The 71230-nt window shown below is 47.4% G+C and overlaps 2 protein-coding genes across 2 annotated transcripts; one reads left to right on the plus strand and one right to left on the minus strand.

Annotated features, from left to right (window-relative positions):
- Window positions 1-5133: 5133 nt before the first annotated feature.
- On the minus strand, window positions 5134-6626 carry HOXA13 (homeobox A13). Its single transcript, XM_032183160.1, has 2 exons — window positions 5954-6626; window positions 5134-5378 (listed from the first exon to the last, which is right to left on the minus strand). The coding sequence occupies exons 1-2, from the start codon at window positions 6624-6626 to the stop codon at window positions 5134-5136; spliced, it is 918 nt and encodes a 305-aa protein (XP_032039051.1).
- Window positions 6627-40575: 33949 nt separating this feature from the next.
- EVX1 (even-skipped homeobox 1) lies at window positions 40576-43997 on the plus strand. The gene is made up of 3 exons (XM_032180654.1): window positions 40576-41011; window positions 42532-42782; window positions 43467-43997. The coding sequence occupies exons 1-3, from the start codon at window positions 40576-40578 to the stop codon at window positions 43995-43997; spliced, it is 1218 nt and encodes a 405-aa protein (XP_032036545.1).
- Window positions 43998-71230: the final 27233 nt, after the last annotated feature.

Consider the following 71230-nt stretch of genomic DNA (forward strand, 5'->3'; position numbering starts at 1 on the left):
AGCTTTGCAGTTCGACTTATCATTCTTTTTCGGAAATATGCTCCTGTCAAGGTTTATTTCCCATAGCAAACCACCTTTGCTACTGCCAAGAGCTCGAGGCGCGGATAGATTAAATACCGGATTATTCTCTTGGTGGGAAAAAATACAAAACATTTGCTCTGCCCTTCTGTCCGCATCCAAAACGTAAACCCACGTTTTGTCCATGGGAATTGCAAATTGCAGGGACCAAGGACGCCGAGGATTAGGTGATTATAAACCAATATATCCAGACACTCGAAATTAAAGTACACGCCGTTGAATCTTGCAACAATTATTTGAAGTGAAACTGAAGTGATTTTTTAAATCTTTAATTATGCTTTGCATTTTACACCGGGAGTGAAATACTGCTCTGACATTGATGTTTCAATAAATACGTTAAATATACAGTAGTAACATGCTCCTTCTGTCCCCTGCGTCCCTCCACACAACCACTACTATACACAACGTTTTTATTTCTAGGGGAGCTGAAAATATAGAGACTATTTTGTTTGCTCACGGTTCGTTTTTTAATTTTGTGTTTGTTTTGCTTCCGAATCCTGCTTCCAGGACATTTTTTTCTTCATGTCTCCAAATAAAAGTCCTCGCACGTATAACTCCACAAAACAAGGCAGGCACAATAAGCTCCCCACCACCATTTTAAAGCATTCTCGGTAGCGCGGGGAATATAAATAATATAAATAATAATTCTCTCGCAACCGCGTGCATGGACGTGAAGTAATGTATCACGGCGGCTAATTATTTTCGTCGGTGATATATTTTCTTATAAAACATATTAGGGACGTATTTCAGGACGCTGGCGGCAGATTGGTGAGAGGGGAATATGTAATACAACAGCAATTTGTACTTGAAAATGTATGTGCCAACAGCTTTTGGACGGTAAGCGAAGGCAATAAATAACGCGGACACACACACACCTACACGCCCGCTCCCCCAGGCCCCTTACACCCGGCGGAGGGACTGAGCGATGGGTGCGTGGATGCCGGCAGAGGCCGGGGGGAGGTCCGGGAAAGGGCAGCAGGCACCAAACCCCGCAGACCACGCATCCTCCGCCGCTCAGAAAACCGCAGGCATCCCCATCGCGCCTCCGGGCCGGTGCGGCGGTGAGCGAGGCGCGGAGCTGCCGACTTCCCCTCACCTGACCGAGCCTCTGGGCTCCGTGGCCGGGTCCTGAGTGGGGTCCCGGAGCGCTGCGTGGGTCCAGGCCGGAGGCAGTGGGGTCACCGAGTCCTCCCGGCACCAGCCGCAGCCCCCGCCGGGGCGGCCGGGGGAGGCACAGGGCGGCCGGGGGATGCTCCGCGGGCCTGATCCTGCTCCCCGGGCCGGGGCTCTCGGCTGCCAGCCGGGAAACACGACCTGCTCCTCCTGCCCAAGCCTGCGAGAGCCTCGACGCTGACTTACATGGTAGCGGGGGTCCGATCCAAAATGTTACCTTACTCCTGCCAGCGGTCGCAAGTCAGCCGCTCCCCTTTTTGCCCTGTGAAATATATATGCGGCGCAGCTATTTGAACGGTAGTGGGAATTTAAATTCGCTAATCCACGGTCTAGAAATGCTTAGGAGATTTGAACGGTAAGCACTTCAGTGTGAAAACATAATCTTCAAACGGTAGCACAGATGGAGAATTTATTTTTTTTTTAAACTGTTATTTTACTAAAGTCGGCCATATTCTCGTTGAGGTTTTCTTTCAAGGCGCCCCTGAATTATAACGCTCTGGGGCACGGTGTGAAAATAGAAGATACTGCCTAAGATAGGCAACACAAGTCACCACGGGCTCGACTTGCGCGTATCACCCTCATCTCCGACCTGAAATGCATGCAATTTGCGGCGTGTCTCATGCCATAATTATACACGTTGCGAAATATAACGGAATAAATAGAATTATCCACCCGGAGCGAGAACAAGTGTAATTCACAAGTGGCTTTCTCCAGGCCATTTAGCTCCTGCGGGAGCAAGCGGGGCAACGAAGCGGAGAAACTGCGCCTGGCCCCTGCCTGCCGCCGCGGCAGGTATCTGCCCAAGAAGGGCAGGTACCGTCGGTGGGGGCTGCTACCACCGGTCCCCCCCCGTCCAGTCCGCAGCCCCCGACCTCCTCGCAGGATCCCAGCGCGGGATTTTGCAGCTAGAAGCTGAAAATCCGCCCGAAGCCGGGCAGGCCGCCGGGCTGCTGCGGGGCCGCGGAGGCTTCCCGGCTCCCTTCGGCTTCGGCGGTGCCCCGGTGGGGTTTTGCCTCGTAGCCTTGCCGTCGGGGCTGCCTCCTCTTCCCCTCCCGGGGTCACGCTGTACCCCCAAAGCAGAGCCTGACTGCAAGGCCTGTAAACCGGCCGCCGCGTCGCTCCGTCTCCCCGGTTGTTTCAGCAGCGGGGCTAGGGAAACCTCGCTCAAAAAGTCCCCGAGCGGCCCCCGGAGGGATGCCACCGGTGTTCCCACGCTCCGCGGCCGCAGGTCACCCACCCGAGCATCCGCAGCGCTCCGCGCCCCGCGCAGCCCCAGCCCCGCAGCCAGCCCGCAGCCAGCCCGGGGGGCTCAGCGCCAGCCTTGAGCCAGGAGCCCCAGGCACCGCAGCTCCCTGGAAAACAGATCTCTCTCTCCTTCAGGTACTTTTCGTGTAAGTTATTGCACGAATGCGTTACGCTCAGAGCCGAGCGCCAGCAAGCTCCCCGCGCTGATCCCCGACCGAGGTAGGCGCTTTTGAATTTCAGAAATGTAAGGCTAGAAGTCTACACTTTGCGCGGCACATGATACCCTCTAAATGCACCGTAAAGGTTCCCCGATAGCTCTAATTAGAGCTGCAGACCACCTCGGGAGACAGGGCAGCCAAAGCGAGCCTCCCTTTGTGCCCCCACTGAAGCCGGCCGCCGCTCACACCGCCACCAAGCTCGCAGCACCGCGCATCACGGGGGCTCCCCGAACAGGGCACCCCGATTTCACCATCCGGACCCCCATTTCACCATCCGGACCCCAATTTCACCACCCGAACTCCACCTCGCACCTCCCGCCGCCCCCGGAGCGGGGGGGAGCGGGTCGCAACCTGCCCGGCCTCGCAGCCCCCTCCGCAGCACGCCCACGGCCGCGCCGAGCCGCGGGGCTCCCCACGGGCCGCGCACGCCCACGCGCGGTGCCGCGGCCGCGCAGCGCTGCGCGGATCCACGGGGACGCGGCGCGGGGGTGCGGGCGCAGCGCGGCCACGAGGTGGCGCCGTCGGCTCGCGAATGCCGGCGGCGCCGGGAGCTGTCAAAAGTCAAGGTCACAAATCGGCTCTTTTTTTTTCCCCTCAAGGTCAAGGTTTCGGGCCTTCTCCGTCCTGTCATCGCCGCGAACGCACCCACCTTCCCGCGGCCGTCCCCGCGTCCCAGGGGCTTGGCAGCCCCGCTTCCATTTCCCGGCGAGGGCTGCAGCGCTGCGCTGGTATCATCCTCCTCTTCCTCCCCCTGGCCCCAGCCCCTCTGCAAAACCTCTCCTTAACGTTACGAAAACATTTCGAGGAAGGCTGGATACCAGGCATGCCTGCTCCCAGATAAATACCGTGCAGGAAAAAAAAATATCCACATATCCACATATATACATACGTAAGCATATATGTGTGTGTATATACATATATATATGCGTATCTATATACATATAAACTACATAAAGAAAGATAACAATATCACAATTATATGACAGATAGATACATTATGTATATATATATACATATATATACACATATATATATATATATATGTATTTCTTATGGAATGCACGTAGGTACCGAAAAATAAAGAGTATTTCTTTCAGGTTTTATTACAGTGACTATTTTATTAACAGTATTAATACTACTATACCTATCTACACGTCTTGGATTTTCACTTTTCAGTAGAAATATAAAAAAAAAAAAAAATGAGGGTGCACAAGTACATTTTCACAGTGCGCTGATTTTTTTTTTTATTATTTACAAGATAGCTTCTTATAGTGAATAAAAACAAAATAATGTGCTGGTTGAAATAACTGATTGGATTAAAAGGTGCTGTAAAAAGAATCCCTAAACGTTCTACTGCGGCCTCATAACAGACAATAAACAAGGAGAAACGACTAATTACTTATAGATCAAAATATAGATTATATAAATCAAAATACTTCTGGGGAAAAATGTATTTCAGTTCGAAGTTCTCGGATATTTTTTTTTTCCAGAAAGGGATATATATATATTTTTTAACTATGAAGAAATGCCAATGCTCACGTTTTTGTATCCACCCAGAGTCAAACATTTAAAAAATTTCCGGGGACTTAAAATATTAATTCTTGAAGATAGTTTGAGGTTTAAAATAGGCAGAGTCCTTTAAAAAGTATCTATTGTACGGTCTGCAGGAGAAAAAAAAAAAAAAAAAAAAAAAAGATGACAAGAAATCATCTTTTGAAAATAAAAATTAAAACCAACAGATATCTCCAAGCAAATATTTTCCCTTCTATCCCCAATAGTTTGCGATGTTTCTAATTTGCTATCAGGATAGATCCTCCACAGAGCTTCCTTCATTACTGATGTCTCTGAAATCCTTATTCAGTACCTTCGAGGTTTATTATTACTTTTTTTTTTTTTTTTTTTTTTTTTTTTTACATTAAATGCATTGCTTAAAAACATACAGTAATTGTACATTTTTTTTTCACTATGGTTTACCTGAGCAGTCATTCAACATACAGTTTGGATTGCAATGGAAGAAAACAAGCTTATGTGTACACATCGACCTCCTCACGTCAACCAGCTCTCACATCGTGGCCACGAAGAGTGTTCTGAAATAGTAAGGTCATAGAAGTACTTACAAGTTTCTCAGAAAACTGTGTGTCTTAATTGAAAGTGTATCTCTCGGGGCTGGGCATGTGGGCTTTACAGTTTGTCAGTTACACTGTCTGCTTGGGATTTCAGGAGAACTGTCAGTTTTAACCATTTGCTACAGCAATATTTTAAAAAATGCTATAATTCCAAGGATACAGATCTCTTGTTCTGAAAGAAGAGGTTCATTGTCTTTTCTTTTTTTAATTATTATTAATAATTACTTTAATCTGAACAACAAAAAAAAAAAGTTCTGAAACTTTCGAGCTGCTGCTTCTCCATTTTTAATCCATTAACTGGTCGTCTTCAATTTGTTGATGACTTTTTTCTCTTTGACCCTTCTGTTCTGGAACCAGATTGTGACCTGTCTCTCTGACAGATTCGTGGTCGCCGATATCCTCCGCCGTTTGTCTTTGGTTATGAATTTATTTGTAGCGTATTCCCTTTCGAGTTCTTTTAACTGAACCTTTGTGTAAGGCACTCGCTTCTTCCTCCCCCGCCTGTACGAGTTCGCATCGGAGGGATGCGAAACGACGTCTGGAACAGAAAAACCGTGCACGAAAGCGTTAGGAGAGCGTTACGGGGACCTCCCGGGACATCTTGGAGCGGCGCAGGGGGGAGAGCCCCGCTCCTCGCCCCGCTCCTCGCCCGCCCGGAGCTCCGCTCCCGCAGCACCGCCCCGCACCCGGGGCTCCCCTCGCCTCTCCGCTGCGGGTGTTTTTCCTTCCAGCCGGGCAAAGCGAAGCCGCGGAGCCCCTCGGAGCCCCCCGGAGGGGACACCCACGACTCCAGCGGGAGTTCCGCGGAGCTGCCACCGCTCCCCTCCCTCCCACCCCGCTGCGGAGCTTGTGGCACCTGGTGGCCGGGCGCGGAGCCCTGCTCCCTCCCAGCGCCCTTCTCAGCTGTTTCCTCTCCCGGAGCCTCGGGCGGGATGCGCCGGGCGCCGGGGAGGGGGCGGCACCGGTGCCATCCCCGCGGCGCCGGGGCGGGCTGGGGCCGGGGAGCGCGGGCGGGGCGGGGACGGCGCGGCCCGGGGGGAGCCCGGGGGGAGCGGGGCGAGGGGCGAGCGAGGAGGGGGGGGGAGCCGGGGAGCCATGCAGGTGTATTATTACCCGGGAGGGTGGACTTCCAGAGGTGAGGCGGCTGGCTCTGCTCCTTGGGGCAGTACACTTGCCCGTTCCACCCGTTGGTGATGGCCCAGGGCTGGTAGCTGTCCATGGGGAGGAGGGGGTCGTGCCGCGGCTCGCCGGGGCCGCCGATGGTGGGCACCACGGGCATATCCAGGTAGCCGGGCACCGGCTGGTAGGGCCCGGCGGCGTAGCCCTGGTAGAAAGCGAACTCCTTGGCCCGCGACGTGAACTCCTCGCCGGAGACCGACGTGTCCATGTACTTGTCGGCGAAGGTGGAGGCGGGCTGGGCGCAGGACTTGATGGCGTTGTGGTGGGTCATGCGGCACGGGTAGTAGCCGCTGCCGAAGTAGCCGTAGGGCAGCGCGGCGCCGGAGGAGCTCTGCACGGCGGCCGAGCAGGGGCTGCACTGCTTGACAGCGGGCTCGGCCATGCCGGCGGCGGGGGCCTCGCTCGACGTGTAGGCGGCGGCGCTGGGGGCGGCCAGGGGCGCGGGGTGAGCCATCAGGTTGCGGCAGGGGTTGGCCGCCGCCGCCGCCGCGAAGTTGCTGCCGGCGTGAAACCCGTCCATGTTCTTATTGATCTCATCCAGGCTGTTGTCGTAGAGGAACATGACGGGCTCGATCCAGCGGGGGTGGAGGAGCACGGAGGCTGTCATAGCCCGCTCCGCATTGAGACTAGTGGCTCTTTTTTAAAAGCCCCAAAGACTGAAAAAAGAGATACTAAATCTCCGGGACTTGACCAAGGCTGACGCGCCAGTGTCGCGCCAGGCGGGCCCTCATTGGGCCGCCCGCCCCCACGTGATATGCAAAGCAGCTGATAAACATCGGAAGGAATAAAGCGGAGATAATTAAATAATGCCACAACCGCGCGGGGACGGCTCCCGGCCCGGGGGCGCGGGCACGGGCGCGGGCACGGCGCGGCCCGGCCGCCGCCGCGCGGGGCACGGGCGCCGCGGGGGTGGTGGGGGGGGGGGGGGGGGGGGGGGGGGGGGGGGGGCGGGGGGGCCTGCCCTTCTTCCTCCCTCCTTCCTCCCTCCTTCCTCCCTGCCTCCTTCCCTCCCTCCTCCCCTCGCCACCGAGGCGTGAGCGTTTCGGCCCTGTTGTTGCCGCGGCGCGCTCCCCGAGGTGCGCGGCTCCCCCCGGCACCCCGGCCTCTTCCCCCCCTCCCCGAGCCACATCCTTGCCCCCTCCCCACCCCGGGAGCAGCGGGAGCCCCAGCGGCCCCCTCCGGCCTCTGGGAGGGCCGCCCCCAGTCCCCCCGTCCCTCTGTCCCCACGTCGCCCCTCGCCTCTCCCCGCCCAGGTACCGTGGGGACCCCGCGGGGACCCCCCCACCCCTCCGGCCCCCCACTGAGGCTCCCTAAGCGGGGTGTCCCGGGGGCCTTCCTGGGTGTTTTCCGCCTTCCTTCCTGCCCGTCGAAAGCCCAAGAGCCGGCTCGCTTCTCTCGCCACAAAGCCTCGGCAGCCAGATAAGAGGAGCGGAGCAGGAAATCCAGATTCACTCTGTTTACTGATTCGTTTCAGGCCGGACTCGGGCAGCGGGAGGGTTAACTGGATCTCCGCCGTAACTCTGCTCTATTATTTGTTACTGTAATCATAATAATAAAAGCCGGGGCCTACAGTTCGGCTTGCATCTTCTTTGGCCGTAAAATAGCACGTCGGCTTGTATAGCGTGCGGACGGACCCACGGCGCCTTTTTGTGCTGGGAAAAAATGGTTTATGGGCTGCTTACTTTTTTTTAAGGTCATTCTTCTATGCGAGCGAAGACTAGAAAAAAAAAAAAAAAGAAAAAAAAAGAAAGAAAGAAAGAAAGAAATCGCCTTCTCTTTTTCACGGCAAACGCTGATATTTTTCATGGGGCGAAATGACCCCCACTTTTAATATCCACCGCACCTCCCACCGGCTCGGATGCGTTTCCCCCCAGCTTTCAGCTATTTGCGCCCAACCTTGAACCCGCAGTGCTCTGCCACGGAGCTCTCAATAAACTTGACCCAAAGAAGCGTTCGTCTCATCGTTAACAGCTCTCAGCCCTAAAGTGTGCGGGCAAAACATCCCCAAATGCTGCCATACTGAAAACTAATTTTTGCAGTTGCATGTTGCTTTGTTTTGTGCCTGACAGCTCGGCGTATTTATTAGACTATTGTGCTTCCCATTGACGTTGTAGCATTGTTTTGCCCGCATTGCTACGAGCGCAGAGTAGTCCCGGGACGTACATTGTTACCGAGCAGCCTTTTCCTTGCCTATCGCAGCCGGCAGATCTGCCAGCCCTGAGAAAGAGGCGACCATCTATTTTTCCAGGCGATTTTTACGTGAGATGGGCTGGGATACCTGGAGTCGCTGTCATTCCCCCCGCTAATCTGGCAATGTTTTAGCCCCATTTTTTCCTTCATTGTAGCCAATAAACGGTTCCCATTTTGCCTTAGCGTACTCCTTTCCGCATTCTTCCTCATGGCCAAAAGCAAATATTTATTCCCCGCATATTTTTCCCTTTCTTCCAGGCTCCAGTTTTGAAACCTGTGGATTCCCCCGGCCAAACGTTGTGCTTGACTGGCACGAATCGGGCCGGTTTGTTTTTCCCTGCTTTCTCGAGCTGCTTCTCAAAATCGCCCTGCAGCGGGGCGGGGGGGAGAAGGGGGAAGGGGAGGCTGCTCTATGGGGCAGCGCTGTTTTACATACGGGTTAGACACGGCTAGAGGCCAAGGTCAAGTTGAAAGTTGCAGTCTAGCCAATGTGAGAACTGTCATTCACAGCCCGGAGATCTGTCTGATTTGTTAAATCGGGTGGCCGTGAGAGCTGCAATCTCTCCAGCTCGCCCCCCCCCCCCCCAGCCCGCCCCCCTAGCCGAACTAATTCTCCTCTCTCGCAGCAGCGGAGCTCCGGTTCTCGCTTATCTGCCCCGACTTTTCCAGCCTCTTTCCATAGGGAGGGAGAAGCCATGTGAAACTGCCGCTCGGAGACCCGGTGCAAACTGTACAAGTGGTGGAGTGGAGGGGGGGGGGGGGGGGGAAGAGCGGAGAGGGGGGGGCATCCGGTCTGCTGAGTTTTGGTGGTTGTTTTTTTGTTGTGTTTACCCACTTGGATTTGCTCCAGCTCTGTGTGCAAAAGGGAGAAGGGAGATCAGATTAAAGAGATCTCTTTTCTCTCTTACACGTATCTCTCCCTCTATTTCTCGTTAGGGAAGAGGGCCATGCTTCTCGGTGCTGATAAGGGCGGTGATGCAGCTCTACCCTTCCCTTGTTTGCTGTGACGTGGGTGGGAGTCCTGTAATGGTACCGTTTTCTCAAAATAGTCAAAATGGCATCTGCAGGGTGCGTGTGCAGCCCCAAAAAAGAAGTTATTATCGGATAAGAGAGTTGATGCGTTTGTTTTCCTTCCCGAATTTTGTCAGGACTGACTTTTAATAAATTATTGACACCGATAGAGGAGAAAAGCCTCGTCAAATTTATTTTTTTTTTCCTAAAATAATTAAAAAAAAAATCATTCCCCATCTATGAGGCTATAATTCCTTCCCGCCTTAATGGGTATCTGCCATTAAATATCAAAAAGGAACCGGGAGGGCTGAAGGCATCGGGCAGAACAGATGTTCTTCGAAAATCATGGACCCTGTAATGAACACCAGGGATAAAAATATGCTTGAGCCTATCCCCCCCGCCTTGAACATACATCATTCTCTACCAATTCTTGAAGAGCTTTTATTTTTCGCAAAGCAAGCTTGGAGATGTGCTAGCTAAATCTACCAAAACTAAGGAATAGTTTACTTGAACCCACCGATTGGATTTGGCCATTGTCTACAAAGACTTAATTTTGGGAAATTAACTTGGTAATCGAAGGCTTCCATTTATGCAACAGAAAGACCAGTAGGATTTTCTTCTTTTTTGCCCCCTTTCGTGTAAAGTAAGGTTAAGATACAGCAAATACAGAATGATGATAGAGCGCCAGCATTTTCCAGGAGATTTCATGCAACCCCCCGAACCACTTTGTATTTACATAGCCTGTAAAGCTTCTCGGAGAGAAATACGTCTGTTAAGTCGTTTCCCCTAAAATGAGTATTAATTCCTCAGGGAGCAAGAGGATGAACAACCGTGATCCGCAGGAGGATTTTAAAAGGTGCAGAATCCTTTCAGAGCCAGACGGTTTTAAACTGGTTTTCAGATTCACCGCAGTGCCCATGTGAGATATTGCGATGTGCTTTAGTGGCATATTTGTCCCTTGGCTGCACTGCGAGTGGTGACCCACCTCGCAGGTGTAAGCAAGGGCAGAATTTGTCCCTTACAAGGCACTTTGTGCTCCTGGAGCCACGAAGCCAAAGATAGCCTTGCCACAGGGAGGACCGCAGGATTTTGGCCTTAAACGGGAAAATATAAACGATTTGTAAATCTCCCTACGTAACAGGAATATGGCCATTCATTTTTCTGAAGAGGCCTCACAACTTCTCTTTGCCTACGCTACCAAAAAGTACGTTCGGCTTAATGTCAGGTTTTGCAAAAACCGAGTTTGTCGGCACAGATTATCTAGACAGCTTTCTTAAAAAGCAGCCCTTTGTGTGATAACGCACACGTTCCTGCTACAGGAGTGCCCCACTGAGAGGAGCTTTAATTTCTTGTAGGATAATCAAAATCGTACGAATACAGAAGAAAATGCGTAGTCAGAGGAAATCCACTCTTACTTTTCCCTCCATTGTTTAGAGCTAATTAATGAGCATTAAGAAAAAAATTGTGACTGACTGCTGAAAATATGTGTTTGTCGCAGAGTTAAATCCCTCTAAACCCGCTAAAAGATCTTCGCTGATAATAGAGAGGATAGAGGATCTTAGTTACTAATATTATTCTCCGTCCTTCAGAGTCCAGAAGTTTTTGGAAGATGCAGGAGTAAAATGATAGCAGGAGCGAGATCCTTAATCGAATTTGATTTTCATGAGCAAATGAAATTTACCTGCCAGAAGGTTAATTTGGACGCGAACTGTCACCGCTGGTTTCGTCCATAATTTCTAAAGCATCAAGGTTTGAGATAAACATTCCTGAGTCCGTTTTAAAGACACTTTGTATTTCAGGATATTCATGTGTTTCTAATGGAACTGAGCAGCTTTACGAGCAGGGTTCGCAGGACATCTTAACTCTCTCCCTCCCACTGCGTGCTGGGGGGGTCCGAGATAATTGCAAAATAAGAAGAATTCGTAAAAGGAAATGCAGAAAGGGAAAACGCCGGGAAGATTTGCGAAAAACTTAATCCCACATTTCTGCTAGGTATAAAAAGCGTCACAAAACCCCTCAGCCGCACAGTAGGTACGGACCTACCTACTTCAGTCTACCCAAACTTTCCAGTTGCCACCTCCTATAAGTAAGGTGTGCTCGAAAATAATGGAATTACTTTTGCCCTAAGTGTGGGACACAGAGTAATTTTTGTGGAGCGAGTTCTCAGATAACTCCTCTCTGTATTATTTTTCTTGTTTCATTTCTAGAAAACACTCAGGAGGTATTTCAAGCGCTTAAAGTGAAAATGGGAATGATCCTGATTTCTGTCTCTCCGACAAGGTCTATTTTCTAGGTTTGTTTTGTTTATTTTACTTTATTTTTTGTAATATTTTCACTAGCGTATTTCAAGGGGGGTTGAGATTATTTTCTGTTTGTATTTGGCGGCTGAAAGTACAAGAAATCTGTCGTTACATGTTGGTAATCAGCAAAAAATCTTTCTCTTAAACTGTCGTGTAAATGCACCGATGAACAGAAGCCCTTGCAGGCTCTCTGTCAGCCGCAGACTGCTTGAATGCAGTGATAAATCCCACCTACAATTTCAATTAATTTTGCCTTGCCATGCAAACAGACGGATTCCTTCGCAATCAGCTATCCCGGTTCGCACAAAGGAACCCGAGAACATTTTTATTTTAGTCTTAGCAAATTCTGATAAGCGAGGAGGCCAGGCTGTCTGAGTAGATACCCACTTCAGCAGTTTTTATCAGGTCAGATACATCTTCCAGTTAAAAACTTTCTAGTACGGCCGGGTAGTAGCAATGGATAATACAACGATAGTCGAGTTAATCTTTCTTGATACTGTTGGGCTACCCTCCGGTTTTCAGGATTTAGCGTTTGGAGGGTAAAATCATTTTTCGCCTGATAGATATATCAGTGGGTCATATTTTTTGAAAAAGAAAATAAACCCAGGCTACAGTGAGCTGCAATGGCATATCCTCTCTCTATTTCTGCTGGGAGCTTGTAATAATTGCTACCACATGATCACATGGTGTATTGTTGCAGCCTGATTACAATTAAACTTATCCCTCCACCTTTTTCATTACAAAAAAAAAAAAAAAAAAAAAAAGTTCTTCCTGAGCTTCAGGCCCACTTTGCGCCGTTTTTATTTCCCTCTGAAAGGCTGTCGGAGGGAAGCTGAAGTCGCCCTTTCCCCAACAATGCGGGAGAAAGCATTTCCACAAAGCCTTTCTCACCATAGCATTCCTGTACTAGCGTGACATGTACACAGCGTCCCTTTAGGAGGGCTCAGTGGCAGCAGTGGACGCTGCTGTCTCCTGGAGAAGTTGCAGGGTCTTTATATTTATTTATTTTTTTGGATGCAGACGCCAAAGCCGTATCTTCACCTAGGGGAAACAGCGAGGTTTGTAGTGCTAAAGGCAACTGGGCGCAGTATCTAGAGAAAGAAAGAAAAGGGAGAAAAAAAGTCATACAGGAAATATTGGACATGTTTGCCTTTACTGGAAGACAGCTGTTTGAGTACATTCTCCAAGAGTTTTTTTTTTTTGGTTGCCTTTTCAGAAGTGGTTTTAGCGATTAAAATGTTGACTTGATGGAGGCAGTTTATCTCTAATGTCTGGGTCTGTCTAACAGCTCTTTTTCCTCACTTTTCCAGTCCTTTGCTCAGATGAGACTGTACATACGTGGGGCTATAATCACGGCTATCTTAAGAAATACCCTTCAAGGGCCGGGGGCTCACACACCCTGGCAGGAGCAGAGATTTACCTTCTCAGGACACCCTCAGTGGAAGTTACCCCAGCACGGGTGGGGATCTTCTCTGCGGAGGGAAAAACAACCCTTCAGATGCAACACCCTGCATCTGGCAAAACTCTGCAATTGTCCCAGGGCTTGAAAGAAGGGGCAGAAGTGGCTGCCCTTCCCCTCGGGGGCCCCATCTCCATCTCCATCCCTATCCCTTCCCCGGGCAGCTCTGCCTAGGCCAGCCCGATGCGGATGGGAGGCAGCAGGGGCACGGCTGCCCGACACACCTGGAGCTCCCCGCCCCACCGAAATCCCTGCCAAGCCAGCCCGGCCGGCCTTGAAGAGTGCTGGACTGCGGCCCCAAACCCGGGGCTGGGCCTTTTATACCGCTACACCTGTGCCGGGCTGCTGGCCCCGCCAGCCGGCCGCCCTCCTGCAGCCCTGTGGTGCCCACAGGAGGCATCTTCCCACGGCGTGCACCCACGCAGCCAGCAAGAGCCCACACCCCCAGTGGGTGCCGTGTACACCTCAGCCCTTTCGGTGTGTGTGTGAGCTTGTGTGCACGGCCACACCCATGCCTTTTGCTTGGCACATTGTGCTTGTATCGAGTTAGGGGATTGGGGCACCCCTCCGTCCCGGGATGGGGTTCCCATCACCCTCCCTCACCCCCAAGCACATCCCTCTTCGGGCTTGGCGACAGCCTTCTCCCCTCGTGGGTGGGATCCCATAGGGACAGCCCTCGGGGAGCGCTCCACGAGCAGCAAGGCGCCATCTGCACGGCTCTGCGAGCGGGTTCGGGGCAGAAAAAGCCAGCTGGCTTCGGCTGAGTCCTCGGCAGCACTGAACTGCCCTTGCTTTATGCCGTGGGTGCTGCCTGTGTCAGCCACCTCCCAGCAGAAAGTTACCCGATACCGTGATATGATCCCGTGTTCTCCAATTAGCTTTACATTTCACCACGCACACGCATTTCTGTTAAAATTTTATTCGGTAAAAAGCTAGTAAAACCGGGGTCTAGAAAATGCTTTCTAGCGCCTAGAGTACATTTCTCAGGTATATATATTACGTGCTGTCTTTAATAACAACAGACGTTTGCTACTCTTCATGTTAGATGGAACTAATGTTTTTCCGTCCATACCGTGAACACATTCTCTAAATAGGAATTATACAGTGTTTTCCTTTAAACATAACACCAGCCAAATGCACACTAGCTGATAACTTGCATCTCAGGGTGAGTATATTACTCCCTTTATTTTTGCTGAATCATGAATTTTTCCAAAGCTTATTGTATTTTATGTCTTCTCTAGATAAGCAGTTACATATGTGGCCCTGTGGAAGGCTGAATCCGATTCTTACATACACGACAGCTGACTCTACTTCCAAGAGGTTATTTACTCTGGAATCGACTTAAACCTCTGCGTTTGAGCCTCGTGGTTCCTCGGGGAAGGCGGGAGCAGAGTCGGTCCTTACTGACCCCGCACGCCACCAGCTCCAGCTGCCCACACCTGGGCAGGGCGGCGTGGGGCACTAACCAGGACTCCTCATTTGGGGCAGGGACTTCATGGTGGGCGCACCGCCTCTCCTTTTCATCGCCGTCCTTGCTCAGATGCCACAGCCTGGCACTGCCACCTTGTGCCCCCAAATCCACGCGCGGGTGTGCACGGAGCTGGAGACAATGGGCCAGGCTCTCCCATTGTCTCCGGGGCAAGAGGGACGGGGCCGAGCCCAGCACAAGCAGCCGGGGAGATACCCGGGGAGAAGGAGGGATGGCGGTGCCAAGCGGTCGGAGCGGAGCCGAGGGCACACGCCAAGGTTCCCACGCTCTGAAGACAATTCGCGACGTCCCAGGAGCCAAAGTATATTTAGTCCAATAATGGCACAGAGAAAAGGGAGTGGTTTCGTAGCAACCTCTGCGACATGCGAAATAACGAGCGGCTAAACAATAAAGGTTAGTCGCTAGTCAGGCATGCCCCTTGGTCTTGTAGCACAGATACCTAAAGGAAGAAATTCCGCAGTCCCCTTGCACGCAACCCGAGGCCGCTTTCCTGCAGATTTTACTGCCGTTGTGCCAGCGACCGAGTATCCTTGCTCAGAGCCACTTCCTTCCCATTGTGAGGAAGATCCTCGCTGCCTGCCAGTAATTACCAATTGTCATCCACTTTCACAAAGCCATATTTCTTTGCAATTTCTCTTGCCGAGTGTGTGGGGACTGTCTGTCATCTCCTGGCGCAGCCCGCTGCCAACCCGCCCCCCTAAAAAGAATTAAAAAAAAAAAAAGAAGAAAGAAAGAAAGAAAAAAAAAAACAAACAGCTGGATGTAACATGGGTTCCCCGTGTCCTCTGCTCGACAAATCCTTGGTCCGGGGACTCGACCTGGAGAAGTCTGTCACGGCCCCGGTCTGAAACCCCACGAGAAGATGTGCGGGGAAGGCTCCTGCCCCTGCAAGGCTGGGAGAGCCCCGCAGGAGCCGGGGGCACGTACCGCAGCCCCGGCCTGGGAGCCCACCTGTGGCGGGGGGGCGCTTCGCTCCCGTAACCCTTCCCAAAGCGTTACCCACAAGGAATAACTCCTCTGTGAGGTGATGAAGGCACGAACAGACACGTCATCACCACTTCGGATGATGTAAATATTTGGCAAATAAAGGAGAGGCAGCGAGTCGAATCCATTAACTTTAGCTGGGGACTGCGGGGGGAGAGTTTCCGCGTCTGTGAGTACCCCGGGGGTCACTAAAAGGGAGGTCACAAGTTTGCGGTGAAGTTCCCCTGGAGCTCGGACACTGCCGATCTAACCTAGTAATCGTCATTTCATCATTAGCTTTCAATAACGTTAATTATGCATCTATTATCAGTATGCATCTTTTATCATTACGCATCGATAAGGTATCTTCAGTAGGATGGCAAGACCACGGAAAAATAAAATTAAAGAAAAGAAAAGAAACAAAACCCAACCAAAAATAATTTGCCACTTCAGCTGGGAAGAAGGCGTTGTGCATACAGCTACTCTTGTGAGAGCATTACCATGAAGTTGCGTTTATCAGGAGGGGAGGATGATGGATTGTAATTTTTTTTTTTTTTTTTTTTTTTTTTTTAACAATAACCACAGGACCGAAACCTTAAAAACTGTGAGCAAGAATATCCCAGCTAACATAAAAGTTGCCTATATATAAAAAGAGAATCCCATATAACTCCACAGCGGAAATCGGTTAGCAAGTATCTTCTGCCCGTTTGCAAACATCAAATGTTCCTGCCATATGTCCATTCTTATTTGTATAGCGGCGGAGAAACCTGAAACGTATATATGCGATATTAAAACAAAACATGAAAGATTTTCTCAGAAATCTGTGAGAGGGGAATGTAGGTCTGAGGCGGGGGATAAAGGAAGTGAAAAAACAAGTGATGCGATTGCCAAAAACTTTAATATTGAACAACACAGCTGAAGCTTTTATCACGGTACGAAATTTACAGCCTAATAATTCAAACCCGCGTGCTCGTAGCAAGATGTCTCTTCCCCTCTCTGGGTACCCAAAGGGATGGTTTTGCTTTCTGAGACGAGGAGCATCCCTGCGAGCCAGGGAAGTCTTCGGGGACTGCAGGTGACTGACGACTGGAGGAAATAAGAGGAGGAGGAAGAGGAAGAGGAGGAGGAAGAAGAAAAAGAGGAAGGTGGTATTTAGGATCTTAAGTAGGTTCTGATACATGGGGTGGAAAGAAAAATGTGTCCTTTACAGAACTCACGAAGGAACCAGGCTACGGGGAAAAACCCGCTTGGAAAAAAAAGGAACCCAAAGACAAATGTGTGGGCTGGAAGAGCAGAAGTTTGAGTCCTCCCAAGGTGGAGGAGATGTCCTCGCCTCCACCCCTCGGCATCCTCATCATTCGGGCAGGTGATGGGGCTTCCGTATTTCAGTCACTACGTGATTAGGTATCAAGTAAGAAGATGGTGGCGATCCAAGCTCCTTGGGAAAAAAAAAAAAAAAAAAAAAGAAAAAAAAAAATAGGATAGGTGGGCCGGGGAGGGAAGACCACCACATTTAGAAAATACCCACCCAGCTCTGCGGGGAATGCGAGCAATTTTGGTGTCAGTGGGACTCACTGCAGCTTGGAAACGCCTTTCGCGGCCGAGCATAGGCCACCTGTTAGACGGGGACAGCCTGGGATGCCCCCCACGGCGGGCAGCTCAGGTGCCAGCAAAAGTTTCACAGCTCCGGGACGACCTCTGCCTTTCCCCCTCCCGGCTTTCTCCGTCCTCTGCCCCCGTCCCGCGGGGTCCGCGAAGGCAAATTTCTGCCCACGGCTGTGGTTTAGCGACCCCCCCTCCGCCTGTCCTGTCCTGCATGCTCCGGGTAGAAATGCAAGGCAGGAGGCGGCAGGAAAGCTCTCAGGAAACCTCGGAGCTGGGGTGCGCTCCCGTCCCGTCCCCATCCCCTTATCGATCCCCATCGGCCGTCTGCAAGGGGAAGCCGAGAGCCGGCGGCTGCAGGGGGAGAGAGGGAGGGGGGAAAGGAGGGAGGGAAGGGGGAGATCCCTGCCTGCCTCGGCAGCACCGCCCGTGGCACAGCGAGCGCGGCAGCGGGCAGAGCAGCACGGCGGGCTGCGGGCAGAGGGGTCGCGGCCGCGGGGGGCCGCGGGGGGCCGCGGGCCGCGCCCGACCCGTGGGGGGGTTGGACGGGGACGAGGGGGGGCCCGTCCCCGTCCCGTCGGGGCAGGGCCCGGGAGGGGCCGGGCTGGCATCGGCGGCCTCCAATGGGGGCGAGCGGGGGCCGCCCGCGGGGCTCCGCGCAGCTCGGCGGCGGCTCGGCGGGGAGAAGGCGGCCGGAGGAGAGGACGGGAGCCGGGCGTCCGAGGAGCCGGGGTAAGAGCCTGCCTGCGGGGCGGAGGAGGCCGAGCTGCAGTGGCGAGGGTTTCCCACTAGATGTCTGCACAGCTAATGGTTGGCGAAGGCTCTCCGCGCCCGGGTGTATCCCCCCCGAGTGCGACCCTCCAGCCGCTTTGAAGTCTGGCATCCCCTTTAGAAATTAAATCCCCTTTCCCCCCGTCCATCCCATTTTCTTTTTCTTTGTTTTCCCTTTTCTTTAAAGAGCGTTCTGGAGCTTAGGCTAGGATAAAATACGGATTTCTCCACCGAGAACACTTTCTGGTGTTCGACTCATGCTATTGGAATCCCTTTATGACCTTTGATGTGTTTAAATAACACGGTAAAGCTGTGCACACACCTCGGATTAAACTTTAATCATCCGAAGTCAAGGACGTCCAGGTGGTAAATGACTTTACTTTGACATTTCTACTTTAGAACAATATATGATCCCCATCGCAGGTCAGAGAGACGTTCCCAGTCTTCTCACCCTTGGAAGCGCAAATACGCTCTTACCAAGAGAGATTAGAAACTCGTTGCTCCTGTTACTTTATTAAAAAAAAAAAAAAAAAAAAAAAAAAAGAGAGAGAGAGAGAGAGAAAGAAGGAAAAAAAAAAAAAAAAACAAACCCAAGAATCATGGCTCCAGGGTTTCTACTTCTGTCATTCACCTTTAGACGTCTGACAGGATAGGGAAAACCTTCCTCGCTGTTAAGCACCTCTCTGCCTGCCTTAGTGTATAATCCATACAGGAATCTAGAGAAGCTTTGCATGGAATTGTGTGTATATAAATAGGTATATATGTATATACACATTCAAAAAATTAAAAATTAAAATGACCAAGGTTTCCCATCGCTATCGGCTAATGACTCTGGATGTTTGACTGTTTCCTCGTTAGGAAGCCCTTCCTCCGAAAAGTTATGTCGTAGTTGATTGCTTTAAAAAAAAAAAAAAATCCTCTACAGAATTTCTATCTGGTCCCATTGCAGTGCGGACGCCCTGTGCGAGCCCAAGGTGAGCGAGGTTCCTCATGAGCAAAAAACCTAGCAAATATGTGAGTACTTTTAAGAGAAATCTGGAACTCTTTATTTGCTACACTGCTAGCACCTGGTTTTAAATCAGACAACTTTTGGTTAACACGTACAAGTGAGGGGGATTTGTGGGCCTTTTTATTGCCAATCAATCTGTGACAACTAATTTTTGCGTTGATTTTTACCAATGGATCCCTGCTTCGCCTCGACTTCTGCTTTGCTTGGAAGCTGTGGAGCGCAGGGAGCTAAAGCCAAGCCTTTCACACGGAGTTTTAGGTCCTGGACTCAGTTATAGGAAAGGCCTAAGCGTGGGAAATCCCATCCTTCTTTTTCTAATTCCTTTTCATCTCCGGTTGGACCCACTGAGGCTTTACACCCGCTCCGAAGGAAATTAAATTGTGATTAAATATTAGGTAAATTATAAAGGGATCTGGCAGGAGGGATGTGGGCTCGGGCAGCTCATTTTGGGGAGCCGGCTAGAAATAAAAGGTTCCAGGTAGGCAGCGCAGTCTCAAGAGGGAAGGGCTGAGATTTCGGCTCCGCTGTGGGGTGGGGGTAAGTTCAATTCCTCGGGCGCAAAGTACTCGCAAGCCGGCGAGCTTTATGGCGTGAAAAGCAGGAGAAGGAGTGGACGGGCAGCGACGCAGGCACGGCAGGAAGAAACCGAGAAGGGCATCCACATCTTCCTCAGGGGGTCTGTCCCAGCCCCACCGGTGACGGGGAGTGTCGCGGTCCCCACGGCTGCCCGTGGGAGGGATGGCAGAGATGGGGCGTCTGTGGGTGGGGGGGGAGAGGGGCAACGCTGCTGGCGAGGAGAGCTGAGGTTGTGCACCGACCTTACAAAATTCCCGAGACTTTACAGCGGTCATTTCAAGGCGTTTGGAGGAATTGAAGAAGAAATAGGCATCTCCGCAAAATTTCTTTTTTGATAGCGCTATCGATTGCCAGTGAAAATCTCTGCTCTCCTCTCCCTCCCAGCCGTTTGCTCCCCATAACCGTGTTACCTATCTGGGCTGGAACAGGCGGCGTTATTGCCTCATGTTTTGTTGTGTTTAGTGGAGATAAATCTGAGCTAAGGAGTCACGGTCGCCATAACCGCAGCTCAATAAAGACAAAAGCCTGTTCACTTCTTTCAGAATGGTCTTGAGAAAGCTGTCTCTAAAATCCCCAAGTCCAATTATTTAACTGTCCGCTCTGTCCTCCGCTTCTAATTATGAACTCAAGATGTTTAATGTTGGAAAAATGCATCAGTTGTTTTATACCCGGACAGAGCCTTTACTTGTGAAACTCACTTCTAAAAAAAAATAAATCTGGAAATAATTAACTCGTACAGTTGAGAACATTATGTTGCTTATACTGTAAACGTGTCCTTACACCTTTACAAGACGTTACAGAGGACTTACTCAACTAATTGAAACTGTTATATAGCAGCGTTATGTATTCAACATACTCGTTACATTTCATCTTTATGGACTTAAGGTTTTATTCCTTTCACAGTCTTTGTGATTTTTTTTTTCAGCAGCCAGTCGCTTAATCTGCAAGAAGGAATGATACACGAAAGGCTGTGAAAAGTGAAGAAATTTTGTGGTGGTTTTTATTATTTTTTTTTTTTCTTTTTTCTCTGTGGCAGGGTGAGATGGATCACACCATCACGGATGGAGTATTGAGAAAGCAGCTAGCTTGGAAAATATCAGCTGTAACCGAGCCAAAACTCCTCTTCCCCATCGCAACACCCTGGGGAGAAATGAATGTATGTGTACCGGCTAGTTTCTGCGCTAACTGGCCCGGGTGATGGGACCTCTCACTTTCAAAAAAGAAAGGAAATAGTAGTAGCAATAATAATAGTAATAGCCATAGCAATATCCCTAGCCATAGCCATCTCCATAATAATAATAATAATAATAATAATAATAATAATAATAATAATAATAATAATAATAATAATAATAATAATGAGAGTAAGGAGCTTCTTTAACTGCATCCTTAAGCAGGGGAAGAGGGGCAGGGTGAAGCCGGGTGGGCTGCGGGATGCACCCCTCCCGCTGAGCACTGGCGAGGGATGGTTTTGGGCAGCTCCAAGAGGGGACACGAATGGCCGTGCCGCCCGACCACAGGGGAAATATCCCTCGCGTGTGTCCTGGGAGTGGGCACGGCGGCTCGGAGCATCTGTGTGTGTGTGTGTATGAGTGTTTCTGTGCGCCTGTGGGCACCCACAAGGAGCAGCGTGGGGTCCCATGCACCCACCCTGCCGCTCCGCGAGGCGACTTGCTCCCGCAGACAGTTTGCCCTTCATGCTAGTGGCCAGCGAGGCCACAATGAGCTGTTTTCACTGCTCTCACCAGTGTTGCGCCTTCAGGAGCTGCTGGAGACTTTTGTTCACCCGCAATAACTAGCACTCACATAGGCGCATACAAACGCCCGATTCACGGGGCAGCCGGAATAAGGACCAGGATGTGGGCTGCACTCTGGGCTCGGGTTTGTGCTGAAGACACAGTCCTCCGATTATTATTTTATGTTATTTTCAGCGCAGAGGGCACTGCATGGGGCTACTTCAGATGAATGAATACGTCTCCCGCAGAGATCGCCCTGAAATCTTGCACCCGACTGGTATTTAGAGGCAGAGCCTGGCATACCGGGAAGAAGGGCAAAGTGAAGAAGGCAAAGCTCCTAAGTAGCAGGGAGGGTCACTCACAGGAGGGAGAGATGTGCATTTGCTCACACTCACGTGTACTAGCCTGCACACCATAGCTGTGTTTCTAGATGAAGTGGGAGCATACGTATTATTAGACGTTTTATTAAAAAAGTGTTCCCAGGGCTCAGGAGGAGCGCAGCCGGTGCGGCAGAGCTGCACTTTCAGCTCTCCCAGCCAGGCTTCCCTCCAGAAGCCGGGCTGCATCCCTGCCCTTGCACTCGGCTGTCAGAGCCAGGACCCGCCCCGGCGAGCCGGAGATAAGCCCTCATCCTTCGGCTGGCCCCGGCCCTGCATCCCGCGTACTTCCCAGAGCCCAGGAGCGAAGGGATGGACAAGGAAAACCCCGGCTCCGCAGTCCCCGGCTCCGCACCCCTCGGCTCCGCACAGGTGCGGGGATGGCGGCCGCCGAAGCATGTGCGCCGCACGCATCGGGCACTGTCTCCTCTTGCCGAAGTGGCCGTGTGATTAACGCCGTCCGACGGCTCCCCCCGGCCCTGCTCCCCCTCCCCTTTTCTCCTCCCCGCCCGCCCCCTCCTCCCTCCCAAGGTCCTTCGCTGGTTTCAATAAAAGGCAGGATCTGAGCTTTCACCCGTTCGAATCAAAGAGGTGTTACGATTGGCTGAAACGAGGGGCAGATGGGGCATTTTCAAAGATATTTCCAAACAATATGCAGCCGAGGCTCCCAAAGTTTCTCGGGAAGCGAGCATTGTCTGGTAAAACAATGACAGTAAATAAATCAGTCATCGGGGTCCCCGTCGGGATCCTGGGGGGGGGGTGGGTGGGTTTAGCCCGTGTTGCTGACTCCCCTTCCCCGGCTCTCTACTCATTAGAAAGTTAATAGGAGGCGCCGGAGATTTACCCCGGGGTAACGGAGCGGGGACAGGGCTGCCAAGGCCGAGGCACCGGGGGAGCTTTGCTAACAGCCGTCTGGAAACCGAGCCCGGCGGCTCCCGCCGTGGTGGGACGCCCGTGCGCACCGGGGCGCGCCCGCTCCCCTCCGCGCAGCGCCGTGCCGGGTTGTACCGGGCTGTGCCGGGCTGTGCCGGGCTGTACCGGGCTGTACCGGGCTGTGCCGGGCTGTGCCGGGCTGTGCCGGGCTGTACCGGGCTGTGCCGGGCTGTGCCGGGCTGTGCCGGGCTGTACCGTGCCGGGGGCGATGCAGGACTGTGCCCCCCCAGCTGGCACCGGTGTCGGGTCTGCTTTCGCCGGGCTCTTCGGCCGTGGCCAACCCACGGGTGTTTTTCGGAAGGTAAAGCGGGTGCGAAGCAAGGTTTATAGGCCTCCACGAAGACGGGAAAAATAAGTCTTTCAGGTATAGAGTACACGCCAGAAATAAAGTTTCGCCATTTATTTGCTCAGTTTTCAGTTGATAAACTCCGTACTGCTCCGAAGGGAAAAACTTCCCTGGCTCTCTGTGTGCACAAGGCAAGATTTACGCTCGCACAGAGGAGTCATATTCGGAAAGAGATGGCAGAGCAGTAAAGTCCTTTTAGACACGATCTTTTCGGCCCCGGACCTCCCCGTCCCCCCAGAACGCTGTGATTTTTCTGCTGTCTTGGTTAAATGGGAGCAAAAAGTTTTTACGGCCTCCACCGCGGCTTGAGTTGAAAAGTTTTGCATGGAAGACGGTGAGATTAGTGCCCCAGAGCTAGATTTTCTGCTGGAGAGCTTGGAGTTCTGCACAGCCCCGACGTTTTACTAGTCAGCATGCGTTTTACTGCACAGCTCGTGTGCTCTATCGAATGCAATTCCTGGAGGGGCATTTTTGCACTGGGTTTCGCTTTTACGTGGCCACTCGTTTTAAATCGTGAGAGATTCAAAATCAAGGTACAGCCATTTAGTGAAAAGAAACCTGCCCCAGCGCTCTACTGTTAATGAACAGAAATTATTCCACTTTCATCTCGCCCCTCAGAAATATTTTTACTCAGAAAGGGCTGGCTGCTAATTGGGGTGCGCAGTTGCCTTTAATCTCTAACACAGCGCTTGGAACCTACCCAGAATGAATTAAAATAAGTCTGATAAACAAGAAGTAAACATGGCTTCCCAGTAAAACTCGTTTTATGATCACAGCTTGTGTGCCACCTCAAAATATTAGGTTTAGGCATTTAGGGCATAAAGAATAAAACCCCTTTCCAAAGTCGCTAATGCTCACATTTGGTACTGTTTTAATTTTTTTCTACTAGAAGTACAAGGAAGGAATACCTTTTGTTCTAGTAAACTACGGATAGAGTAGAAATTTGCATGTTTATACATACTTTCTGGGCTGGAATCGTCCCCCGAACCTATGTATAAACACGTTTTATTTTTTCGAAAGCAGGCTGCGGGAGATTAAAAGATCATCGTCAGCAGAGAAGTAATTTTTTCTCTCTCCTCTTCTGCATTTCTGCTAGCAAGTAGAAAGAACAGAGTGTGCGAGTGCGTGTGTGTGTGTGCGGAAAGGAGGAAGGGAGGGAGCTCTGCCACACAGTTTTGCAGACGTTCAGATTTATGCATGGCGCGATGGGTCTGTTTGTAGGAATTACAGCACGGAAAAGCTTTGGTCGGGCAAGCTGTAGATCATAGTTGCATGATAGCTGAGCGAGTTCCAAGAATAAAGCCCCAGCCGTGGAAATGGCTCTCGTAAAGCCCACATCAGATGGCTTGCCATGCAGAAGTACCCCCTGCCATCAACACCTAGCAGCCCCGAAATCGCCGGTGAAAAGTGACTCGAGTTCGGGTGGTGGCAAGCGCCATTTGCTTGGCTGTTTGCTTGGTTGTTCTATTTAAAGTCACTTGCACCCAGCTCATCCCCGGAGCATCTGCATGCCCACTGGAGCCAGATCTGGTTTCCTGGGCGCAGCCCCGTCCTTGCTCGGCAGCAGCGCCCGGCAAATGTCGCCTGAAGAAGGAAGGAGCCCGAGCCTGCAGCGCTCCCGTTAGGCACCGGCGTCTGTCCCCCCCGGCGTGCTCCCAGCCAGAATCACAAAACGATTAAATCAGCCTGAAAGCCACTCGAAAGAGCAACGGCGAGGTGAAATGTGCCGTGTTTGTCGAAGGATTTCAGAAAACAGGTGAAGAATTAAGATAGGACTTAATGCCATGCTTATCGCATGCAAATGAAATATTTAATCTGCCATTTCATCTCTCCTGTGTGCTCAAACACCTCCAAAAGTTCTTTGAACAAATATTTAGTTTCCAAGCTATAAATTCGCCTTATGCAAAGAGAAAGCTTTCAGGATCTCCAGTTTAAACTCGTTCCTACCACTTGTTGTGGTGCTGAGAATTATCAAACCGGTCAGCTTACCTTTCCCACGAGTGGTAATTAAAAGAGAGCTAGCGGGTGTGTGTGGGGTGGAATAAAACAGGATAATCACATTCAAGAAATGGTGAGCTCACAAACTGTGATTGGTATCCTTCCAAGCCATATAGCTCTTCAGTTGACTCCTGATTTCTATTTTTTTTTCCAATAGCCCTACAGCAGCTATGTGTAGCCCTACTACATACCAAGATCTTTTAATAATGTCATTGCCAAAAAGGAAGATGGAAAAATGAAACTGCTAGGGCATTCTCCAGTCTGTCAGAGGAGTTATCCAAACTAAGAACTTCTTTCCCTATTCAGTCTGAGATCCAAGAAAAGCACGCGGGGATTGTTTGGTCTTTTAGGATGCGGGTTGGGATGAGATGGGGTGGGAAAGGGAGGGAGAAAGGGGGATCCTTCTGAAAGGCTTCCACGGAGGTAAGTTCCCTCCACTTCCAGGGGGAGAAAGCTGGCTGTGGTGACAGTGAGTTAGTGGCTTTTGACAGGCAGGTGAGGGGCCCCTTTCCAAGCCAGTCTTTGGTGGTGGGGGGGGGCTGGAGGGGGAGCTGGAACCTTTTCCAGCGACCCTACACTACTTAGACAGCATTTATGGATGGATAAAGCTGAACATTGGACAGGACTCCCTGAAGGAAAAGAACCTTTCAGTGGAGCCATCAACCTGTCATCACTGCAATAAAGGTGTAACACACAGGAGTGCTGGTAAGAGCCCAGGGTTTATTTCCTGGCCCTGTCACATGACAAGGGGCCAGGGTTACCAAAGGTTACCCCCTCACATGGAAAGGATCAGCGGCCATCGGGCCCAGCAGCTGCTTCTCCTGCCTCCCATCTCATTTTTTATTTTAACTCATGCGTGTGTCTTGTTAGAAGTGGAAAACCACCAGCCCCGTTCAGCTGCAACCATACAGGTGATGAATAGCACATTTGCCCGCAGCCTTGGAAAACCAGCCAGGCCAGAGACGAAGGCTGAGCACCCTTCTGTACCCACCTCGTGTCTCTGGAGGTGTTCCTTCTCCCAGCTGGTGGAGACATGCCAGAGGCTCATATCCCAACACTACAAATGCTTTTCCAAAAAAAGCTATTTGGTGTCTTCCAAGCCAGTCCCTCCACAACAGTCTTCTTACCCACTTGTGTGAAATGTGCTGTGTTTTTGCTGGGTGTTGCAGTGTCAGTTGTCTCATGAGCATGGCACTGTGAAACTGGTGTCAGGACTTCTGTGAGAAAGGTAGAAAAAGACTTTGGCTGTGCCATTCCTTGTCCTGTAATCCCTTGTTACATGAGAGATGCAAGCTCTATTACAGCCTCCCAGGCAGTGCATTTGGGCACAATAGAAACAACGACAAGGAAGGCCTGGAACTGAGAAAATGGAAAGGAAGTAACTAGAGACTATAGAATTAATAAGAAAATCTGTTTTCCACCAAAAAAAAAAAAAAAATTTGGTTATGATGGCTTTGCTGTGGTTTCCTCCAGACAGACACTTGTCAGACAACACTGTCCTACCCAGGATGTGGGTGTAGGTAAAGGACTTTCTATGAAAACTTGCAATAAAATCTACAACAGAACATAAGAGAGAGCAAAGCATCAGTTATAGATCTTGACAGCTTACATTACTTTTATAGAGGGTTTGGGCTATATTTTAGATTTACCTAGTGCTTACAGAGCCAAGCAGTGGTGTTGCAGACAGAAAATATTTGCCACCTCTGAAGAGCCGGAATTCTGGCTAGGTCCTTTGGTTCAGCTTCCCATCCCTCCATAAAAATCCCTGGAGCAAGGGTGGCCAGGAGTTTCTGGGCTGCCCCTGCTCCTCTGTGGTCCTGTTTCTCCACGTGGGTCAGAGAGACCCAGGCCGCCTGATTACAGAAGGCCTCCAGGCATTGTGCCAGCGGTGAAGAATTATTAGGGCTAACAAGTCCCTAATCATACCTCTTAATTGCTATTATTATTACCATTGCTCCTTAACACCATTAAGCTCCATTTGTGGAGTGTGTAGAAATCAGAAAACAAAAAGATGTCCTCTGCCCCAGAGAGTTTTCCATCTATTTTTAGGAAAAGAGGTAGTGCCTCACTGGGGGGAGGTAGGATACACAAAACAGGGGCAGATTACCTGACCAACATCTGCCCTAGGAGCCAGGAATCAGGTGGCTTGGGAAAGAACTGAAGATGAACAGCCATTTTTTCTTGAAAAAGTCTTAAATGTGTTAAATCTGCAATGTTTTGGGAGTTTCATTTCAGTTTCTCAAGAGGGAGAAAGGAAAGTTCCTGTGGGATCAAATGGGGAAAAAGAGAAAGTGGTACAACCCAGAAGTGTGAGAGAACGCATGAAGCTTGCCATTAAAAAAATAAGAGATTTTTTTTTTCCACTCAAAACCTACTCTAATGAAAACTGTGTCATTTCCATTTCAGATGTTGCACGGCAGCTGAATAATGCCTGGGATGCCCCTAAGCAGACGAATTGGATTACAAACTGGATTTGTCCGTTTTCCAAAGACAGGATTGCGTAGGAGTACTGTAAAGTGATCCTAATGAATAGGGTAAGTGGGTGGGTTGGTCTTAGCTTATTAGCTTTAAATATCAATACGAACAACAAGGATATTGTTCCTCTTTAAAACACTATTGATTATAATATTAACAGTTTTCTTCACCATAGAAAAATTGCTAACTGGTCACTAGTATAGTCATCACCACTAAGTAACTAACATTACCCCTGTTTTACAGGCCGGGAAGCGGAGTCAGAAAGATTAGGGCTTGCCCAAGGCCACGGAGCCAGCAGTCAGGCAGGAAGAGAGCTCCAGATTTCCTGGCTCCTACTCTCCTCCTAAATTCGTCATCCACACTCCAGTGACTTCTAAACACTTTTTTTTTTTTTCTGAGATAAAAAAAAATGCCTCTCCAACTGGTTAAACTATGTCATGAGGTTCTGCCCCAAATCTGTGTCATGGAATCAGGCACTGCTAGGATGTGATTTAGCATGTTTTGGAGGGGCTGTTTTGGGACATGATACATGTATGAGTGCCATGTGAATACAGCCACTGCTGTCTGAACTGACCAGGACAGTCTAGATGGGAGAGCAGCACTGTGAGCTAGAAACAGTGGAAGAACAAGCCTCTGAGAGCATGTATAATACCGAAGAGGCTTTACTATGGAGGATTCAGGTCTTGACTACAGAAAAATAACAACAAAAAAAAAAAATTAAAAAATCCCTGTCACTTCAACTGAGGTTTTGCCCATGGTTGTCATTTGCATAGGCTAAATGACGAGTAATAGTTGGTTTATCTATTCCATAGGTGACATACCCATTGTTGAGCCATTATAATCCCAGCATATTGATTTCCCTCTAGCTGACTGAAAACCTATTTATACAAAAACAAGCCACTTGAGCAGGAGTGAGCGCATAAACCAGAGTATCCACACAAGGCAGCACCTCACTGAGCGTTGTGATTGATGATTCATCTTGGATTTAGCTGATGTAGCTGAAGAGGTTACTGCTGTTTTCACTCCAGCTGTAAAAGGAGGGATGTCTGCTCCTTGGCCATGGTGTCTGGTGTGTTAATTTAAACTGAAATCATGTTAGGTTAATTAATAACAGTAGCTGTGAATGAAGCAGCTGAAGGTAGAGATCTCTTCTGCCCTGTCAGCAAAGCTGTCAGGGCTCAGGAGTCAGAGACTCTAATTAATGTGTTCCAGCAGTGGTTTCTATAAAGCTATTTTCCATTTCATTGCAATGGACTAAGAGATGTTGTATCCATCAGTTGTGCTGTCATACCTGCGAGGTGGTAACTTGCAGCTGAGCACATCATCATTGCTGAAGTTGCCTGTCAGGCACACTGAGGGTGACCTGGTCTTCCCTGCTCAGATGAGGCCTCCTTGATTTCAAAGGAAATTACTTTCAACACCTTGTATCCAATCTCTGTGCAGAACTGAAGTGCCCTGAGTTGTGGTTTGATCTGGAAATCTACATGGAGACTTACAGGAGCCCTTTACTTCATCTGAGTTTAATTTGGTTACATTTAGTTCAGGTGAACTTGGTGCAAACCAACACAAGACACTCATGCTGAACTAGGAAGCTATTAAAAGGATTACACTATGCTAATGAACATCTACTATTAAGATAGGATCTGAGTTTAAAATACAATGGCCCTCCCTGAGCACCTCCATACATGAACATTCTTGTTCTGAACAAGATCCTGTGTTCTTCCTTATCTCCATTGCAAACCTGGGTTTGTCTAACCAGGAAATTCACCTGGGCTGAGATGGGGTGTGGATCCGAGGTGGAGCAGCAAGTCCTGCATGGACATTCATAAACATTTCCGTGTATGAACAAGTCTTTAGCCTCCAGTCACAGACTTCATCAAGAACAGCTCTGTATGTTGAGCTCTATCACCAAAGCTCTACAGATTACATAGCACAAAGTATTTTGTGAACCTGCCTGGTACATGGGTCAGATTTGCAGTTCACCTCTGCTGTGTGTTAGGTAGCCACCTGAAAGTTAGCACTCTGCTGTCATTTTGTACATGTATGTAACCCACTGAAAGGTGTCAGCTCAATGCAATTGTCCACCACTGTTTTGACAGTGAGGTATCATGGTAATTGCTTTCATTAACTTCTCCTGTACAAAGGGTGTGCAAAGCCCTCCAGACAGGAGGCAGAGAGAGAAGGAAGATATATTCCTTTAATTGTCTCATCTGAGGTGCATCTAAAGGTGAGTACTTGCACACAGGAAACCCCAGTTCTTGGGTGTTGGTAGGATTGCTGCTCCTTAGGAAGGTTTTCATGAGTAAGCATGAAGGCTTGATGCCACGGAAAATACAGTCTATAGGCAGCACATCTGCCATTCATATAAAGTTGGTGCCTTTTGCATTGGAGCAAGAAGCCACAGGCATTTGGCTGAAGGGCTCCACCTTTCCCCCAGCCAGCTTTTCCTGCTCTTTTGGGGTATGGTTTTCCTGCCTGGAGATTTCCTACCCAGCTCTTTGTTTAAAGTCCAAGTGCCCATCATGTGGGAGGATCACTGGTCTCCCTGCAGGGCTTGGAAGACACTGCATTTTCATCCTCAACTCATACATGTGTACCGGTTTCAGAAGTGAGGAGCTGGCTTCTGCTTTAGACTGCTTTCACTGAGAGACATGCAGATCTCCTTTTATCTGTCAGAAGGAGACCCGTGTGTTGCCTTCTTTGGCATTTACCCCATGGAGCTCTCCTGCAGAGCCATTTCTTGTGGGGGAGGTAGAGACAGGCTCTCTCTAAAGGTTGTGCGATCATCAGGCAAATACTTGGCAAACACACAGCTTAGGAGGAGTGAGGAGAGTGTAATAACATCCCTGTATGGAGAGACGAGCTGAGAATTCCCCTCTACGCAAAGAGCTATCAGGTTTAGGACATTACTTTCCTTATTCCTGTCATCATCACCACTCGCATTTGTTTCTCTTGAGCTGGTGATGACTGGATTGGGCCCTAACCTTCTGAAAACTCAGACCCTTTGGCTCTCCCAGCAGCTGCTCTTCCACTGTCCAATTTTCATGCTGATGTATCCATTTGATTTTCATCCTAATCCACATGAAGTTCGTATTTCTTAGCGCTGGGAGAGTGTTGACCCAGCAGGCACCAGAGTGGTTATTATGTGGGATTAATGCATCTGCCATACAAAGATTCTTTCAAGACTGTTCGATTTTGGGGTGTTCGGGGATTTTTATTTTTATTTTTATATATATATTTCATTTTACAGTATGCACTTTAAGAAATTTTAACCCATCTTTAGGCATGATTTTTTGTGTGCACATGTGTGCATGTGAATGTGTGCCTAGCCCCCTAACATGGGGGCGATCAGTTAAGGAGTTGGTTTACAAACCCACATTTCCAAAGCACTAGATCTTGCACGGATCTGGCATGGAAAGCTCAGAAAGCAGCCAGAAATCAAGTCCTCTCCACTCCCGCCCTTTTTATTTCTGTGAATGAGTATGTAAGAGACCTATAAATCCAAAACTGTGCAGGCGTGGAGGAAATCATAAGAGTCAGCCTGGTGATATTACCGCGGGGAGCTGTGAAATCACCGAGGATTTATACAAGCACACACAGCGATGTTGTCATTAAAAATAAAAAAAAATGAAATGGGAGGATGGCTGTTTTGTCCTGTGCTGCGTGTGGCGGCCACTTCGGACACATGGTTTCAGTACGTCCCCTGGGAGACGCCAGTGTGAGGGCAGAAAGTTTTCCAGCCCCACCACTCCTTTGGAAATCAGCCCTTCCCGGGGCAGTTTAAGCAAACCGGTGCTGGTTTGGCATCTTTGGCATTTGGGGAAGGGCTCGCAGGGGAGGGAGGTCATTCCTGTTGCTACACCCAGAGCCACCAGTCACCAAGGCCAGCCCCTGGCCAGCCTCAGGAGGATCTGAACCGTCTCACTGTCTCTGCTGGAGGGTGAAATAATAACCCCGACGCAATTAATGATGCCCCATCTACCGCGAAGTCGGGCGTCGTCCCTGCCGCTGCCCCAGGAGAGGATGCTCAGCCCACGCCGCCCGAAGCTCGCTGCTGCTCGATAGGGTTGGGCGGCTGAGTTGATCTCCCCCGTGTCAAATCCACGCGTGTTCAGTCACCCACGACGGGGCGAACCGCCAGCTCCCACTGTGCTCGCTCCCTCCCCCGCTGGGAGGCAGTTTGGCAGCACACACTCCCGGCTTTATCTCATCCCCAGTGCCTCCCTTGCACCCAGCCCGAGTGCCAGGAAACGTTCCCCTTTTCACAACGCATTATCCCGCTCCTCTCCGCTTTGTGAGGGCTCTGTTTTATGGCATTTATTTATTTATTTCGCGAGAAACACGCCGATGCCAGAGGATGGTTTGGGTTTTTGCCTAAGAACCGCAGTGACTGCAACTAAACATATTTGGAAGCAGAACTAAGCTGATCATATTGCCTTTTTTTTTTTTTTTTTTTTTTTTTTTTTTTTCTCTCTCCACGGAGTGCTTCTTTGCGAGAAGGGAAACGGGAGCAAGCAGAGAGGGGATCCCCGTTGAGCGGACTTCATGCATCTCCAGGGCCCGGCAACCTGCTGCCACGCAAAATAAAGGGAAAATGTGTTTAAAGCATTCGTGCCTCCGCTCTCGTTTTCTTTTATCCGGGTCTGCCAAAAACCTAGCTCCGGCCCCCACCACCTCCCGGCCTCGGGTCGGCCCCAGCGGGCTCGGGGCCGCTGCTCCCCAAACGCCGTGGGGCCGAACGCCGCGGTCCTCTTCTAGGGGAAAGGGGCGGGAGGAGCACGGGGAAAACCCTCAAATGTAAAAATTTCCCAGTTTTCCCTACGGGACCATCTTGCCATGCTGATGCCAGGGGGAGGAAACCAATCTGGTAAGGTCGTTGGTGTTTCCTACCCAACGTTAGCTGGGGATAACCAGAAATATGACAAGAAGGGCGTACCCCCACACCCAGCGAGAAAAGAGCAGCACATGGCATGCGTTCTACTCACTTTGATTTTATTTTTTATTTTTTATTTTTTTTTTAAGCTGCTGGTTGGCAGCCAGACAAAAAGCATTCAAAACGGGCGCTGTGGACTGCAAATGAAAAACTCCTACAGGCTGCCGCATACCCACGGCGGGAGGCATGTACTGGCGCATCGATGTAGTCTTTCCGGATCTCAGCAGCTTTGTCGGAACTGCGTTTTAATGGGGGAATAAGAGCGGGAAGAACATGTCTACGTGCGTACATGCCATAAATATGCGCATGTGTATGTTCGGGTATATATACATATATATATACACACAAGGTGTGGTATATGGCACAGACCACAGATCTAAGAGGAGAGCGCATATCGCGTGTCAGAGGAAGATGATGAAGCCGATTAAAGCATGGGGGCATGTTTACTCCGATGTGTTCATGCTCCGCACATCCACACCCGTGGCCGCCCGTGGGAAATGTTCATTTCTCGGACCCACCGACAGCAGCAGAAGCAGAGGGAAGAGCGACGGGGAAAAACGGGGGTGGCTGCGGCCAAACCTTAGCCATGTTCCTCCACTTTCCCCGGGGGCCGCCCCAGCAGGACTTTTCTGAGTTCAAATGTAGCCTGCAACAGCCAGTTCTCCCCCCAGACGTGTTTCCAGGCGTTTATGCACGGGGCAAAATGTTCTCGACCTAAAAGGGCGGTTATGATGCTGATGCTGGTGTCAACTCTGAAAAGACCAGCGAGTTACTCCCGGGCTGCGCAGCCGTGCCCCGGGGGGAAGGCGTCGGGAGGTGCCGGTGGCACCCAGCCTCTGGGGGGGCGCCGCCCAGGTGTCTCCTGCCCTGCCCCACGGCACGGAGGCGGTGCGCACCGGCACCGGGGGCGGGAGCCGCCGGAGGTGCTGCCCGCCCGGCCTGCTCCTGGGAAAAAGGCTTTCCTGGCACAGGAAAAAAAAAAAAAAGAGAGAGAGGGAGAGCGGGCTGGCTTGGCTCCTTTCATCTCTGCGGCCCATCAGCAGTGGGGGGCGCAAGAAGACAGCAGTTAGTGTAGGGCCGCCGTGATCACAGCCGGGGACCGCCGGCCGGGAGGGAGGGAGGAGGTGGGATGCTGCAATTGGCGCTGCGGGGAGGAGGGATGCGGTGGTGGATGGGGAAGGAGCGGGGAGCCAGGCGCAGGGCTGAGCTGGCCGGGGGAGGCAGGGCTCCTGTCCTCGGCCAGACCCCCGCAGCCCCGGGGGTGGGCTGTGTTCCCTCCTCGTCTCCTTTGGGGGTGCCTGGGACTTGGGGATTAGCTCCTGGGAGATGAGTCTTGAAAGGCGTGTGCGCCAAGCCAGCAAAAAACAGAGCCATCCGCCATGGGAAAAGCGTTGCAGGGAAGCCCAGGAGCACACAGCCAACCCCATCTCTGTGCCACGGCTTCCCTCCAGCACAGGCTACCTGCTGCAGCCTTCGTGTCGTTCTAGCCGTGCCCTGCGCAGTACTGCCCTGCCTGAGAAACAGCCGCTCGCCTTTCTCTGCCAGGGTTTCCTAGTATGTGCTCATTTCCTTTTTTGAGAAACAGCAAATAACCAGGCACTCGGGCTTTGCTTCTAACATAATCTTTTCTCACGCCCATTTTCAGGCAGCAAAACAGGCCACTGCATGAACATGCCCTGATTCCTCTCCCCATGCAATACTGATACACCCCCCATCTCCAGCAGAAACCTGATGGTCTCCCCACAGGCTGGTATCCCCATCACCACGGTCTGGCCAGTCCCAGGCTCAGTGGGGAGGCTGATTTCTCCTCTCCAGCCCCACCTGGAAATCAGGAGGCCTGAAAGACAGAAGAGCATGGACATGCTGTGTAGCCCCAGGGGCAAGGGTGGCCAGGTGGGTGTGCACCTGGGTGCAATACTGCACTGCTGGTAAATGTGTCCCAACTCTCAGAATTTCCTGTTTGTTCCTAGGCTGAACTCAGTGCCCACTGGCAGAAGCACGTGACTAACTGTGGAAGTTTTCTACAACTTTGCTTTTGCCCTAATTTTTATCTCCCAGGCCCAATAATCTTCTGAGCCGTGATGTGCATGATGTGCCTAGAGGTGAACTCTGAGAGTGCAAAGGGCAAGCATGGGCCATGGGAGAAGGACCCTCAGCACAGTTCATCCATGCTGCCATTATCACTGGTTGCACATACCTTGCTGCTCCACACTGACCTGGGCTATGAGTTGCCCCCAACCTTGTCCAGGGGGCCACAGGTTGCCCAGACATGGAGCAGAGAAGTGGTGACCAGACATCAACACCCAGGAAGCAAGATCTGGACATTTCTGCATCAAGCAAGAGTGCTGAAGCTCTTGGCCACTGCTCAGTGAGGTGGAGTGGACATTTCGGTTTTCCAGACAGACACAACCTGTGGATGTGCTGCTCCCAAGGGGAATGCATATACATGTCAGGTCAAACATAAACCAGGCACCCACACCTGCTGCTAGGATGCACCACTGTAATTGATGATGTCATCTCAGCCTGGCTAGCCAAAGTTTTTTGAAGGTGGGACTGGAGGTTAAGGGGTTAACTTTTGACTCTTGATCATAAAAATTGGGTCAAACTTTCTGTCAAAGTGGCCCCAGGGTATATAACTGAGATTTTTTTTTTTTCCTTCTCTGTGTTTTCTTTGGGGAAAAAATTAATGAGGCAGAGATGGACAAAAACTAAACAAGGCTTCTGCCTCAGCCCAACAACCAACCTCAATGTGGATTGAGGGAATTTGCCATTAAAATGGCTGGTCTAGTTGGTTGGGACTCCTCTCCTCTCCTCTTTTTATTGCACACACAACTTTCCATTCCTCCTTCCCCAAATGAATTGTCTTTACACGCATCTATAGCTTGTTCCCATGGGGTCATATCTGCTCCTTTTTGAACCAAAGGGAGAACTCCCCTTCATCACAAGAGGCGTACAGCTGGGTCTCTGGGGGAATACACCAGCTACTGGCACTTTAGGAAATGCATGAACCTTCAATAGCGAGAGATCCCTCAGCGCTTCAGAGGAACCTTCCGTGGGGATTTCTCACTCTCTTCCTGGGGAAGAACAGGGTCCCCAGCATCCAGTATATGAGCTGGGACATTGGCAGCCATTCTTTCTGGGCTGAGCAGACGGGGATTCAGCTTCCACCTCTCAGGCTCAATCCCCAGAGCTCTGAACCACAGCTACACACCTCTCCTCATTGCTCTGTTAAAACAGCATCAGCCCAGCCAGAATAGCCCCGGCCGAGCAGAATCGGGCCCAAAGCCGCCCCTGCGGCTGGGAAGCGAAGGGCTGCAAGAGGGCGCAGACAGCCCCGGCTCCGACCATGCGCATGGGATGACACCGTGCGTTGCAAACGCCCCTCGTTTCGGCCATTTCCTTCCGGGAAGGACCGGCACGGAGCCCCCCGACAGGCCCCCGGTGTCCCCCGACAGCGGCGGGGGTAGAAGCAAAGAGAGGTGGATGCAGGAAGGAAGCACAAAGAGAGCACCCCCCGCCCGGAACAGAGTGCTAAATGTAGTGACAGGCTGCGTGTTTGCCTCTGGCATTCCTGCGGGTTGCTCTCGGTGGGGATACATCCCCCTGAAAGGGTTTTAGGGCATTTCTAGGCAGTCGTGGGGTTGCCCCTTTGCAAACCCAGAGCTTCTGCCTGCTTCTGCAAGTGATGCTGAGGCGCGCCAGGTCACCGGCACCCGACCCCAGGGGGACGAGAAGATGCACGGCATGGGGAGGTGCGGACTGATCTCTCGTTAAATTTAATTAAAAAAAAAAAAAAAAAAAAAAAAAAAAAGATAATAAAAAGCCTCGTCACGGGTCCCACTGAATGACTGTCGCTTTTCATTTACCTGTGCCTTCCGCCGAATTAAATTCCCACCATAAATATTATTCTGCTTTCAAATCAGCGAGTTTGCCACGCAGATCGTGTTTTTACAGCTCACGGTAACATTAAAAGGATGCCGCTCTCGACGAGTCTGGAAGCGATAGCAATTGAAATCGAAAGCCCAGATTCCTGCACGATTTACTCACTGCCACCAGTAAGGCAGCAGATCTAGTTTCCACGGGCAAACTTGTCCTGAATGACCCAGGAGCAGGATCGTGCCTTTTTTTTTTTTTTTTTTTTCTCTTTTTTTTTTTTTCACGTTTTGATCTAACAAGCTAAAACTCTCCAGAGCCTTCTGTGGTGGCAGAGAAGTGCTGCTTCCGGCAGGCAGCAGGTAAAGAAAAATTAAGAACAGGCAGATGCCCTCCGCAGAGCTGCTGGAATCCTATATAGAGAGCTACCCAGAGGCAGAACCGTGTCCCGGGTCGGGTCCTGTAAATACCATTACATGCTCCCCCAGGCACATCCCACTCGCAGGTCTGTCCTCTCTCTCCTCCACGCCACTTATGTGTTGTGTGCTGTCACTGTATCAACTTGTCCTTACACCCCAGAATAATGCGCCTATTATTCTCTTCCTTCCAAAGCTTCCACCTCTAACCGTGTCGTAAAAAATAGCCTTAATAAAACAGTGATAATTACGCCATTATTGTTAACACTCCCCATTAAAATTTAAAAAATAGGCTTTCTGGTTTTGTCACCCATTTGCACGGCATATCAGGGGTTTTTCGGCTCTATTTCGTTCCGTGGCATGTCAGAACTTTCTTCCTCTTTTAAAGATGACGGGACTTGGTTTTTAGAGCAACTGAAGGCGCACCATGAGTCCACAGTCGTAATGGGACGGTATCGGTCAAAAGTTATTGACACCCCGATGAGCGGCGAAGGAAAATAAATATCCCGCGGCTAAGAAGTGTGGGATGTGTTTTTCCTTCTCCAGACGTAACTCTTTCAAGGGACACGTCTGATTTATGAGTATGTCACTCTAGCAATGTTTTAATGCCCCACTCTAATTTCCTTGTTTTGGGAAGGGAGTGTGTTTCGTTTGCTTTTTGTATACCGGGCACCTCTGAGCAGCGGTCAAGCTGCAGTCGGTGTCTTAGCCTTTTGAACGCAGTCGCCCCGCTCTCGCCTCGGCCGTATATCAGCAAGAAGAGCTGTAAAGTCGGAGGAATAAATCAGTCTGAAAAGTTTTGAGGATAGTTATGACATCCTGACTGTGACCAACCGAGCGAGGGAGACTTAATAGGTTTTAAATCTCGGTCTGGACAAGACAGGGAAAAAAAAAAAAAAAAAAAAAAAAACCATAGAGATACACTTTCCAATCTGCCTGGAAATTAATCCCAAATGAGGGAGTCTCCTTCCAAATCGGACTTGACAGATCTGTGGGAAACACTAGGCAGAAGGCAGAGCTCCGGAGCCTGCATTCCCGGTGCAGCAGCCCCGCGTCCGCCGCGGCGGGGACGGCCCCGGGGACGTGGCAGGGGCTATCGCGGCCGCGCATCCTCCTCGGGGACGTGAAAATAAAGGCTATGTAGGAAACCCTCTGCTCATCCCATCTAAACGGATCCCAGCGTCTTGGGTCCAACAGAGCCCTTTTTTTGTTGTTGTTGTTTTTCCTTGGACTCCACTCGGGCCTTAACTCTGTGTGTATTCTTGGCAACTAGCTCGGCGTGTACGTGTGTGGGTGTGTGTCTGTGTGCGTGTGTGCTTTCTCCAGCCTTTTGCTGAGCCAGACCGCCCGTGGCAATGGCCAGCATCTCGGGCACAACAAAACCTCCCACCCGCGCTGTACCACGGGTGGCATCCCGGTGGGAACGGATTAATAAACGGGTGAGGAAGGAGGCAGCAGCGGATCGTAAACGAAAATGATAAAACTTGTGGGGATCGGCCAGCGTAACCCACCGGGACCATCCCGCGGGCTTCAGACTGCAAGAGTCGGGATTTCCCTCAAACTTCCCGGCTGTCACGTTCATGACAGCTCGGGGATCGCTCCCTCGCACTCTGCATTCGGCTCCCCGTTACTGTTTTGTTTAGAAACAGACATGAACGTCCCTTCCTTGCTGCCCCCCAACTCTTAGTTAACGGGGAATTAACCTCCATCCGCCACAGGCACCTCCAGCCTCCTTCGGCACGGCTACCTGGCCGAGCTGGGAAGGAGCCTGGAGGAGAACAGTCCTGGGGGACCGGGGCTGACCCGGGCCTCGAGGGAGGCGAAACCTTCCCCCACCCACCCCCGAAGGTGACAGGGACACGAAACGGTCCCGCAGCGAAGCGCAGCGATGACGCCGCGAGTCGTGGGAAGCGGACACCAGAGCGGGCACAGCACTGCCCGAGCAGCCGCGTCCCGCCTTGCCCGGCTCGGCACGGCTCGGCACGGCTCGGCACGGCTCCGCGCTGCCCCGCATTCCTCCGCCCTGCTCCACGCCACGGGAGCAGGAGCGCTGCGGCACCAGGCAAGCGGCGGGGACGGGTTGCTTAATCCGTCCATCCGTCCGTCCGTCCGTCCATCCATCCATCCATCCATCCATCCATCCACCGCCTGCTCCCCTAGCAGCCGGGCCTGATCCTGCACCCTTCCTCTGCTCGCACGGCCGGAGGAGCGGAGCTTGGCTGCGGCGGGTCCTCAGTCGGGGCAGGAAGGGCACACACACGCGGGTCTAGAGGCTAGCAAGGGAAAGAAAGGAAAGGAAATTTAAAGACGGGTTGTCAAAAAATAGTCAAGTTTGCGAGCAGCGCACGCATCACTCGTGTGATGAAAAGCAGAGCGGTCAGGAGCATGGTGTGTGCATGGGGTGTGTGTGCATGTAAACAAGCATGCGTGTCACGCAAGTGGCATGAGAGATGGGTGGCTCTAGCCCTGTAAAAATTCCTGTTTTATCCCCCTGAAATTAGCATGCTTATCGCTGGGAGCACATCTTAATCCGCGGATCGGGCAGACCCGGAATCCTGCTTGCTTTTTGTTTGTTTGTTTGTTCGTTTGCCTCCCTGCATCGTGACCGTCTTGCTCACAGGGCTCTACAGAAAATCCCAGCGTGTTTCCTATTGCTCTGCCTGTTCCCCACCAAAGCAACGTCACCTCAAATATGCCAGTAAATTCCTTACCGGGTTGGAAACGCAATTGGTTGAATGTTTTCTGTAACCCGACTAGCCAATAACACTCCTAGAAAAAATTTAGAACAACCTAGTTACGACAGATGGTGAAAATGACTTGACACTACATGTGTGAGTCAATATTAACTCGAGAGGAGATACTTGCCGCACTCATTAGAAATACCAAAATACACCAAGGAGTCTACATGTGCGGCTGTATCTACGGTGCGAGGTCCCTTCTTTTCAGACAAGTGCTGTCCAAATGGTTGCCCTTGTCATTTCTCTTTTAGCAACATCTGCTAGCGAGCATAAGCTCTGGCCTTGATAACTTGAATTTCTCCGAGTCTGGGTTATTCTTGGCAGACCTTCTTCTTGCAGTTTTCCCTCCTGAAAGCAGATAATAATTTATGCAAAACAATTAATTAAAAATAAGAAAGGGGAGGAGACAGAAAAACCCTCTTAAAAGCGCAAGAATCATCGAACGAATGAAAACCGTGAAGGAAGAAATAAGAGTAAATGGCAAATATCAGATAGCCAGAACAACTGCAGTTAGGAAAAGCGAAGTCGTTTTTATCTTTTCAGCTGTAAAACGCAATAGTTTTTAAACCGCATTCTCAGATTTTAAACTATCGTTTTAACACGAATCAATAAAAAGCAATAACGATTATCCGAACAGGCAGCGATACTGAATCAAAACAAGCAGTCAAGGCTATTTCTACGTGCGAATGACAGTAGCGCATTTCCTTATCCTCCAGTTTGCAAAGGATTCCTAAAGCCTTATATATGCAGTTATGCGGAAGCTGATTGCCAGCAATAAATAATGCATCGAAGGAAGAGGCTTGAGTGCGTATCTTCTCACTTCCAGGGCGCAGCTAGGGATCTTCGCCTCAATTTTACATCAAGGCTGTGGCTTAAAGCAATCAAAAGGCTAGTTAATTGTCAAGCAAGGCTTCCCCCTGCGGAACTCTAACCGCATGTTACAACCTCTTTGCAGCTCAGCTCCATATGCATCTCTTTTTCACACTTCCCTCTCCATCTCGGGCTCCTACACCTGGTGCATCACGCATTTAGCCCATTAGCTCCGGCTCTTCCTTTCATCTTCCCCATGGCAGACGTTTCTATTTATCCACTGGCAATCAATGTGTGGCGTCACCAGTGGTACTGTAATGACGACTGCACCACTGAGGATGACAGCTTAGAAAGAAGAGGGCAATGGTGATCCCTCCCAGAGCAGCACAGCACAGTGGAGCGCTCGCATCACAAGGTCACCCTATCTCACCGCTGGCTCCTCTGCATTGGCAGGAGAGGGTTGCCGGGTTTGCACAAGGCTGGGGCGGGAGCGGGAGGGAGGGGGGGACGAGATCTGGACTTGTTTCCCCCCTCCCTTAAGCGAAGCCACAATGGAAACCAGGAAGGAGATGGTGATGTTTCTGGAAGGGACACAACTTGGCGCTCTAGTTGGCAAGAGGGTGCCTAATTTGTCCGAAACAGTGGGGAGCCCCGCACAAGAGCCGCAGGAGAAGATGATCCATCGGAACTGCCTCAGCCCCAGACCTGGCCCCTTGTCGTCCCGGGAGAGAGGAGGAGGAGGAGGAGGTGGCGGAGGAGAAGACGAAGAGGAGGTGGAGGTGCTGCCGGGGACAGGGACGGTGCCGGAGAGCCGCTCGGCGGCGGCAGCACTGCTTTCGGCCGGACAGCAGCCCCCCGCCCCGGAGCCCCCCTCCAGCAAAGGGCAGCAGAGCAGCTCGGACACCGAGTCGGATTTCTATGAGGAAATCGAGGTGAGCTGCACCCCGGACTGCGCCACGGGGAGCGCCGAGTACCAGCACAGCAAAGGTACCCAACTCCTTCCCATGCCTCCAGCCCCCTCCCGCTCCCGGCCGGGGGACAGCACTCGGGGGGCGGGGGGGCTGCCGGAGGGGGGCTGCCCCCGGCCAGCTGAGCAAGCAGCAAGCGAAGTTGGGTCGGGGGAGCGGGGGAGATGCCCTTGGCTGCTCGGTTCCTCGGCCCCCTCTGCTCCCTGACGAGGGGAGGCAGGCTGGGGAGGCAGAGGACACGACACCAGGCAGCCCCCGCGTCCCTGGAGGGGAGCCAGGCTTCCCGGCGCTCATGCATCAGGTCTGCAGCTTGTCCTGCAGGACCCCCTTTGGCCAAGGACCCCCCACTCCCGATCCTTTTTTATTTATTTATTTTATTCTTCCCCACTGCCTGGACAGTGCATGCTCCAGGAAATCCCTTCCGATCCTCCCCACCGGCGGGGTTTTGAGTGTGAAGGGGATAAGAGGGGGGGCGAGGGGGAGCAAGATCAAACGGGTTTTCTGGCCAAGAGCTGTTTGTGGTTTTGCAGGGTGAAATGTGCCCGGGCGAGTGCGGAAGCGCCCATAAAGACCGTAAAATCGCTCGTCGACTCCTGCCTGCCCGAAGTGCGGCAGCGAAGTCCTTGTTTGCATGTTGGGTTTAAAAAAAAAAAAAAAAAAAAAAAAAAAAAAAAGGAGAGGTCCAAATTACCTTGTCACTTCTATGTCTCGGTGGCGCCAGCTCGGAAATGGTCCCAATGAATTAATTGCCTTTGGTCTCGGGCACAATGAGGGAGAGTTGCATTTGAAAGCAAACGCAGCGGCCAGGCCCCTTTTCCCCCTGCCCCCACTCCTTATTCCCACCTTCCCATCCCGGCTGAGCCCCCCCACCCCCCTCCCCAGCCCTACAACAATCCGCTTTTCCCCCCTCCCCATTCCTCCATCACTTCAAGAAGAAGCCGGGAAGCACGGAGAGCGCTGTCTGCCCTCTCCCGTCCCTTAGAGGCTTGTTGAAAATATCCCAGGCTTCGGAGGCTGAGCGAGGAGTCCCCGAGGCCTGACCTCCCCCCGCCCCAGGAGGGAGCAGGGTCGCTGCCTGCCGGCTGCTCTGCTCCTGGCCCCTTGCTGGGCTGCAGGAAGGGGCGGCGGAGCCCCGCGATGGGCACACCTGCCTTTCCCAGCCGCTCGGGGTCGGGGGATGCTGCGGCGGTGCGGAGAGCAAGCGGGGCATCCTAGCGGGCACTGCCAGGGAGGGGTGTGCGTGTGTTGGTGGTGTATTATAATTATTATTATTTTGGGGGAGTAGGTGGGGGTAGCCTTCCAGCCACGGTGAACGAACACCAGCTCAGTCCTATACTCGTGCTTCATCCCCTTCTCCCTGCCCCCTCGGATGTCTCCCTAGCATCCTCACCACACCGGGGCGGGCGATAGAAAAAGAGGCAAAATAGATGGGGAGGCGTGCGGGGGGAGAAGGGAGCTCGACGCGGAGGCGGGCGGGGAGCATCCCTCCTCGTCCGCCCGCCTCCGAGCGTGTGTCCCCGCTCCGGGCTCCCCACGCAGGGCCGTGCTCCGAGGCGCTGGCCGGCAGCCCCAGCGGCGGGGGGGATCACCCCAAGGGCAGCGGAGGCAGCGGCGGCTCCCAGGGCTCGCTGGCCTGCAGCGCCAGCGACCAGATGCGCCGCTACCGCACCGCCTTCACCCGCGAGCAGATCGCCCGGCTGGAGAAGGAGTTTTACCGGGAGAACTACGTGTCCAGGCCCCGGAGATGCGAGCTGGCGGCTGCTCTAAATCTGCCAGAAACCACCATCAAGGTACACGCAGCTCGGACATGTTTCCAATTAGCACGATATAAATCTATACGGCCAAACTTCCTTGCAAAACTCGGGGAAGCACTTCGCCAGCACAACCCTCCCTCATCTCTTTCCCCCCCACACCCTCCCCTCCCCGCTCCGCTCCCGCCCCTTTCCTGGCCCTGCCCGCACCCTGCAGCAATGCGGGAGAGGGGACGCGGCTCCCGGAGCCATCCCAGCCAGCACCGCTAATCCGGCCTCTCCCTGCCAGATTATTTTTAATCCTCCCTTCAGGCCAGTCCAAAACTCCCTCGGCTCTTGTGGGAGGGAAGAGGGAGCCAGCAGCGGCTCCGTTTCTCGTTCCTCCCCGCTCTGCTTTGCCTCGTCCATAAATAAAATCCCATCATAATAAAAAAAAAAAAAAAAAAAAAAAAAACACCCCAATAAACCAAGGTAATCCCGTCTGCAGGACGGTAGCGAGCAGGCAAAGGGGTCGGGATTGCCCTGAGTTCACTCGGCAGAGCCGCAGTGGGGGGGGGAGAGAGGGAAGGAAAAGCAGCACCCCAAAGGGCTGCTTCGGTGGCTCTGTCCCCAGATGTACATGGGCAGGAAGGGTCCCCCCGCCGGGGGGACGGTGCCTCTCGGCGGGGGCTCTGCGGGTGCGGGGGCTGCGGGTGACGGCTGTGGCCTCCCCTCTCTCGGCAGGTGTGGTTCCAGAACCGCAGGATGAAGGACAAGCGGCAGCGCCTGGCCATGACCTGGCCGCACCCGGCGGACCCGGCGTTTTACACCTACATGATGAGCCACGCGGCGGCCACGGGCAACCTGCCCTACCCCTTCCCGTCCCACCTGCCCCTGCCCTACTACTCCCACATGGGCATCGGGGCCACCTCGGCCTCCGCCGCCACCCCGTTCAGCACCCCCCTGAGGCCGCTGGACACCTTTCGGGTGCTCTCGCACCCCTACCCGAGACCAGAACTGCTCTGCGCCTTCAGGCACCCCTCTCTCTACCCTGCCCCGAGCCATGGACTCAGCAGCGCCGGGGGCAACCCCTGCTCCTGCCTGGCTTGCCACGGCAGCCAGTCCAACGGGCTGGCACAGAGACCCTCCGGCTCAGACTTTACCTGTTCGGCCACGACCAGGACTGACTCTTTCCTCACTTTCACGCCCTCTGTGCTGAGCAAAGCGACCTCGGTTTCCATGGACCAGCGGGAAGAAGTACCTTTAACAAGATAAGCCTTCGTCTCAGGGTTGTTAAAAATTCGCCCCTTTCCTGGGCGCGCTGCGACTTAATGTACCTACATCCGATGCTTATTTAATCGTGTTCTCTCCCCAGAAGTGGACACCTATGGAAAGAAAAAAAAAAAAAAAAAAAAAAGACTAAAAAATAGCTCGGTCTTGAAAGGATTTACATTCCAAGGGGTGGGGTGGGGAAGAAGAAAAGAAACGGCTAGTGATTTATCTCAAAGAAGGATTTTAGGCACGGAAGAGAAACAACACCAAGCCGAATGAAACACATTTCAGTAACTAAGAAATGAGCTGGGACTTTCTTTTCAATTGACGGACTTCCTATCGGGGGCTGGGACTTCTGCAGGTCACGGCAACAAACCTTATGCACAAACCTACGAGATTGAGAAGGAAAATCTGAAATACTTGAAAGAAACATTGTCTTGATAACGAAATGGCTTGTGCGCATGAAGAAAGCAAAGATGTAATCTCTCAGAGTGTTCAGAAAATAAAAACAACGAGCAAAGAGCAAAACCAAAAGGTTTCAGGATTGCAACTCAACAGTATTATCCAGTTATTTCTATAGCGAAAAAACAATGCTTTACCATAAAGAAAAAACGGACATTCTGTACATTGCTATCGTGGTTTAATTGCATTCTTTACTCTCCCTTGTCTCCTCCTTCGTTTTGAGCAGAAATCCAGCAGTACATCTCCTCTTTCATCCCAACTTTTGTTTTTAAGAGGCAGACTAGAATTGGCAGGGAAAAATACGAGCTCCCGCTTCTTCATGGGTCAGAGCTATTTGTCCTTTAAATAACAATGTCCTATTATCAGTCGCTGAAATGTGCACACACCGATGAAATTAGCAAGTGATGTATATGTAAGGAGGGTTTTTGAATATCGAATGTATAATGCTCTGTGAGCAGAGACCCCGTGCCAAACGCTAACAAGCCGCCAAGGGAAGAGATTAGGTGACAGGGAGCAGAACTCCTTCAGACAATCACTAGTCTGTAAATTGGAGCAAAGGCGATTTCCCTTCCTTTGTACTTCAGCCTTCAGTTCTCTCATTGGCTTTTCTTTGCTGCCTTTTTTTTCTTCTTCTTTTTTTTTTTTTTAATAATTTTTATTTAATTCGAGTGTTGGGTTTTGTGTGTCCTTCCCCACCCCTACTCTTTGCATTTGTATGTGTCCTTCACACTGGTCTCTCTTCCTTCTTGAGGAGGATTTCTTTCACAAAGCCCTCCGCCCCCCGCCTTCCCCTTCAGGTATTTCGGAAGGAGGTAGCATCAGTGCTTTTGCTTGGATTTCTATCAGCCTAAAATTTAAAAAACAAACACGGACACCGGACTGGGTGGCAGTTTCTTCCAAACCCGAAATTGTTTGATTCTATTTTTAAATAGCCCAAAGACTACACCCCCATAATTTGTTACCGTGTTGGAATAAGATACACTAACAGCAACAATAACACCACCAACAACTATAATAACAGACACATTTTAACAACATATCACCCACATTTTTATTGTGCTTGTTTAAGAAGAAAAAAAAAAAAAAGAGTAAAAGTGTTGCTTAAGCCGAATTTCACCTTCGTGCAGTTTCTAATAGTTACAGTTCAACAAGCAGGAAAATAAATGCTGGACAGAACAAAGACGTGTTGACACCTCCGCTATCTACTTTGTGTTAAATTGCTGAGGACCCTGTGGTTTATTGTCACACTAGAGACTTTTTGTCCTTAGGACAGGGAGCAAAGAGCAGCGTTTCCCTGCAGCGGATGGAAAGCAGGGAAGAGACGCGGGCGTGCCAGGATACATTTTTCCAATCAAAATTTGTTTATTAGAGCTGTTTTTAAAAACGGATCCAAAGTCACCATCTTTAAATCATTAAGGGCAGATTGTTCCTCCCTTTCTGAAGGAGATGTCCTCATGGACATGGAAACTGATGGCCCTTTTTGGACACTCACAAACAGACTCTCCTCCCCCCACCCCCGGAAATAACAATTGTAAACAGAGTCCAAGGGCAGAGCTAAACAAAATCCTGGCTTTGCAGGCGCCTTTTCCCCCTTTACTTTATCTTTTAGCAGGCACGAGAAGAAGCAGCCCGGTAAAACAGGAGCTAAGCAACGACTGCCCGATACAGCCCCCCTGGCGTCGCCGTGGAAAGGCGGCTTTGGAGAGGTGGGGAGCAGCTGGATGCTGCGGGGTAAAAGCGGGGGCTCCAAGGTGGCACTGCCTCCATCCCCGAAAGCACCTGCTGGGGTCGCAGGGCAGGATCCGGCCAAGGCTGCTGCCCAGGGCAGCGGGGCGGCGGGAGTAAGGACCGCGGCGTTTCTTCGCCAAATGCCCCGGGCTGCAAAACGCTATGGGCTAGGGCGCAGGGCTGTATAGGGAGAGATCCACGCAGATATACGTTTATCCATATATATATATGTGAGATGGGCGTGTGAGGCGGCGGCTGCAGCCCTCCTGCCCGCAGCCCGGGCTGGCGGTGCCTTCGGGCGCACGGCAGAGATTGCCTGCGACAGGTAAATGGGCTCCGGGTCGCAGTAATGCCGAGAGTATTTTCAGTTAATAGGGGAGGGAAAATGAGGTGTCTGGAGCGATATTGGAAAGTACAAGATCGATGATCCGTCCTCGTGTCCAATCAGCAGCCTTTAATTGACTGTATTTTCTAGGTAATTGAGCCGCTGTGCTCCTAAATTGAAGTGGAAGATATAACAATACATCTCGCCGGGAGGAATTACTCATTACTTCATAATGAAATTTTCCTTTTGCTGCGTGGGGCCGCTGCCGTTAACGCCTTCGCCGCCGGCGGGGATGTCCGCGGCCCCACGCAGGGCGCCGGCTCCGGGCACGCGTGGGCCATGGCCGGGGGGGGGGGGGACGACACGGGGCACCCGATGCACAAGGGCTCTGCCTGGGTCTCCTCGGGTCCCCCTCGCCTGTCCCTGGCCAGGGCCAAGCCCCTCGGAGGGCGCTGGGCGGTGGCGGCCGGGCGCAGCCCCCCGGGATGCTCCCACCCCGGGGGGCTCGGGGTACCCCGTGTGCCGCCTGGGCTCCTCTTCGCAGCCAGCCCGGTTGAGCTCCAAAAGGCCTTCCCCACCTTGTTAGCGTTTGATTGATTGCCTTATTAAAGCGTGTTCTTGTAAGTGTGACCGAGCTGATTGCACTGCATATGTTTGGGATAATGCTCATTTTAAACAACTGAATAATAATAATACTAATAAAAAAAGGACCAGAAGAGGAAGAAGATGAGCTCTAGAGAACGGGTTAAGCCTAAACGATCCCGGGGAGCGGTGTTGTAACTCGCGCATTAAATTGCTCCGTTACCATCAAATCACTCAGCCCTTTTCGGCTCTACTCAGACCATCTTTGTTGTGCTTTATGTCACCTTCTGTGCCATTAAGTGAGATAGCGCCGAGACTACCGCTTACTTCCCCGTCTCAGGCTATACGTTTTTATTAAGGCTGTATGATTAAACTGGATCGGATCTGCTTTCCCAGCACGATTCTTTACTCCAGCGCCCGAATCATTAGAAAATCGGCTCTCCATATTTCACATTTTCTGCTCGGTTGTTAGGTCGTTTTCCAGCACCTGCAGCAAGGCGTGCGGCTCCTTTAGCTTTTGGCTTGTATATCTCCAGGATCCTTTTGTTTCCTATTATTCTCCCGCTCGCCTGCCTACTTAATTTTACTACCGAGTTTAGCCCCTGAAAACACTCTCCGCCATATGGCACCCCAAGGCCCGCTGTCCTGCCCCTTACAATAGCGTCACCCGGGGGTAAAGCCACCGCCAGGACGACTTGGAGTCTCTATAGCACGAGTGGCTTCATCCAGGCGCATCAGGTTCCTGCACGGGTGTACGGGGGAGGGAAGCGGCTCCCAGATCCTTCACCCCCGAGCCCCCCGTTTGTTGCCCGCTCCCTGCAGCTCGCCTTGCTGTGTCTTTTGCAAGGGTCGCGTCCCGCTCCGCACCCGAGTGCTGAGCGCGGGGCGAGTGCGGGGAGGGTCCCGCGAAGGGCTGCGGTTCGGGCAGACCATGGTTAGGGCAGGTCCCTGTCTTTGCCAACTTTTTTCTTCTCTCTCTCTCACTTCAAACAAACAAACAAACAAAACAACAAATAAATCACCATAAGACACCTCCCCCCCCTTTTTTTAATCATTTAAACTGAGTATGCCTACAACCAGGCACAAAGCTCAGGTTTACTCTAATATTAAAAAAAATAAAAAATAATTTAAAAAAATAAACAAACAACCCCCCCCCACACAACATTTTAAAGAATCACCATCGGTGTATTTCATGTACATATATGTACACACAAAACAAACGGGCAAAGCGATTTTCCCCGCTGCCCTCTCTGCGAAGAAGTGACTGGGACTTCTTGAGAGACAGAAATTGCCACTTAAGAACACCACATGAAAGTATTAAGTAATTATTTAAAACAAGGCTGTTTAGAAAAATATTTGTATTTATTGCAGCTGCTCGATTGGCCTCGTTAAAGCTGGAGAGCATTTAAATTGTGTTACAGTCTCATTTAAATCCAGTTTCGTTCCAGCAGGCTGCAGAGCCTGAATAGAACCAATCACTCCATAATGATGATGAATGAGAAATTAATTCAGATACAAGCAAGACAATTTAGGCCTTCATCTGTTTAAATAGCCTTCCAAGATTATTCGCAATTGCAGGTCACAGTTTTAATCAATTGTCCAATCTTGTGAAAGTCATATCCTTGCATCTTCATCGAGATTATTTATAGCGCGGCGAAGCCCTGTGAAAGGTATACGCTCTTAACAGGAACAATTAGTTAAAGGGAAGCGTTCGCAAAATGAAAAACAAATGCCTCCGTGGGCAGTAAATGATCAAATGCCTCCTCGCTCTCCCGACACATCCTTCCCTGCTCGGGGGGAGGGAGGGCACTGCAGGTAGGGCGACAAGGGGACAATTGCCCCGGTCCCCCTACAGCCGCGTCGGTCGGCAGCTCCGAGGAGAACCCATCCCTCAGGGTCCCCCCGGACCCCCCCGAGGGCGATGCCTGCCGTAGGTGCCCGCAGCCCTTGGTGGGGAGCAGCCTTCAGCCAGCCCCGGGATGCCAGCCCCGGTGGCGGCGTGGACCGGCGTTTTTTTGCTGTGAAGTTGAAGCAGGCCGTTTGGGGAAGTCGGGAGGGATGCTGCGCTTCTCGAAGGGGACCTGGCAAGCAGGGAGGAGGACGGCTTTACTCGTCAGTGCCCCTTCTCCGAGCACAGCCCTATTTACAGGCGGCCTTAAAACCCCTCGCCCCCCAGGCGTTGCCTGGAAGGGCCGCTTCGGGCTCCTGCCCAGGCTCGGAGAAACACCTGCTGCCCCAAAAAGCTCAGCCAAAGGGAAGGCAGCACGAAGGGGTGCCTAGGTAAGGGCAGCACCCGACCCCATGCCTCTTTTCCCCGGGAGCCTGTGCGTGGGAACCTCCGCCACGCGTGGGCACCGTGGGTCCCCCGGCCCCGTTTGATTGCTGCAGCAGCCTCCTAAATTTGGTCGCAGAGAGGGGTGGTCGCGCTGCCCACGGAGAGGTGGGGGTCCCGGGTGGGAGGGTGCAAGGGGGGATGTGACACGTCCTGCCGGGGAGCCCCGGGGGTGCGGTTTTCCCGCACCTCGTCTCAAAGCTGGGGGCTGGGGAAGGACTGGGGGGTTTGGGGCGCACCCACCCGTGGGCACCGCCTGGATTTTGGGCACGGGGATGGGCACGTGTGTCCGTGTCCCTGCTCCCGACACGGGAGCCCGAAGCAGCGCTGGTGTCTAAAACAAAAGCCTGCCTGCAGGACCCCTGAAGCTCCGAGGAGCCAATCTCAGCAGCGGACTTTGATGTATTGCTGTCCAATTAGTGCCTTTAATTGGTGTCCTCTGGGACTGGCAACCCGGGAGCGGGGACGGCAAGCGCTCTCTCAGCAAGCCCTGCCCGCCTGCAAGGCAACAAATAGATAACCCGGCTGGGGGGCATGGATCCTGCACCCCCCCCGAACAGCCCATCGGCCGCTTGCAAACCTTCCCACGGGGCTGGGTGCCCACGGACACGGGGTGCCCACAGACACGGGGTGCCCACGGACACGGGGTGCCCAGGCAGGGAAGGGGAGCGGCTGTAGCTGCTCCCCTCCTTTAGCTCCGGAGCGGGGGGAGGTTGATCAGCGCTGTTTAAAACATACCGCACGTTCCTTCCAATTTGGCTAATGAAGGTCGTCTGTTGAGCGTAATTTTAGAGGTTAAATGAGGCTGACTGCAGATTTAAAGATGCTTGATAAAACGTTTTAGTTAAATGCCACGTACTGTATGTATAGATCCCATTAGAGCGCTCTAGATTTACCTTGGGGGAGGAGGAAACAAAACAAATACACAAACAGGCAGGGAGGAAAAAGCACTGCCAATTTATTCCAAACCAAAAACGCTCGGTCGAAAAAGAAATTGATCGCTTCATCCATCAAACGTATAAAATACATTTCTGAGATCAGAAGTCGCTCTGAAACGGAGAGAAACGGGGGGAGGGGAGGAGTTCGTTCTTGACAAGAACCCTCAAAAGGGGCGTGCTAGGGAAAAAAAAGAGGAATAAACGACAGCTGTCACTGTAAGCTCACCTTGATGCAACTCTGATTTTCTTTTCTTTCTCTCTCTCTCTTTTTTTTTTTTTTAATTTATTTTTATTTTTTCCCCCGGATAGCCATAAAACACTTTAAGAAAAAAATCACCTGAAGGCAGAGGAAGGTGAGACTTTTCATTAATAAAGAAATAAATTTGGCAAAATTTGGCTGACTTGTCTAAACCGATGTTAATGGAGTCGTCTCTGGGAAAGGTATTCAGCCCGAGGCTGCCTCTAGAGCCGCCAATCCCTAATACCTGGGTACACCTCGACACAGCCAACTGACTTTCTGTGGGAAAACATCTCTGGTCGATGATTGTAAATGGAACTCTTTTATTTGCTCTTCTGCATTCACTTTTTCAACATTTTTGTTTCCCACATTTCTTTCCAACAGCAGTATAATGTTACTTTAGGGGCATCTTTTACAGCTGGTCCCCAGAAACTAAGACCTAGACATGTGTCATACAGTGCTACCAAAAATCACAGCCTGAAAATGGCTCTTGCCTACCGCATGGAGAGACCCCAGTTTGCACCAAGGTGTGTGCGCTCAGTTTCTTATCCAGGAAGAAAGACTCTGTCTCTTCAGCCAGTTCTGCCAACAGCTTTATTTCACCCTGCTAAATTTTTATTAAAACCCTTTTTTTTTTACTTCCCATTTTGGTTACCTGTAATCAGATCCTGAAGTTCCTAACTAATCCCCCAAATACATTTTTGCTTCCTTAGGAGAGGTTTGCTTACTGCTATTTCACTGCAGGATCCAAGATGAACTGCAGAGCAAATAAAGTAACTACTATTATGAGATCCCCACAATTAATGTGTGGCCTTGTACTCCCATAGACTGTGAATCACTCCTGGGAATGAATTACAATTATTCTAACATTTACTCAAGCCTGTGTACTTTAGGGAGGGTTTTTCTCTAATGTGGAGACATTGAGTCATAGGTTCCAAAACCACTTTCCACAAATGACCTGACCTGAAGTAAAATTTAATCCAAAACTGAAAGGTCTGGTTTACTAAACCTTCATCTAGAAACGAGCACAGACTTGCCTCCTCTGACAACTACAAAATAAGTTGAAGATCATAAAGAAAAGGAAAGAAAAAGAAAAAGAAAAAAAAAAAAGAAGAAGAGAGGAAAAACCTAGCTTTGTCAATGTTTATACTCCCCTTGTAGCCAGCTGAAATGTGGATTGGGATCCATTCCAGAGTCAGGAGAGTGCTCAGCCAGATGACGGGAGTTGGTTTAGCTCCAAATGATAGTCCTAACACATTCCTGGTTCAGTGGCAATGCGGATTTGGATGAGTGGACAAGCCCAAGTGTCTCAGCTGTTCTCAGTCCTGAGCAGTGTATTATTGCCCATTAATGCTTGCTCACAAGATACAAGAACACCCCTCTCCCTCCGTTTTGGCACTCAGAGCTTTCCACCGGAAAGCCCGCATGTCATTTGGGTCACAAAGGCAGGATTTTACAACAGAACTGTACTGCAGTAATGAGCAACCAAATCATTGCTGATAACAAGGCAGTTACTCTTGCATCTTTTGAGCTGATTTATCTAATCTAACTTCAGATTATGACATGAGATCCTCCATGAAAAAAGGCAGTAGCATCACCAATTACAGTTCCCTACTCTTGATGTCAGTACAGCAGTCTATACCCATGTCTCTGACACACCTACTGATTTTTGTAATATAATCTTCCAGCTGGCAACTTGTAAACCAAGGACTGTGGCTAAGCATTTCTAGGCTAATAGTGCAAGATGAATTGGAATACAGGCAACAAGACTTCCATTTTCTAATGATGCTTCACATTCACGTTCACAGTGGGAGTTTGGTGTGGAATCTGCAGGTCCATGTATGGGAATCAGAGACAGTGATGCTGTGCTTGGTTCCCAGTGCTGATATCCCTGACATTCATCCTGGATGGCATTCGCCAGCCCAGTATTCCCGGTACAAACCCAAATCATAGTTTTAACCCACACTGGGACAGTTACCTGAGATTTGGAGTAAGTGATGATCAGCCACATCATGCAATTTTAGCACATCCAGATGCTTGTACAATTCCTATATCTTATGCAAAGTTTTTACCCAGATACTTTGTCTTCAGCACCAACTTCCCTTCTTAGCCAAACAAAAGATACTCTTAGATCTGTTTTATAATTCTTGATTCCCAGGTTGACAGTTAGGGTGACATTTTCTACATATGTGGTTTCATGGTGACATGGCAACACCATACATAGGACACATACTGCTACGTAAGTCCACAAAGGGCAAAAACCTCTACCCTAATAGATCCAATCACTTTTTATACATGAGCATAATTCTCACAACAGCGTCTTCTTGAAAAGCAGTTCTAAAGTTGAGCATCTGTATGCATGTCATTTCAGTTTGGCATAACCACCCCTCCAGTAAGGGATGCTACTTAAATCATGTTTACTGTAATCTTCCATACCAGTAGAAATTCAAGAGTTGCTGTTACCCCCCTCATACTGTTTTTTTTTTTTTTTTTTTTTTAAATAAGTCTCCAAGTTGTTATTTCCCAGACTCATTAAATTTTTGTTTTATAAATTGCTAGTTTAACTCTAGAAAAGCCTACAGCTTTATCTGTACATCTGAAACTGTTACATTTCCTCCCAGTTATTTATTGTGATGCATTTAACAGCAAAAGACTTTCAAAACAGGTGCCTGATGTGACCTGACATACTAGCACATGGAGAATCTTAGTAGCATATGCCAACCACGATTCACTCTCACTGGTAAAAACAAACAGAAAAGTCCAGAAAAGAAAAATTCTCCAGTTAGCTTATTTCTAATAAAAGATGTTCAGCAATTTATCCTTCTGTTCTGCTCAGCTAAATTACTGAACTTTTATTTCCCAGGATTTTCCATGAAAGGGCTTTGCATACTGTATTAAAGTACCTCTCTGTCTTCACTCTGACAACCTAAGCAAACTAAATTTGAGTGATCTGTCAGTGTGAGGCACTTTCTCCAGTTATTGAGCTTTGAGTGAGCCTTTCTCCTACACTATCTCCAATTTTACAGTCTCCTTTTTAAAAGCATGTATGAGGGTATTTAGCATTTGTTCCAGCAGTGGTCTGTCATTCATGTTTCATCTTCTATTTAACATTTCCTGTACAGGCAGCCAAGAATTGCACTAGCCTGGAAGCAGTTCTGCAGCACTGCAGTGGGACCTCATGTTCACACATTTCTCCATTATGATCTTTCTTTTCTCTGTCTCTCTCTTCTAGGACATGTTCCCCAGTCTGTAAGGATAGCTTTCATCCTTTGTTCCTAAATGTCTTATTTTACGTTTTACAATATTTAGAGTCTATTTTTTTTGCCAGGCCAAATTTCTCTGTGACATTTATGCACCTTAGCTGTGGGGCTGTCCTGCTACCTAGGACAGATTTACTAAAGGAAAAAAAAAGGGTCATAACCCCCTGATAGCTCTGCTCTGTGCACTGTCATCTCTTCATAGACAAAATAAAGGCTACATAGGTGTGCAGGTGCCACATACACAAATCCTTGACACAAATTTGATCAACATCAGTCATGTACTTACTTCTGACTACCTGATTAAACCAGTCAGTAGTGCTGATCCCACCACTGTAGAATCTTGCTAGCAGTAGTCAAATTTCATGATAATTTCTCTATTGTCAATTCTTCTTGGTGATCTTTAAATCAGACAGTGCTTAGGTTGCTTGACAAATCTACTGATTTGGGACACTGTACAATACAGTGATAACATATAATAAACCAAGATTAGAAAGTTGTGTGGTAATTTCCTTACAAAAGCCTAGGCTGAGGCATTTATAAACTAAACCCATAATCTCATCAAAATAAATCAAATGTGCAATGCCAAGACCTATTTTTCATAAAACTATATTGATTGACATCATTTGTATTTCTTTCCTGAATTCTTTATGAAATTAATCTCATGTCAGTTTTGCTTTTACTGTCTTTTATATTGGTGTAATGCAAATCAGCCCACAGTTACTGGGTCACCTCCTTCTTTCCTTTTTAATAGAAGCACAACTTTATCTCTTTTGGAATTTCACCAGTTTTCCAAGATGTCTTGCAAATAAACCTCAGAGTTCTCAGTCACTGCTTTAAAACCTCCTGTATCTCAATCCTGTTAGGCATTGTTTGATATCCTCTTCAGCTAATGACCTTATCAAAAGTACTCAACCTTCCTCTTTTGTTCCAATTACATTGGCGTGTTTTCCAAACACAGGTTAAAACTTCCAGCTAGTGTCAGTTGAGAGGATTTCTTCTCTTTTTTGCATACTTTAGAACTTTTTCTTACTGTTCTTATGCATATTACCTTTGCATTTTTCCTGATGTCTTTAGCTTCCTTTATCAACTTCCTACATTTAAAAATTTTTAATGTATGTTAATTGCAATCTATTGCAGGTCTCTCTGCATGCTGTCCGGTGATCTTTTCACTTAACTTATTTGCCATCATTTCCTTCTCTTCCAGGACTGTTCTGTACTTAAAAATCTGCCCTCCATGTAGATATTGCTCAGAATTGCTCATATTCAATGTAATTTCCGGTCTCTAGCCACCCACCAGTTTCCAGTCTAAAAATTAATTCATCAAAACAAGGTCCAAAAAATAGCTTTTTCCATGCTGGACAACATGCCTTTCAAGTTGGAGTATTATCTATGATTTTTAGAAACTACCAGTAATGGTTTACTGCTAGCTGCATAAGAAAAAGTAGCACATGTGCTGTACTGAGTTTGTCCAGATGCTACTATTTTTATTCCTAGATATTGCAGACAAATATTTAAGAGGTAATTCATCCCATTCTTGGGTTTGATTCGGCAGTTTGCGACACACCTCTGTCAGCATTCCTGGTCTTTGTTAGTTAGTACATCAATCCATATGCATTTAGTTGTGAGTTATATTTACCAACAGGTCCTCCCTCCTTCCACTGCTTTTACCTACTCTATCTGCTTATCCAGATTATAATCTGAATGTGGTGCTCCGTTCACATGACTCATCCCATCAGGTTCTAGTGATGTTGACTGTATCTTTTCCCCAGTAAGAATTTCCTGCTCCGTGCCTGTTTTACCCACACACCCTTCCACTGATGTAGAAGAATCCAAAACATTCATTTTCTTCACATTCTTTGTTACATTGGCTCAAAGTTTGTTGTTTATTATACCATATTTGCAGCTGGAAACATGTCTGTATCTTCAGCTGTCTTCCCTGGGGTCACTGTACTAATGTCCTCCTGCTGTTCTAGCTGCTTTCCAGCCACTCCCTTACCCATGAACGAGACACAGTATTCATACAGCCTCTCTCCTACTAGTGCATGTCCTACTCTTCCACCAAAACAAATGTTCAGTTTCATACCAGACACAAAGTCCTGAGTTCACTTAATGTTTTCTGCTTTTTACAATATGTAAGTGAGGAAGGCTCTCTAAAAGATTTGTATGGGCAGTCATCTAGACTTTCCTCTTTTTTTTTTTTTTTTTTTTTTTTTTTTTTTTTTTTTTTTCTCAAATCCCCAAAGTCTTCCTTTAACCCTCTGCCATTAGTTGCAGTGAGTGTCAGAGTGGACACTTCCAGGATGATTTCACAATCATTTCTGCTTACACAGTGCATTAACTCCATTAACTCTTGTTTTTTAACTTAACCATTTTGGTGACTTTCTTGTAATATTGGCTGTTTGCAACTTGACAAAGATACCTACATGTTATTTTTCTTTCTTTCTTTCTTTTTTTTTTTTTTTTTAATATTTTATTTATTTATTTATTTATTTTTTAAAAAAGCTCTGCAAGTCATTTAAGCCCATGCTTTGGAAAGCTTATGGCACTAGACATTTGGTTTAGCAAAGGATTGCTACATCTCTGTGTGATCCTGTGCCAACAGCTAAGGGACTTGTTGATCTCAGTTTATTTCACTTCAGTCCATTTCTGGCAGCTTTCACATTCCCCAAAGCTTTAAGTAATGTCATGTTATTCTGTGCCATCATGGAGACCTTTAGTGCAACGCTTATCAATGACAAAATAGAAGTGATGGCATATGGATGCATTAAAGCAAATCTTAAATTAAATTTTTGACTCTGAATACTTTTTCTAGCACTTTTCTGAATCTTTTCCCAATTTGTCTATATTCTTTACAAAGTGAAGATTGTATTCTGTTAATAGACTTATGCTAAATACAGTTAAAAATATCTCTATACTTGCTACCTCCATTTGAATTACTCCTATGAGCTACAACATCACTTTGGGAATTCATGGTTGGTGATTTTATTTTACTCCTTCAGAGGTTTAAAACTTTGCAAAAACAGGCTGTCCCACATCCACATTCTGTGACAAAATCAAATGCAATACAACATGTGGGGCCATTTACCACTTGATCCAGGAAATTTAGTCAAAGTGATATGTCCTTAAAATTTGTTTATGTTCAAAGATATTTGCATTCTTTTCCAGCATTTCTCCCCCCCTCAAAATATTGATAAAATTAATGAGCAGTGGTGATCCATAGGAAAACTGCTGGATGATCTGTGATAGTTTTCCCTTTAGGTCAGGACTGTCTCCTTTGCTGATCTATTAGTTATCTGGTTTTCTACCTAATATGTGTTACATTTAAATAGTATTATAATTTGACATTAGAATCTGGATTAAATCAAAAGACATTATTCTGAGTCTGCTAAAGAAATGCAGATATCTTTGCCAACCAAATATACTATCATTAAAAAAAAAAAAAAAAAGAAAGAAAGAAAGAAAGAAAAAAGAGCAGATCCTTTTAACAGGACTTATTCTTCCCTAATAAAGCAGACAAACAAAAATGCTTTTGATGACAATTAGTTGTGTGGCCATCTTCTCATTTTTGTTGGTTGCATCTTACATTATTTTTTCAATGGTTCTGCCTGGGAGCAACTATTCATTTTAACTTTGGTATGCTGATTTTTTTTCCATGCTCTTTGAAACTGTCTCAGTATTATAAGACTTTCTACATGCCTTTAATATGCCCTGTGTTCTTCAATGTCTTGTGGTATTCTTTGAAAGGAAGTCTAGAATTCAATTGCATAGATAGGTTATCTACTCAGTTTGATCATCTGCATTTGCAGCCTGCTCTTCAATCAAGCACGCTTGGGACTTTTTATTCCACAATTTCAAACTCTTCTATCTGTTAGCAGACAGGCCAGAACGGCTTTGCCAAATGAACTCATTTTGATGTTGCTATGTGAAATGTGCAGAGCTCTGAATTTTAACCTTGGGCACAGTACTTGCTGTGATTATGTTGTATTCAGCTCCAGTATCTATTTGGAATTCACTTTTTATCCATTTCTTTCCAGTGTCAGAAGCCAATCTGCTATAGAATCTAACAGTGTAGATTTAATTAAGAGACTTAGTAAAACCTTTGTTTCATTAGCAGAGCTTCATCTTCCAGCTGCATTTTCACATGTGCATTTTGCTATTGGAGAGCAGTGCCAACACCGTTGCATTGTGTCAAATCTCTCCAGGGTTATTGCAAACAACCCTGGTCCCTACAACGTGCTTCCCCTTGCAGCCTCACATTCGGTTTGGGCATGTGTTTTCAATTGTACGCTTCATTCTTTCAGCACTTATTAGATACTTGGATTAGGAAAACATGGTTTCTGCTGTGTTTCAAATACCTTTGCAACTTCGAATTTGTCTCTCACATTAAAGTTGTGGTGGCCTAGTTATCCTTTATTTTGTCACAGATAGTTTTGTTTAGTCTGTTAGTCTGTTAACATTCATGTGATTTGGCTTTACTGCACAGCCTGATGACTTAATGGGTCAATCATTTCAACAAGGAGGTATTCTCTGCTAAACAGAATTTCTTTCTTTAAAAGATATGTCTTTTGCGTGGCTCTTCATCCTGCTACTTTGCACAACACATCAAATTCTCCTTGTATTAATCTTTAAATCTATATTAAGAAAACCTTTCTGTATTTCTAGCCATTCATTAGTTTTGCATTCAGTTACAATATTGCAGGTAAGAGCATACTACTGCTTCTTTCTAATGTAAAATTTCCAGTGTTATGATTTTCATAATCCCTTCTGCCCCTTACACTAGGCTTCTATGTATGCCAATAGAGGTAGCTCAGGCTTAACTCTAGCAGAGCCAAGGTACTGCTCCCCGAGCAAAGCTCTGTTCTGCAATTGCCTAAGCCCAGAAATATTTTATTCAGCTGCTGCCAGGCTCCAGTCACTAGTGCAAAGAGGATCTAGGGAGCAAGGTCTAGCAAGTATGTATCCCAAATGGCTTCAGAGACTAGCCTGTACACAACTCTTTAATTGTTTTTTTTTTTTTTTTTAAAGGAAACCCTTACACATGGGTAGAGGTATGGTGTGATCCATTTGGCCCCTTCACAGACAGCTGCACAGCAGCCCTGTCCCAGGATGCAGACTACTCTGCAGGAAGGGACGGATCCCCATGTGTATCTGCTCCTCCTTGCTCTTGGAGAAAGCCCTGGTGCTTAATACCAGCTTCTTCATGAACTGCTAGGGCTTGGGATACTTCTGGAGCTCCTGTTACCTTTTTAAGACCGGCTTTAGTATGCAGAGGAGCTTTTGTGCAAGGCACATGATACTAAACCTACCTGTTCTGTCAGATTCTGCTTGAGACAGGATTTATAAAATGGTAGTGAGGAAGAATGTACATTGCAAACACTCTTATGCTGCTCCCAGTAGATTCATACTTCAGAATTTAGTGATGATCTTTTCATCTTAACTAGATTCAGTTCTGTGCAATATTCATTCATTTCTCTTGAAGAGGCATTGAGTTTGTAGTTCAGATTGTTGGGTCTAGAATAACTTTCTTCTTGTTTCTGACAACATTTGCATTTTAAATGGTTTGCTTTTAGTGGCCTGTCTGCAAACCTCAGCATTGCACACAACAAATTCTGACGTATTATTGACAAAAGCACTAGCTTCTGGATCACCCCTGAAGCTTGCACAGAAATGGCAGCAGCAAATCATTTAAAAAAAGTTGGATAAAGCAGAACTTGCAAATGCAACATCTCACTCTGCAGACACAAGCCTTCTGTAAGGATAATTAATGACTCTTGTTAATTCCAAGACATAATTTATAAAGGAGCCAACTTAAGACAATCATGAGGAAATGAGATAAATAATCAGCAGAAACAATAAAGATCAGTTGTGACATAATTGCAGAACAGCATTCGAGGGCTCAGAAGATCTAATGCCTTTCTATTCCTTAATCAGACTGAATATAACATTGCAGATGTTACTTATTCAAAGACCGTTGTGTGTGCATCTCAGTCTATATAGCATGTCTCTGACAGCAGCTGCCAAATGAAGTGAGTATATGTAGCTTTTCCATTATCTTCTATGTGTAGAAGAGACTTTATTTATTAATTTATTTATTTTTAATAGCAGAACTCATAAGAACTTAAATGTTCAGAAAAGCTGTTTTTAAGCTAATATATAACTTTGGTATATACAATAAAACACAGCTTTCATGCTTCATGTGTTGAGGAAGAATGCCTGAAGTTCCCAAAATCTCCCCCAAAAGACCAGTCAAACCAGAAAGGATTGCTGTAACTAGGTTCACCTTTTGGCACTCCCACTTGGGGAAGTTCAGTAGGATAGTGTCTAGAAATGATGCAGTCCAGCCTGGAGACTCTTGAGCAATGTAACACTTGCCTGTGTTATTGGAGTAGGAGCATTCTGTTATACATGACTCGGTGTCTCACCATTTCTGTGTATGTCAATAAAAGCCTAACGACGTTTTTGTCTAAACTGTAAGCAGCTAACAGACTTCAGACTTTACAAATAACCATAAACTATAACATCATCTTGACAGATCAATTTTTTTGCCATCATGCAGGCAGCTGAGCTAAAGCCTCTGCATCCTCTCAGTTAGTACAAGGGCTCTTTAGCCAGTTCTGTGCCACAGGACTAGCTGGGAAAGGCATAAGGAACACTGAATGGACAAAACCAAATGTTTCACCTTATTTGCTCCCACTTCAGAGATCTTTGTGTCAGGTCACTGTTCTGACACAGGAAAAATGTTTCTTCTTGGAAGACAAGTTGCATGCCCATGCCTGTTTCTTACAGTAATACATGTTTTCTAAGGAGTAAAGGTCTTCTACATATTCTTCTTTCCCCAATTTACCCTTTCTCACTAGCTCCTGGCTAAAGCATGTGGTTGCAGATGTGAATCAGAAAATCTGCCAGAGCATGATGCTCTCCACCCACATGTTTTGTTACAGGCAAGGATGACAACCTTCCTCATTATTGTGGTTGCCTGATGTTTCCCATGATATAATTCTCTGAGTAACTTCCAATTTTGCCAAGCACCACAGAAACTTTCTATGCTGGGCATACAGTTCATGGTAAATGTACACACACATATATTTAAGCAGAAAATAAACTATCACTTCTAAGAAGGAGTATGGAGCAAAACATGGTGTTCTTCCCATGCTAAAAATTTCTGTTGACCTTCTATTTGGAAAAACATAGGTCATATCTCCCCTGTCTTGAAATCTGGCAGCCTTTATTCATTTGTGGTCTTTACTCGTGGATGAGTCTTTTACCATCCCTTTGAGACGCTCCTCAAACTTGCCATCATACAAGCCTCTGAAAAATTATGGCTCTCAAGAGCTCAGTAGGAGTATTTTAAGACTGACTGGACTACAAAGTCATCATCTCTCTTGTGTTCTTGGTCTTTGACCCACCGAATTGTGACTTATTCCCTGGGCAGTGACACATGTTCATGTACCCCAAAATATTCCATAGCTTTGGAATGAGGTTACTCGTATGAGAAGTGTGAGATGGTTAGTATAAATCCTATTAGGAGGGTAGTAGAACACAGACACCTCTATACACATATATATCAGTCTATGTACAACTAGGCAGTTCTTTTTCATCTAGATTTTGCAATGAACTACTGCATTTGAGGTGGTGTCAAATCCTGTAGGTGATGGCAGAATGCAGCTACAACACTTTCCTGAGCCTCATGGAGAATCTGGGGACAGAAAATTTCTAGTTCCTGTTCTAGATTTGGAGTCAGATAGTCAACAGACAGTTCAGAGCAGCTGACCAGTGACAGTTCTAGGACAGAGGATGCAACTTTGGTAACTGGGAAGCTCTATAAACAAAAGTACAAATGGAGTTCAGAAGTTGACAATTTTGCAAAGAGGTTTTTACAATTGCAGTTTTGGAAATTATTGTTTAGGTTCTGCATAACTTTTTATTCGACAGCCAGAGTCCTTCTTTGGATTTGGCTATAAATTTCGCAAAGATTCTTCTTGCATGGAGCTGACCCCAGATGTCTTCTTCATTTTGTGGGTCTTTCTACTGCTCAGGGCTCTGTGACATAGACACTGACTCCACTCTTCCACCAAAGCCATCTGGCACTATCTGCTACAGCCTTCTATAACGTCAGTGCCAGGATCATTTTCCAAAGGTCATGAATGGTCCCCTCCTTCAGCAGTAGGCTAAACTAAGGTCACCTCCATGTCCAGTGATTTAGTCCACATTAGCAAGATCCATGCCAAGGTCTTCCTAAAATGAGTGATGGATCAGCTCAGCAAGTGCTGGAGACTTGTTGGAAGGTGCTAGAATGCTGCAAAGAACTTGGCTAGGTGAGACACCTTTGCTGGGTTATCACAGAGGGGCTCTGCAGGTGTTGTAAAATGGACACATCTGGTCCTGCAGTGAGAAGTATGATGGCAAAGTCCATGAGTAATTCTGTACTCATAGCAAAGGTATGATTGGTGCAGAGTAACTGCACCCACAGAATACTCAGTAGCCAATGCAGAGAAAATAAAATACTAAGAACCTGCTTTTTATGTCAATAGCTTCTTACCTGAATGACACAATGTTTTTGCTGAGGAAAACTAAACAAAACACAACACAACACAATACATGCACACATAACGAAATGCACAGTGAAGTCATCCTTATTTTTGCTTTTTCTTAACTTTGGTTGTTTGACCTTGCAACTTCAAAGCTCTTTCTATAATATTCTTTAATTCTGTTAGTTTCCAAACACTGCTTGATGCTTCCTTTGACATCTGTTGTTCCCATTTCCTATGGGTTGGTTTCAGTCCTCCATTGCAGTGCTGAAGCTTCTTGGAGTGAGAACTGCCTTTTTAATTAGTGTCTATGTGGCATCTAGAACAGTGGGCAACTAAATCTGATCCCAAATACCTAATTTATGTACTTTGTTTGGGTCACCTCACATCTGCTCATGTGACTTTTTGGGCCAAATTCATAGGTAATTTCTGTTCAATTGCAGACTGATATAAAGTGTGGAACTAGACAGCACATTGGATATAATGGATCAAGAGTTCAAAGAAGTCCATAACCCAAAATTATGGGTTATGCTACTCGACCACTTTTGCCACTGGACCGGTGGCTGCTGGACCACTTTTGCAAAGATATTCCCTTCATTGCTCCATGAAAAACAGGTGTTTGATGGAGGTTAAAGGAATAGTACTTTTGTTTACTGGAAGGGATCAGGAAAAAGAGAAAAGAAAAAAAAAGGAAACCAGTGTACAATGCTCTAATCTTGGCTGAAGGGGCTTTACTTAGTGAAAATAAATTGGAGTATGTAGAAACTATCAACATACTTCACTATACATAATAGAGAATAAAGTATACAAATAGGCTTATGACTGAGGAAAAACAACAACAACAAAAATCAAAACCAACCAACAACAACAAAAAAACATGAATCACAACTGTGAAAACTTTGGTCTGAGATGTGAGGATTTCTAACATGTGAGAGAGCTGCAACAGGGGAAATCAGAAATAAAAGGGAGAAAGAAAAATAAAACCAGACCTGTGTTCAGTTACAAAAATAATGAAGTTTAGGATAAAGTAGTGCTATTTTCCATCATCCACTATTTTAAGAACAAAATCTGAGACTCTTTTGGTCTCAGTGAGACAACACTGGAAACCATGTTGAGAATGAAAGGAAGGAGAAAGACAATAAGTTCTATGGTTATTTACCACTCCAAGATATGCTAATATCTGCTAGAATTTACTGGTATGTATTAACATTTGTGCAACAAAAGGCAAGTCAGAGTACATCAAGTGAAGCATGACTTCACAGGATTTCAAGGAGAGAAGATGTGAGAGGCATGAAGTTTGGCACCATAAGGAGAAGTGAGATTCAGTTTCATTAAGTAATGAAAATTTTGATACAACACCCACTGAAGTCAGTGGAAATATTTCCATTGACTGATTCCTAGCCCCATGATGTAGGGTATATGGAACATGGTTAGAGCGAACTGCAAATCAAATGCACGGCAAAATGGACAGAGATGAGCAAAAGTCAAGAGAAGTCCAGCAGCTCCATGAAAGTTTCATTATTGCTATGTACTGCTGCCAGGTGAAGTCAAGTTTTTTTTTTTTTTTTTTTTTCTCTGCATTTTCCACCCGAGTGATGTTCATTTAGGTGTGGGTGCACGCATATAGCTCTTCTAGTTACCACTGGCACACACTGACTGCAAGCCACATGTGTGAGTTCTTGGATATCCTTTGGTTTTCACATCGTGTTGTGGTTGTGGTTTTTAAAAACAAGAGCAATGCACTTCAGCGTGAAAGGAGACTGACACCTGACTATGAAATGATGATGTAGATATTTTCGTGATGATTATTTAATCAAACAGGAGAACTGAGAGCGTCAAATGAGTACCAGCAATTTATCAAGAGCTGGTTGTAGAAGGAAGTGTTCTCTGAGTCATCAGTGTGATAATTACCACTGACATTTCCCCAAGGGGAACTGCATTTTTAATTGTTACAAATATAATCACACTTCTACAGAGAAGTGGGAACAGAATCCTTTCAAGTCTGTTTCTGGAAATAGAAATGTCTAAAGTTTCCATGTGGAAAAAAAAACTTTGTGATAAGAAATTATTGGGTACACCAGAATAAATATGTCATTGCAAAGGTTAACTAAAATACCAGCTACTGTACTCTAATTTCCAGAAGAAAATGCATTTATTAAGGGTCTCTGGGTTAAGTCCTGGCCCTACTGTAACTGCAGCTTCCTTAGCTGGGCTGGAGCTGACTGAGCTTTGGTGGGGAGGAGAGGAAAGTCTGTGTGGACCTGCCAGTTGAGCCGTCTTGAGTTCCACCACCTCTGCTTTGGCTATAGAGGGGGTAACACAAAAGCTGCTTCTCTTCCATGGCAGCACTAACATGAGCAGTCACATGCAACCGCTCGGAGGTACCTTTTTTTTCTTCCTCCAATGGGCAAGCCAGAACAAATCAGCTATGTTTTGCCTTCCCTCAGCTCCCCATTGCAGGCAAAAGCCCTTTCTTACTCATATTCCCCCTTCAAATCTGGCAATTGTGTCAGGATTTTCCCTGTCAGGATGATAGAAGAGTGAAAGGCTTCACTAGCTTTTTGGGTGTCACCTGAAGCCTGCTGAAACGAACTGAGCTAATAATATACTTGCCACTTAAATCTGCTTGCCAGCTACATCTATGCCTTTGTTAATTAAGGTAGCTGTACTGGTTTGAGGATAAGAGAGGTAAGTTTTGTAGGAATAGATTATGTCTTTTACTGGACTAGTTGATATGGCTAGAAAAAATATTGAATTCTTATCAGGGCAGCAAATCCTTCATTCTGTCAGATGAAGTTATTTCTAAAAATCTCTTAAATTAAAAATAGTATCAGGTATTTTAGCCTCTCACTGGGCACAGAAGAACAGTGCTGGGGAGAGGAGGGTTTTTAAACCTTCCTCAGTAGTGGGCTCTCCGTCATACAGTGCCATCACCATCACAGGCATCTCTATCTCCTCTACAGCTTGGTCAGGTGCTGCCTCTGTCCCTGGAGCACAGAGGTCACTAACAGGCAGTTTTAACTAAACTGTGTTTTATAGAGAGTTGCAGTCTTGCTGTTCAGAAGTGTTGATTTAGCTAGCAGAGACTGGACATCAGCAGATAATACAATCTGATAACCAATCTACACGATTTAGGATTTCAACTGGTAAATTTATGAAAAACAAAGCAAAGCAAGCAAACAAAAATACCCTACTGTTTGGCTAAGAACAATTTGGTTTAACTCCTTTTTCATTAAGGACCTTGGCCCTTCTTCAATTGAAATCAATGGAAATTCAACTCTAGGTTAAGCAGATACCACTCAGTAATACTGACAGAGCCATTCCAATTTAGCTTGGGCTGCATTTATACTATTAAATTAGAATGTTCTCTGCCCCTTCATAGCTAAAATCAAAAGTGTTGTTTCTGTCCTATGTAAAAAAAAAAAAAGGACAATAAACAGAAATGAGTCAATTTCAAACTAAATGTAAAGAGCATACTAATTACTGCTATGTTAACAGGCTAAAAAGTGAAGAAACAGTATATTCAGAAACTTGTAAATAGCTTTAAAAAGTACAATTAACTGATTACAGCAAGATTTGTTGAAGTTTCATATAAGTGAATATGGTACCAAACTAAAATAAATAAATAAAAGAGCAGAATTTTCACTCATTTTTATTCTGAATGCGCAGACAATCAGGGATTGCATGTGAAAATAATTGATTTGTTACTGTTTTTGCTTATCCACACTTTACATGATGTACCGTCTTTGAAACTGCACACAGAATTTAGGTGCATGTGTATGTATGGCACTTTCTGAAAACAAAACCAAACCCCAAACCAAACCAAAACACACACACACAGAAAAAAAAAAAAAAAAAAAAAAAAAAAAAAAAAAAAAAAAAAAAAAAAAAAAAAAAAAAAAAAACACAAAAAATTAAAAAAAAAAAAAAAAACAACAAAAAAAAAACCTCTTTTTTTTTTTTTTTTTTAGGGGACTGTACATATAGGACTTAATCTTCTTGCAGATTTGTTTTATGATGTTGCCTTCAACCAGACAGCTGACTCCCAGCAACCACAGCTGACTCCCTCAGCCACCCTTCTCTTCCCCACCCATCATCTCAGTCCTGCTGTGAAGCCATACAGAACTTTCCAACTCTTAACTTCTGTGACCTTGTGTTTACTGGCTGACAAAGGGTGTTGGCTTATGCCAGCAGTATCTGGGGTTTCCAATCTAAGCATTTTGTAGGTTCAGGTCTTTTTAGATGTCAAGGTCAAACATGGCCAGGTGAATTCATCCTATTATGGCCAAGTATTGTGCTTACCTTAACCCTTACAGAAAAATTACGGCTTGCAAGATAGGTCTTCTAAATGAGGCCAGTATTTCAAAGGCCTCACTGAAAGTACTGCATTCAAAGATACACAGATGACGTTAAGCTTCTGCAGTAATTCATGGTATTTGCATTTTATGGACTACTGAAAGAACGTATTGCTTTCAATTATTAAAAAAAAAAAAAAAGAAAACCACACAAAAACAAACAAACAAAAGCAAGCAAACAAACAAAAACAACAAAAAAAAAACACAAACAAAAAACAAACAAACCCCCCCCCCCAAAAAAAAAAAATTTACAATGACAAAAGGTTCTTGAAATAATGATTTAGAAAACAAAGCCTTGAAGAATTTGGCAGGAATTCACCAACTTCAGACTTAAAATATATTACAACTTCATGCAGCCACTTTTTCCTGGACTTTTGAAGATATTACTTCCATGGTAAAGTTGAAAAGCTATGAGATCATTGTGCTCTGGGGAAAAAAATAAAATAAAATAAAAAATCACTAAACATTTCATAATGTCAGGTGATTTGACTGATCACACTTGATGTGATTTGACACATCAGAGCACTGGGATGCATGAGCTAAGAAAGAAGAACTTTTTAGCAATTTGTTCCCAACTTATAATGTGACATCAGTGCTTCTTGAAACCTAATCCAACGCACAGGAGGCATCCCATTTTCTAAAGATCTATCTCAATTTTTACTGTTTCAGCTAATATTCCTTAGTAAGCCTTCAGACTTTGGTCTGCTTAATATTAAAACTTTTTTTTTTTTTTCTTTTTGCTGAATTATGAACATTTATCTCTCATCAGGGAAGATAAGTGTCCCTTAGGAGAGACATGAGAGGAAGATTTGTGAGATCTAACAGATTTGTACAAGAGAATCATGACAGGTATTTCATAATGGAAAGATCCTCAGAAAGATAATTCTTTAGCATACAGATGAGTTTGCTACCTTAGCAGATGTTCACCTTTTAAGTAAAAATATGCTTTTAAGAGACCCTCTGAAATGTCACAGTTATCCCCATTATTAAAAGATATCTTGATTTATATTATTACAATTGTTGAAACATTCCTAAGCAATAGGTTCTGAAAGCAGTACTTTACCTGCCCTGCAAGACATTTAATTAATTCCATACTTTCATTGTAGACACTGCAATTAAAATAATTCTTGACTACCTCATGGAATTTTAAACATTTTCAAGAAATGAATTCAATACAAGATAGTGTGTGTGCAATTCTGCAACTTGGTCTCCCAGCTGTGCAATAAATTGCTGGGAGAAACAATTAGTGTAGAGTCATTTGTTAGAGAATGAACCAAAAATGTATCTAAAAATGCCAGTACTAAATGTGCTGACAATTAAGAGCAAATTACTTAGCAAAGATGCCATGTGTTCATATGTTTCTTCAGCTACAAGCATTTGATGTCTAGCACCACATTTATGTTTAAGACATAATTGCATATTTTTTTCATTTTTGTGTCTGTACTGAAATAAGGTGATATGATGCCACCACTTTCAGACAGGACTCCCCAGTGTCTCCAGTTATCACCATACCTTTTCATTCCAAGGGCAAAAATATTTCTAATTACATGTGACACAAGCCTTACTCATTCATTTTGATTATTTTTCCCTTGCCCCCCAGAAAGTTTTATAGGGCAACAGAATGAGAAACAGAAATGACTTACAGTGGAATTGATGCTACATGAAAAGATCTCTCAGGGGAAGCCGTAGGACTGTCATTGCCCCATCAGCTGAAAACTAGACTAGACAAAGCATTTATTAACCCTTTGCAGAGGACATTCCTGCATTGTTTGGGACTTTTATGATGGCCTAAAGGCTCTCAAGCCCAAACAATTTACTCCAAAGAATGGTTTGCAACATTACATTTCACTAAAAGCACCTGGACAGATACATGGAATCTTTTGAATGTGTTTGACTTCACAGCATGAACAGATGACTTTTTTAGTGTCTTACGAAAATAATTTGATAGTGTTTAAGAATAGATTTACAGTTCACATTTTTCAAAAGTGCTTGAGTGCTTGAGAGGAAATGTACCCTTCCTCTGAAATTATAAAATCTGATGTAAGGGGTCTCTAGAATTGAAATTGCTTCTCTCTTTGCTGCCTACAGAACATGCACCACACTGGGAGAGGAAAATGGCAAAGTTTCGCCAGCTGTGCTCGGAGAGATCTAGCCTTAGACTTTCACAGACTGCTAATAGCAACTTGTTCTTATCTATCTGTGTTTCTGTACAAAGCTGAAATCAAGGTGACATATGCAGATGCAATGGAAGACCAAAACAAAAGTAAGTTATTCATACAAATTTATCCAAATCCCAAATTGTGATCCATCTTTCCAAACAATACTGTGATAGAAATATATCCTTCAAATTCAGAAAACTATTTGTAGAGCAATAAACTTCAAAATCTTGCACTTCTGTCACATTTCAATCAGACTTCTTTCAAGATGACTTAATTTGCTCCTTCCAAATCTGTTTTGGATAACAATAAAGGATAGCTACTGTGACATGCACTGAAGACTGTTGTGCATTAATAATACTTCATAGTTAGGCAGGGAAGAGAACTGTATTAGCACTTACAGAAAAAAAAATAACTGAAATTACTTCCCTTTGACAACTCATTTGCCATACTTGGTAAGTATCTGGTGCTTTCCTTAGAGGTAAATCAGGACAACGGGCTGGGAATCTGCTAAAGTTGAACCAGGAAAACACACACTTCCAGCCTTCCCAACAAATTTCTAAGGTTTATTACTTCAAGTTCCATCCATATCAAATCTTTTTATCATTCTTATTAAGTAGCTTGTCTATGGATCTATCTAATAAGTTGCAAACATCATGCATTCATAGAGAACATCACAAAATTATTTACCTTCTGTTGTTCATTTAGTCCATAATGGTAGGTCACACCATATACACAGATTAGATTGTTTGGTAACATAATCCATAGGATAATCAAGCTAATTTATCCCTAAATAGATTCATTTTCTCCTGCTTATTATTTTTCATTGGGTTGCTGAAAACTTTCAATGACTTATACCACTTTGAAAGAAAATATTGTCAGAATGAAGAAAAATGCCTTGTAGCTATGTCCTTTCACTGAGAACTTGTTTCATAATATACTTCTATTTTGGACAGTGAAACAGTAAAGTGTGTCGTGGAGAAAAGTGATAGCTAAACTGTGCAAAAGTTCTTCTGGCTAAAATGTTGACATCACTGAAATCAACAAAAATATTTTTACACTTAGGATCCCAATGGCATACATTTCATATTCTCCAAAACCCCCTCTAAAAAACATCATAACTCTTCTCGAAGGAAAGCATCTTATCCAAGATCTTTATTCTCTATATAATGGGGACATTTTAGACTTCCTCATTTTTTTCTTGTCAGTCTTTCCCTTTCCACTTGCTAATTTCAATAGCACCCATCTTTCCCTCAATTTCTCTTATTGTGATTTTGTTATTTCCACTGATCAGTGGATAACTTATTTTTCTTTATTTTTTAGGTCTGGTACCATTATGAAGCTTGAGCTATAACTGCCTCCATGGATGATCTCTGACTCTAGATGTTCATTCTTTACCAAGCTCACCTTTCTCTTATGAATGTTTCATGTCTTAAAAACTATTGCTTATTGTAACATCTTCTTTTCTTACTAGTAGCTACCAAAAATTCTTAGTTTTCACTCTCTTGTTTCGGTCAATTCTGTGTGCAGCCTTACTAGCCCAATATTAGTCTTTTCATTTTTTATTTTCTCTATTCCTTTTAAAAATATAAAAGTGAAAGCCATCATTTTCTTCTGGAAACCTGTACTTGACAAATCCTTCTTTTCTTCTGTTGCCTGTTGCCTTCCTTCAGTTTTCCGAGACCACTCCAAACTCCTCACTCTCATTTACACAGCCCCTATATGTATCTTTAGTCATGTTTTATCTCACACTCTTCTTTCCTTGACTTCTCTCATTCCTAGCAGAAAAGGACCTTACCAAGACTTCTTTTATATTTCTCATTTTGCGACAAGCATTCTGACATATTTTCCAGTGCAGGCAGTGCTCTCTTCTTCCTATTTTTTTTTTTTTTTTTTTTGGAAGGATCATTTATTTCTTCAGTCTAGCAGTCTACAAATTCTGCCTTCCTTGAGCAACTGTCCTATGTTTTATCATGGCTTTCTTGTCTATCTTTATTTTATTTTATTTTGAAACCTGTGCTGTAATTATATCAAAGATATTCAAGTACTATGACATATTGTTAATCAGGACAATGCAGTGGTATGATTCTATGATAATGCAATTATATTAATGCATGTGTTAAAATAAAAGTATTTTGTCAACGATTGTGTAAAAATCTGATCAAAAAAAAATAATTGAAAGTTTTGTATGCTTAACACTCCTTAGTTTATTAAAGAAAATATTAAAACCTGGTTTGAATGTGATCCATAAATACTTAGATGTATTATGCTAGAAGTGAGTTTTTCAGACTGTCAGACATGGCAATACTTAATACCTGGAAGCTGAATACAT

The sequence above is a fragment of the Aythya fuligula genome, chromosome 2, assembly GCF_009819795.1.
Source record: "Aythya fuligula isolate bAytFul2 chromosome 2, bAytFul2.pri, whole genome shotgun sequence".
NCBI lineage: Eukaryota > Metazoa > Chordata > Aves > Anseriformes > Anatidae > Aythya > Aythya fuligula.

Excerpts from the sequence above, each read along its gene's own strand:
- HOXA13 (XM_032183160.1), bottom strand. The coding sequence starts at position 6,626 with ATGACAGCCTCCGTGCTCCTCCACCCCCGCTGGATCGAGCCCGTCATG. Across the intron at positions 5,379-5,953 it reads CTGGAAGTCCACCCTCCCGG|ACGTCGTTTCGCATCCCTCC; the intron begins GTAATAATACAC and ends TTTCTGTTCCAG.
- EVX1 (XM_032180654.1), top strand. The coding sequence starts at position 40,576 with ATGGAAACCAGGAAGGAGATGGTGATGTTTCTGGAAGGGACACAACTT. Across the intron at positions 41,012-42,531 it reads CGAGTACCAGCACAGCAAAG|GGCCGTGCTCCGAGGCGCTG; the intron begins GTACCCAACTCC and ends CTCCCCACGCAG. Across the intron at positions 42,783-43,466 it reads TGCCAGAAACCACCATCAAG|GTGTGGTTCCAGAACCGCAG; the intron begins GTACACGCAGCT and ends CTCTCTCGGCAG.